Below are 71,551 nucleotides of genomic sequence, written 5' to 3' on the forward strand. Positions count from 1 at the left end.
CACATTCAGAACCAATTGTACTTGCATGCATGCACACGAAGGCACGCACACACATACACACACGCATACACACTTGTCTCATGGAAGGTTATTTGTGGCACCTTCCTCTGGCATCCTGTCTCCATGCAGGCCACATTATGCCGGAAGATAAGGGGAGGCAAGGGACCTAAATCTAAGCTGACGCTGCTACTTCTGAGGTGTTAACTAATAATGAGAGGTCTTTTTTGGGGTTACCCCTGTCACACTAATCTTGGCACCACAAACCAAGTCTCATGTGGCCAGCTAGACCACTGTCATACCCACCCAATATCAACATAAACCACTGACACATTTCAAAATGTAACTGATGGATGGATATAAATGGGGCTGCCTTGAACAATTATTCTAAAACAATAGATTATTATTTCCTAGATGGTTTTCCTTGAAGGCTGAAGAACAAACCTGTTATTTTCGATGGACACATAGTTCAAGTGATTATCCTAATTATGGTTAAATTACAAAGCTGTCACTCAAATGTCTGAGGATGAAGGGACAGAACAGTCTAATAGAGAATATAGGCAATTTCAATATTGTAATTATTTGTATATTCTAACTATAATTGGGTTTATAAAAAGCCTTTAGATGACTATTGTTGAACAAGTTCAAACCTAATAGTGCTTAACTAACAGCTAATGTAATTTACATGACAGATGAGGACTGATTGATTAAAATGACCAATTAATGATCAATGAATTAATTAATTTGGCTCTCCAAGAAAGGAGGAAAACACTTTGTAAAGCAGCTAATAAAATCAAAGTAATTATCTCATTAAATCATTGTTAAGGGCTTGTCTGTGCTCTCTGATTGAATCTCCACTCCGTGAATAGTCCATCTTTAAAATTGGAAACTTGTGAGAAGTACCACTCCACATAATGAAAACAATGAAATATGGCCTGAAGGACTACAGTAGTACCATTACTTATAAGTGATGAAAAAGGAGATCTTCAGTACCCAAGATCTACCATGGAAGAGTAAGGAAAACGAGCCTCAAACGAGTGTAGCTGAAAGTCTGAATATATGGTATTCTGTATGTCTGCATGAGCCACTAGGCATATCTATACGCTGCAGAGACAACAGAGCCTACCACGACCAGCTACATAAAGACTATATATGAGGAAAGCGTTCCTTTTTCAAAACAGCCACTTCCTCACAGGTTGCTTCCTTCATGTTTAATCAGTCAGCTCTTTGTCTTTGGGTTTAGAGCTTAGAGGTCGGTGCAGCACTATGGAAGCCTGCGAGGTTAGAGAAAAACAATCCTCATCTACATACACTCTTAGATAAAAGTGTTCCAAAAGGGTTCTTTGCTTGTCCTCACAGGAGAACCCTTTTTGGTTCCAGGTAGAACCCTTTGTGGTTTCAGGTAGAACCCTTCTGGGTTCTATGTAGAACCCTTTCCACAGAACCAATAAGGGTTCTTCAAAGGGTTCTCCACTGGGGACAGCCAAATAACTCTTTTAGGTTCTTTGTATATTCTCTCTGGCAGTTCAATTTATCCAATGAGTTTTTCACAGCTAATCTCCAACAACCGCTACCTCTCCCCAGCCCTGCTTCATCTCCATCCATAGGCCCTGGCGTTGGACATGTATTCCTAATATGGACACCATATCAGTGGATGTTTAGGAGGGCTATGTCAATCAGAAAGAATGCAACTCATTTTGTGTCTTTATTTACTCCCTTCCCAGAGGAGTAGAGAGCAAGGACAGCACTGACAGTGCACAAACCCTCTTCTTGCCCTCCTAACGTCATCTCCTTTCCTAGTGGGTCCATTGTCGTCACTGGTCTGCTCCGTGCCCCAACCTATTGGCTGCTGTTTCTGCGAATAACATGCACAGAGATGTATTATTTTTGTATCTTTCTTTCTTGCATTCCAACTTGCAGACTGTCTGAAATTGAATAGAACACCAAATAGGCGTCTTACTTTTCCATATCAAATCCACCAACAGGAGCAAAGGAGAATACTATTATTTCTGTATCTTTATTCTTCAGTCAGAGTTATGACTAGTAGTGGAGGGCTACACTGAACATCCCTAAGCCAACGAAGATAGAAGACATGGGTTAAAATACTATTTGAAATCCTTTCAAATACTATAGCTGTGCTTGATTGAACTTGCCTGGCTTGATGGAGCAATAGAATAGTCTCAAAATTGCAAACCTCGCCCATCTGGCAGTCCAGGCACAATATAGAAAACACACAAATTATTTGAAAGATTTCAAGTAGTATTTGAACCCAGGTCTGGAAGATCGTATCTGTTCTGAGTTTCTGCTGTGTATTTATTGGTCACAGAGGGATTAGACTAGCCTTGTAATTACCAGACTGATTACCGCTGCGTAGCGAAAAGCCATGTAGGTTCGCGAAACCAGGCGGCTTGCGAGGCTGGGATTAGACAACATGGCTGAGAGAAGACAGTTGATCAGGGGGAACCAGGAAGGACAAAGCTCAGAGGAGAGACTGCAGGAACAGAATGTTGTGATGAAGAGAGGAAGGGGAGAGCAGCTGATAGTGATGTAGCACATTTGGAAACAAAGACGATAAACTATTATTTTACAGCATCTGGTGGATGGAGAGGAAAATGGGTGTTGTGGAAGCAACATTACACAGAGATAGATATAGAGAGAGAATGACAGAGAGAAGGAAACAGAGAGAGAGAGAAGGGCAAAGAAAAAGAAACCCAGAGAGAGGGAGATAACCGTTATAGAGAGAGAAAGAGAAAAATGGAAGACAGAGAAAGAAATGGGAGAGAGAGACAGAGAGAAAGAGCAAAAGAAAGAGATATTAAAGGTACTACATGTAACAATGTAACACACAAACTGTCTCTATTATCAAATTGACTGGGGCCAGCAAATCTCTTGTTGTCAAATTGACTGGGGCCAGCAAATCTCTTGTTGTCAAATTGACTGGGGCCAGCAAATCTCTTGTTGTCAAATTGACTGGGGCCAGCAAATCTCTTGTTGTCAAATTGACTGGGGCCAGCAAATCTCTTGTTGTCAAATTGACTGGGGCCAGCAAATCTCTTGTTGTCAAATTGATTGGGGCCAGCAAATCTCTTGTTGTCAAATTGACTGGTCCGTTGTTGAATTGAACGTATAGCTTCTTTAAGTTCGGACAGGTCACCATACTTTCATCTCTTTGAGTGACGCATGTTCAGAGAGTGGACATAGACAATGTTGTCACACCAAGTCAAGCGAGGGTGCCATGCGTCATAGGAGTCGTCAACCCCAGAGGTCTTTCCTCACCCTGTTAACGTTCACCACCGTCCACAGGCCTTAGAATAGTGCTATTTCTCTGTCTTTTTGTTGAGATTTAGCTCTACCCCTCCTTCCCTGCCTCTGTCCTCTATATCTGCTCCTCTATTTTATGTTTTTTTTGCTCCCTCTCTCCTTATATTCCTCCCTCTCCTCTCCTTGCCTCTAGGGAGCCATCAATTCATATGCTGGTGAACACTTCTCCCTCTCCGTCTCTCTCTCCCTCTCCATGTCTCTCACTCTCTCTTTCTCCATCTCTCTTTCAATTTCAATTCAATTTCATTTCATTGCCAAAGCAAGTGGAATAAACAAGAATTAAAACTGAGTAGAAACAAATTTAACAACATCAACAAAAAACTATTAACAGTAAACATTGCAGTCAAAAAGGTTTCAAAAAGATAAAGACATTTCAAGTGTTATATCATCAGTTATGTACAGTATTTTAGCAATGTGCAAATAGTTGTAGTACAAATAGTAGTACAAATAGTACTACAAATACCACCAATACTTATAAACAGATAAGTATCGGTGATATTTACTATGTTGTTTGTACTCCACTGGCTGCCCTTTTCCCATGGCAACAAGCCACACATCTTGCCACTGTGATTGCACATGGTGGTATTTTGTCTAACAGATGTGGGAGTTTATCAATGCTGGATTTGTTTTCAAATTCCTTGTGGGTCTGTGCAATCTGTGGGAAGTATGTGTCTCTAATTGTGGTCATACATTTGGCAGGAGGTCAGGAAGTGCAGCTCAGTTTCCACCTAATTTTGTGGACAGTGGAGACATATCCTGTCTTCTCTTGAGAGCCAGGTCTGCCTATGGCTAAGTCTCTCAATAGCAAGGCTATGCTCACTGAGTCTGTACATAGTCAATGATTTTCTTAATTTGGGGTCGTCACAGTGGTCAGATATTTTGCCACTGTGTAGTCACTGCTCAGGGCCAAATAGCATTCCAATTTGTTTGGCTGATTCTTTCCAGTGTGTCATTTAGTTATCTTTTTACTTTCGCATAGTTTGGTTGGGTCTGTTTGTGTTTGTGAACAGAGCCCCAGAACCAGCTGGCTGAGGGGACTCTTCTCTAGCTTCATCTCTCTGTAGGTGAGGGCGTTGTGGTGGAATGTGTGGGCATTGCTTCCTTTTAGGAGGTCGTAGAATTCAATTTGGGATGTCAAGTTTTATGTTCCTTTTAATGACATAGAAGGCCCTCCTTGACTTGTCTTTCAGATCGTTCACAGCCTTGTGGAAGTTACCTGTGGTGTTGATTTTTAGGCCGAGGTAGGTATAATTATTTGTGTGCTCTAGGGCAATAGTCTCTCTCTCGCTCTCTCTCGCTCTCTCTCTCTCTCGCTGTCTCGCTCTCTCGCTGTCTCTCTCTCTCGCAGAGAGTGTCAAGAGATGTATGTCAAGAGATTTCCTTTACTCACGAACACAACTCAGAGGAGTTACTTCAGACTCAACTTACACAGGAAAACTGTCTATTGATCTAAATCAAGTCCATGTTAGCACAGAGACCAACATCAAGAGATAAAGAGAGAGAGCGAGAGAGAGAGAGGCCGTGTTCACAATCTGTCTTGCCTACTACTTACAAAAACTACATACTGTATATTAATTGTACTACATACTATTTAGAACGTACTGTTTAGTAAAAACAAATGAAGTAAGCAACACATATTACCACACTAGGCTCATACATACTGAGAAGACATCATCTAATGGGCAATTACGTTGATTCCCAGCATTAGTTCATTTTAGAACAATGCATCCACTTATCTGATTATCAGCTTTTGTCAAACCCGTGGGTCTGGAAAGATGATTCTCTTCTTCAATAGTGTGCAGCAAATTCTTCTAGATGAACAACCGAAATGACTATGACATCCTGGCATTTAAAGCATACTCAATTGTAAAAAATGTGCATACCGAAAATGCCTACTATTTAGAACACAGGTATTCGGACACGACCAGAGCGAGGGAGGGAGAGAGAGAGAGAGAGAGAGAGAGCGAGAGAGAGAAAGGGGGAGACAAATGTACAGTCACTCTAACCTATAATAGTCCTTAGTAAGTGGTGACACGTAGCTATAGTGGTCCCTTGACCAGTGCTTCACACTGTCACATCCTGGAGGCTGCCCCGGGGCACTGGGCAATCTCATGGTGGTTAGCGGCCCGTCTCAGGGCTGTGGGAGACTGGTGGGGGCAGTTGGGGATGGTGGATTGAGAAGTAAGGAAAAGGGGGATTTGAAGACTTGGAATGGAGAGAATAGGGCAGTGAGGAGGAGAAGAGGAGAGGGAAGGAAAGGACAGGGAGAGGTAGGCATATGTCTAAAAGAAGGTATAAGGTAGTGAGAAGGAGGTGAGGAGAGGGGTGGTGGCAGTTTACCTCCTGGGTAAAGCAGGGCAATGGAGGTGGACTCTTAGACATATCAGTTCATTCGTCAGAGTGGCAGCTATGTGACTAGTCGGCCATCTTGAGTCAGATTGTCTCTGGAGACATCGTTCCCACTTCCCAGGAAATCACTGTCAAATAACTTCACCCCCCCCCCTTTCCTCCCTCTCTCTCCTTCCCTCAGCCCTGTTTCATCCCCCTTTCCTCTCTCCCTCTCTCTCTCCCTCCCTCAGCCCTCTTTCATCCCCTTTCCTCCCTCTCTCTCCTTCCTTCAGCCCTCTTTCATCCCCCTTTCCTCTCTCCCTCTCTCTCCCTCCCTCAGCCCTCTTTCATCCCCCTTTCCTCCCTCTCTCTCCTTCCCTCAGCCCTCTTTCATCCCCCTTTCCTCCCTCTCTCTCGCCCCTAGTGTATTATGTCCTTAAGCTCCAGCCTACAATGCAATTTCTGTCTGTCTGTCTGTCTGTCTGTCTGTCTGTCTGTCTGTCTGTCTGTCTGTCTGTCTGTCTGTCTGTCTGTCTGTCTGTCTGTCTGTCTGTCTGTCTGTCTGTCTGTCTGTCTGTCTGTCTGTCTGTCTGTCTGTCTGTCTGTCTGTCTGTCTGTCTGTCTGTCTGTCTGTCTGTCTGTCTGTCTGTCTGTCTGTCTGTCTGTCTGTCTGTCTGTCTGTCTGTCTGTCTGTCTGTCTGTCTGTCTGTCTGTCTGTCTGTCTGTCTGTCTGTCTGTCTGTCTGTCTGTCTGTCTGTCTGTCTGTCTGTCTGTCTGTCTGTCTGTCTGTCTGTCTGTCTGTCTGTCTGTCTGTCTGTCTGTCTGTCTGTCTGTCTGTCTGTCTGTCTGTCTGTCTGTCTGTCTGTCTGTCTGTCTGTCTGTCTGTCTGTCTGTCTGTCTGTCTGTCTGTCTGTCTGTCTGTCTGTCTGTCTGATTCAGTTGTACAACTACCTAGGTAGCCCCCTCTCTCTCTCTTTCTCTCAATTTCAATTCAATTTCATATAAAGGGCTTTATTGGCATGGGAAATATATGTTTACATTGCCAAAGCAAGTGAAATAGAAAATAAACAAAAGTGAAATAGAAAATAAACAAAAGTGAAATAAACAATAAAAATGTACCTTAAACATTACACTCACAAAAGTTCCAAAATAATAAAGATATTTCAAATGTCATATTATGTCTATATACAGTGTTGTAATGATGTGCAAAATTTGCACCATTGTAAATACAACCTATATTTATGTTTATTTATTTTCCCTTTTGTAATTTAACTATTTTAACTATTTAACTGGTCTTTTGTCCAATCACATCAGATCTTTTCACATCAGATCTTTTTCAGAGTTGATCTGATTGGTCAAAAGACCAATTAGTGAAAAAAGTAAAAGAATTGGGCTGCCTGTCTAAATGCAGCCTTACTTTCTCTCTCTTTTTTTCTCACTGTTTGGACACTGCGTGTCCATATATACGCAGAGTGCACAAAACATTCGGAACACATTCCTAATATTGAGTTGCACCCCCTTTCACCCTCAGAACAGCCTCAATTCATTGGGGCATAGACTCTACAAGGTGTCGAAAGCATTCCACAGGGATGCGGCCCTTGTTGACGCCAATGCTTCCCACAGTTCTTTCAAGTTGGCTGAATGTCCTTTGGGTGGTGGACCATTCTTGATACACACGGTAAACTGTTGAGCGTGAAAAACTCAGCAGCGTTGCAGTTCTTGACACACTCAAACCGGTGCACCTGGCATCTACCACCATACCCTGTTCAAAGACACTTCAATCTTTTTTCTTGTCCATTCAACCTCTGAATGGCACACATACACAATCCATGTCTCACTTAAAAATCCTTCTTTAACCTGGCCAGTCATGGAAAGAGCAGGTGTTCCTAATGTTTTGTACACTTAGTGTAGTTTTCCATATAATAAAAATAGCCCAAGGGCATACTAAACAATAACACAAGGCAATGCTAAAACACAGGAAAATACAAAAACACATCCCAGTAGTATAGGCAGGAAGTTGAGGGATGAGTCAAATATATAAACCGGTTTCTCATGGTACTGTTCCTGCCAAATCCAGACATATGAACATAATTAGTACAACTTTGGCCACATGGGATTGATAGATAGGCAATACTTAAACAAATGATGGAGGGTACAGGTCAGTGTTTCCCAATCCCAGTCCTCTGAGAGAAGAAGAGGGAGAAGGGGAAGGAATAAAGGAGGAGCGAGGAGTTGGAAAAAACATTCTATTATGTTTTGTTTTGGAGTTCCTTGACATTGCTGTTGTTTTGTGTTAAAGTAAAATGTTTGAAAGGTAGGATAATCTCACATTTATTACATTTACATTACAATTAAGTCATTTAGCAGACGCTCTTATCCAGAGCGACTTACAAAATGGTGCATTCACCTTATGATATCCAGTGGAACAACCACTTTACAATAGTGCATCTAAATATTTTAAGGGGGGGGGGGGGGGGGGTTAGAAGGATTACTTTATCCTATCCTAGGTATTCCTTAAAGAGGTGGGGTTTCAGGTGTCTCCGGAAGGTGGTGATTGACTCCGCTGTCCTGGCGTCGTGAGGGAGCTTGTTCCACCATTGGGGTGCCAGAGCAGCGAACAGTTTTGACTGGGCTGAGCGGGAACAGTGCTTCCTCAGAGGTAGGGGGGCCAGCAGGCCAGTGGTGGATGAACGCAGTGCCCTTGTTTGGGTGTAGGGCCTGATCAGAGCCTGAAGGTATGGAGGTGCCGTTCCCTTCACAGATCCGTAGGCAATCACCATTTAAGTGCTATGGTTTTGTGTTTTGCATTGTGTGTGTTTTGTGTTTCTGTTGTATATTTTCTGTTGTTGTTGGTGACTGTCATACATTAAAATTATAGAAGTAAAATCTTTGAAAAGAAGGATAATCACATTTATGTGCTATGCCAATACAAATGCAGTCTGAGTGCCAGTCTGTTTGTGCTATCATGCCAACTCATTGTCACTCAATGGCTGCATTTACACAGGCAGCCCAATTCTGATCACTTTTCCACTAATTGGTGTTTTGACCAGTCACATCAAATCTTTTCACTTTAGATATTTTTCAGAGCTGATCTTATTGGTCAAAAGACCAATTAGTGAAAATAAGATCAGAATTGGGAGGCCTATGTGAAAGCAGCCATTAAGTCACATACAGTGCCTTGCGAAAGTATTCGGCCCCCTTGAACTTTTCGACCTTTTGCCACATTTCAGGCTTCAAACATAAAGATATAAAACTGTATTTTTTTGTGAAGAATCAACAAGTGGGACAAAATCATGAAGTGGAACGAAATTTATTGGATATTTCAAACTTTTTTAACAAATAAAAAACTGAAAAATTGGGCGTGCAAAATTATTCAGCCCCCTGAAGTTAATACTTTGTAGCCCCACCTTTTGCTGCGATTACAGCTGTAAGTCGCTTGGGGTATGTCTCTATCAGTTTTGCACATCGAGAGACTGACATTTTTGCCCATTCCTCCTTGCAAAACAGCTCGAACTCAGTGAGGTTGGATGGAAAGCGTTTGTGAACAGCAGTTTTCAGTTCTTTCCACAGATTCTCGATTGGATTCAGGTCTGGACTTTGACTTGGCCATTCTAACACCTGGATATGTTTATTTGTGAACCATTCCATTGTAGATTTTGCTTTATGTTTTGGATCATTGTCTTGTTGGAAGACAAATCTCCGTCCCAGTCTCAGGTCTTTTGCAGACCTCATCAGGTATTCTTCCAGAAACTTCCTGTATTTGGCTCCATCCATCTTCCATCAGTTTTAACCATCTTCCCTGCCCCTGCTGAAGAAAAGCAGGCCCAAACCATGATGCTGCCACCACCATGTTTGACAGTGGGGATGGTGTGTTCAGGGTGATGAGCTGTGTTGCTTTTACGCCAAACATAACGTTTTGCATTGTTGCCAGAAAGTTTGATTTTGGTTTCATCTGACCAGAGCACCTTCTTCCACATGTTTGGTGTGTCTCCCAGGAGGCTAGTGGCAAACTTTAAACAACACTTTTTATGGATATCTTTAAGAAATGGCTTTCTTCTTGCCACTCTTCCATAAAGGCCAGATTTGTGCAGAATACGACTGATTGTTGTCCTATGGACAGAGTCTCCCACCTCAGCTGTAGATCTCTGCAGTTCATCCAGAGTGATCATGGGCCTCTTGGCTGCATCTCTGATCAGTCTTCTCCTTGTATGAGCTGAAAGTTTAGAGGGACGGCCGGGTCTTCGTAGAGTTGCAGTGGTCTGATACTCCTTCCATTTCAATATTATCGCTTGCACAGTGCTCCTTGGGATGTTTAAAGCTTGGGAAATCTTTTTGTATCCAAATCCGGCTTTAAACTTCTCCACAACAGTATCTCGGACCTGCATGGTGTGTTCCTTGTTCTTCATGATGCTCTCTGCGCTTTAAACGGACCTCTGAGACTATCACAGAGCAGGTGCATTTATACGGAGACTTGATTACACACAGGTGGATTCTATTTATCATCATTAGTCATTTAGGTCAACATTGGATCATTCAGAGATCCTCACTGAACTTCTGGAGAGAGTTTGCTGCACTGAAAGTAAAGGGGCTGAATAATTTTGCACGGCCAATTTTTCAGTTTTTTATTTGTTAAAAAAGTTTGAAATATCCAATAAATTTCATTCCACTTCATAATTGTGTCCCACTTGTTGTTGATTCTTCACAAAAAAATACAGTTTTATATCTTTATGTTTGAAGCCTGAAATGTGGCAAAAGGTCGAAAAGTTCAAGGGGGCCGAATACTTTCGCAAGGCACTGTATATAAACCAGTTTTTCATGGTACTCTTCCTGACATTTCCATTGTTGGTTCACCACAGAGGTTTGCAGTAAATCCAGACATATGAACATAATCAGTAAAACTTTGGCCACAAGGGGCCACAAGCATAAATCAACTGATGGGGTCAGTGTTTCCCAATCCTGGTCCTGGCCATGAGGACCATAAGGGGTGAATAATTTTGTTTTTACCATAGCACTAACACATTGAAACAAGTAATCAACTCATCATAAAGCCTTTTATCATTTCATAAAAGGCTGTTGGTAATAGGGCAAAAACTAAAACGTGTACCCCATTGGTTCCCCGGGACCAGAGTTTGTAATTTGAGAAACAACTGGTGCATGTGCTTTATAAGGATTTCAACTTGTATGTGACTTGTCTAGGCCCAACTGCAGCAGAGACAGTAGTGGTTATACCGAGATGGATAATCTGTGGTTGTGGTTATTTCCCCTGGAAGGACTGGATACTGTATGTCTTCCAGGGGAAACTTGATAGGTTTCTGTGCATCTGGATCCCCGTGGTTCAGTATAGGGGAGAGGATGCAGTGTTGAGAGGGGTTGGCTAGCCTGTAAGAGAAGAAGACGAGGGACAAGGGAAGGAAAGGAAGAAAGAGTGATGAGTTGGAACATAGTGACAATGCTGGATTTTTCTTCTTCTTCTTTTTCTAGTATGTTTTTGGAGTTCCTCGACATTGTTGCTGTTGTGTTGTGTTGTACATTGTGTTTGTGTTGTATGGTTTCTGTTGTTGTTGGTGACTGTCACGTGTTTAAATTATAAAAAGTAAAATGTTTGAAAGGAAGGATAATTTCACATTTATGTGTAAAAAAGTCATACAAATTTAGCATGAGTGTCAATCTGTTTGTGCTGTCATGCCAACTCCTTATCGCTCATTATCATGCCAAACATGTTTGGCTTGACCAGGCCAATGCCCACATTCCACCCTGACAATGATCTCTACTTCGGCCACAAGGGTGTGATAGAGGGCCATAATCAATCATCTAATGGAGGGTATGTCAGTGTTTCCCAATCCCAGTCGTGTGACCCTATGGGGTGGATATTTTTGCCTTTGCCCTAGAACTAACACATTTTATTAACTTGATTCAACTCATCATCAAGCCTTTGATTATTTCAATCAGGTGTGTTGGTGATAGGGAAAAAATTATAATTTTGGTTTCCCAGGAAAAGGGATTGTAATTTGGGAAACAATTATGTATTTATTTAACTAGGCAAGTCAGTTAAGAACAAATACTTACAATGACAGCGTAGGAACAGTGGGTTAACTGCCTTGTTCAGGGGCAGAACAACAGATTTTTTCCTTGTTAGCACTGGGATTTGATGTAGCAACGTTCCGCTTACTAGTCCAACGCTCTAACCAATAGGCTACCTGCCACCCCGTGTATGTGCTTAAAGGGTATTCAAACATGTTTGGCTTGACAAGCACACAAACATAACTGGGACCAGGCTAATAAAAATGACTGGAATACATGTCCATGCAATATTGTATGTCTCAAACAAGATGAAAAGACCCCATGCTGGTAGAGGAATCAATTTTATATGATCTTAGTTCATTAGTGTCTGACACCCAAACCATACAACCATTCATCTGTCCACATAAAACAACATGAAAGCATTCCAAGCCAGAAATCACAGCCGTGGGTTTATCCTATGGGGAGAGAGTCTCAAATAATGAACTCTGTATTAGGAATATAGCCAATATAGTGATATAAACATCTTCCCCTTCAAATTAATGTCTTGAACCATACATCAATCCAAGTGTAGAATCTTTTTTTTTAATTAGAATCCTGGATAGTCCTAACCTAATTAAAAAACATATCCTTTTTAACAAAAGATTTAAAAAAAAAACTAAAAAAAAACGGTAAGACTGATATTTGGAAAGGTGTAAATAAAGTTGATAATGCTAAAAACAGCTGTTGTGCAAAGATTTAATCAGTCAGCTTGGTCTCATAGAATAGACGTAACATAGTAAACGAAGATCAGAGTAACTCAATTTGTATGATATGTTACATTTGGTATGGTGACATATATAACACGAATGTCTAGTGCCCAAAGGTTGCGTGTTCGAATCTCATCAAGGACTTTAGCACTTTAGGTAATTAGCAACTTACTAATGAACTACTTACTACTTTTTAACTACTTAGCATGTTAGCTAACCCTTCCTCTAACCATAACACTTTAACCTAATGCCTAACCTTAACCCTAACCTTAACCCTAACCTTAACCACCTAGCTAACGTTAGCAACAACAAATTGGAATTCGTAACATATCATACGCATTGCAAATTCACAACATATTGTACAAATTGCAATTCTTAACATATCATACGAATTGTAATTCGTAACATATACGAAATTGATGATAGATATCCAGAAATGTAAAATACCATACCAAATTTAAGATATCATACTAATTTGAACATCCACGATTGTCCTTTACTATGTTACGTCTAACCCTAAGTCCAGGTTGCATCAGTCCTATTGCCTTAGCTTGTGCAACAGGTGAGTACTGTATGTATGGCTTTATGGTGGATCAGTAGCTATTGGTGAGAGACCTGAACAGAAGAATAGTGACGTTGTCACGTTATTGTGATATATAAATACCAGCGCAGCAGCCAGCCTCCCTCTCCAAAAGGACTAGCCGAAAAGCTCCAGATGAATTAACTGCATTCCCACCTTCAAATGAATTCTGCACCCCGCAGAGCTGGAGCTTGCTGTTTTACTTTGCTAACAGTAAACTACCCATTCATCACAATCAAACAAGATACTTTGATTTGATAAGAAAATTTATCTTAGTTTACATAACAATAATGATTAGATTGTAGGCGTTTTGAGATCAGCAAAGATGCAAAAACGGATTATTGAGTGTGTGCTGCTCCTGCTTGGAATTGAGACGACGACTTGAACGTTGACTTGATCGTTGTGTAATATAGTCAATTTCTTCAAAACATTTCGTTGCTTTGATACAAGTCTTTAACAGCACCACGTCGAAAAAGGCGCGCGTCCGAAGTGGAAAAGATATGGAAATGCGCACTGCGCGAATGGCTAAACTCGGACGTGCCATGGACAGTGTATGAAACGCTCAGGTAAGTCTTTCAATAGAAATGAATAAAGCGAGCAAATATGTTAGTTTTTTCATGGGAATTATTAAAACAAGATTAAAGTTACATTGTTTAATATGTCCCTAAGCAATGTAATATTAGATTTGAAGGATTGGTGTGCTTGGTGAAAGCAAGACTAATCTAACACTCTTACAGAGGAGCTACTGTACACCTGGATGGCGCGTACCCAAACTGTGAACAGGACGTTAGTGCAGTAATTTTACACGCTACACCATAGAGGGAAACAGATGCGTGGGTGGATGCAGAATCAGTAGTACTAGATCTCTTCTGCAAGGAATCTATTGATTTTGGGTCCAATCTGGGTATATGACGACAACCATATTTCTCATTACATCAAAAATAAAGTTGAGTAAAAATTATACAACCATCTGCAGTCAATTCATTAACCTCATTCATTAATCAACAATTGAACAGTTGCTGGCTAGCTGCAGTGGTGGCCTGCCCATTTGGGCGTTAGGGGCAGAGCCCCACATGTGATTGGTCAAATTGTAAAAACAATATATATATATTATATAATTCATGATTATGTTTTAAATGTTTCATAAAAGTGTGGCAAATGTGTACATTTTACTGTTTAACAAATATATTGTTCAAAACAAGTGGTGCAGTTACTTACTACTCTGCCCTTCATTGACTCTGCCAGCAGCAGCAACTCCGTGGGCGTATAGGCCGTTTGAACATTGCTTGGATTGTTTTGCCACCTATTTGATATGAGGGAGAACTGCCCCAATGAAATCACAGAATTTTATAGCATACATTTTTACAGCACTAAGTAAATGGACCACCCTGGAGCACTCAAATGTTCACTCAGTCAGAACTTCTGGGTCTGCTCTAGTCTTCCTCCCAATGAGTCTCTCACACCAGACAGCTTACTTCTGCTTGAGACTAGATCTGCTCTATCAGTTACAGATGATGCTAAAGCAAAAAGCTAATTGTATTTAACTTGTAAATAAATAATCATAACAGTCATGGAAGCCTGGGACCTGATAAACCGTACATCTACATCCAACAAGAGTGGAAGGACAGAGGGATACACTAGGTAGAACCTTCTCATCGCAGATCTGGTAGGGCAGAAAAGCATGACTGTGGCTGGTCAATTGTATTGTTTCCCCCATGGTGTTTATCAGGCGACATGTTGTGTGTTGACTTACACAGCATAAATCTGGGTTTATCACAAAGCATGATCAAATTAATTAGCTAGCTATAGTAACTTTGAGAAACATTGTGAACTAGTTTGGTAGTATCATGACACAAGGCGAGACCCAGATGCAGACACAGGAGGCAGATGGTTGGAGTCTTACAATGTTTATTAATCAAAAAGGAGTAGGCAAGAGAATGGTCATGGACAGGCAAAAGGTCAAAACCAGATCAGAGTCCAGGAGGTACAGAGTGGCTTGTGGTCAAGACAGGCGGGTGTAACAGTGTAGGTTCCGTCCCTCTCTTCGCCCCAACCCGGGCTCGAACCAGGGACCCTTACACACATCAACAACTGACACCCCACGAAGCATCATTACCCATCGCGCCACAAAAGCCGCAGCCCTTGCAACGCAAGGGGAAACCCTACTTCAAGTCTCAGAGCGAGTGACGTCACTGATTGAAATGCTATTAGAGCGCACCACCGCTAACTAACTAGCCATTTCACATCGGTTACACGGGTACAAAGTCCAGAAACAGGCAAGGGTCAAAACGAGGAGGACTACAAAAAGGAGAAATGCAAAATGCAGGAGAACAGGAAAAACGCTGGTTGACTTGGAAACATACAAGACGAACTGGCACAGAGAGACAGGAAACACAGGGATAAATACACTGGGGAAAATCAGCGGCACCTGGAAGGGGTGGAGGCAATCACAAGGACAGGTGAAACAGATCAGGGCATGACAGGTAGATTTTTGGGTCAAATGAGCCCTTTATCTACCTTTGATAAGCAGATAGCTAGCTATAGTTAGCTGGTAGCGTGTTAGCTAGTTAGCTCCCATGCCAATTTCAAGTCTTTCTAAACTAATATCTGACTAACTCGGAAATAGGAAGTTATTTCAGAATGACAGTTAACTTGCTAGCGCATCATGCTTTGTGACATTATGTTAGCCATCCCCAGTTAGACCATGTGTTTTCACTTATAGCATCTGCATGCTTGTTGCATGCTTGTTGCATTCTCCCTTGGGCACTTGTTCATATGTGAGCTGGCTGCTCATTCTAAATAGACCCACACCCCTGGGTTTCAACCAATCACAGCCGCCACTGGCTAGCTGTCTGTACTTTGCAGGCCAGAACAAATGCACATCAAGTGATTTTGTTGACAAAACATACCTGGTTCTCCGAGGACGGTTGCTTTTTCTTTGGACAAAGCGTCCTTGTATTTGGGGTTGCTGGGGTCGTACAGCAAAGGGTGCTTCTCAACTTCGATGATTCAACGGGTGTCATCCATTTTGCCAACTTTGTCCTGTCAAATCAGAATAACTTCCAAGGAGGGTTGGAGGAGGGGTCTACTCTACAGCATCCTCTGCCTCAAAAGATAATGTAGACCATCAGCTCTGCAACTGCCTTTCTGTTCATCAGCTGGTTTGAATGTTTAAATACATTTGTTACATTTTAGTCATTTATTTACATTTTAGTCACTTATCCAGAGCAACTTACATTTCATACATTTCATTATTATTTTTTTCTTCCATACTGGCCCCCCGTGGGAATCGAACCCAGAACCCTGGCATTGCAAACACCATGCGTTGCAAACACCATGCTCTACCGACTGAGCTACAGGGAAGGCCAAATGTTTCTAAAAAAAAGTATTGCTACTATACATATAACAACCTACCTCCAGTTATAAACTAGGAAGACTACAATCAATCAAATGTATTTATAAAGCCCTTCTTACATCAGCTGATGTCACAAAGTGCTGTACAGAAACCCAGCCTAAAACCCCAAACAGCAAGCAATGCAGATGTAGAAGCACCTAAAACTACAGTTTCATTTATATTTGATTTTCATACAGGTAGCCTTCTACTATTGTATTGATGTTGCCTACTACTATTATTCATGTTTCTATTACATTTTCACTATGAAGCTGAGTGAATATGTTTTTAAGTGTCAAAAAAAGATTTAAGCACTTTGTATGGTGTTTACGCATGTGGATCCGCGAAAAATAGACTCCAAACCTAATTTTAGGTTGCTGCTACAGCAGCTGCACAACACCTATGCTTTATGCACATGCTGATATAGCAAGTAACATTGACTACAGAATGACTCTTATCAACTCTGTATCAAGCAAGTCTCACGGAAATCCACGCATGGCATAGCTGGGCCGTTACATGCTCTTATTATTAGTGTGCTTGCTGAAGGCAAGACCACTCTAGATCTCTTACATAATAATATGAATAATATTTTGGGGGGCATAAATTAACATGGTGTCACGGTTGTCGTAAGATGAAGGAGCGGACCAAAGCGCAGCGTGTGTATCGTTCCACATTTTCTTTATTAAACTGTGAAACTATGCAATACATACAAATAAACTGAATGAACAAAAACAACAAACCGTGACGAAGAGTTACAACATACACTTACTCAAAATCAATCTCCCACAAACCCAGGTGGGAAAAACAACTACTTAAGTATGATCTCCAATTAGAGACAACGATGACCAGCTGCCTCTAATTGGAGATCATCCCAAACAAAACCCAATATAAAAATACAAAACTAGAACATAACATAGAAAATCTAAACTACAAAAAACCCCTGTCACGCCCTGACCTACTCTACCATAGAAAATAACAGCTTTCTATGGTCAGGACGTGACAGGACGTGACAGTACCCTCCCCCCCCCCCAAAGGTGCGGACTCGGAACGCCACCTAAAACATAAAAAAAGGGAGGGTAGGGTGGGTGACTAATGTCTATGGCGGCATCTGGTACAGTACGAAGAACCTTCTAATCCCGCGGATCCTCCAGCAGAGGAGGCGGCTTCGGTTCGGGGCATAACCCCCGCTCCGCCCGCTGATCCCTCCGCTTTTGTGTCACCGGACCCTGTATCGTCGCCGAAGGACCTGGACCGTGGATCATCACTGGAGGTTCTGGACTGCAGACCGCCGCTGGAGGTTCTGGACTGCAGACCGCCGCTGAAAACTCTGGACTGCGGACCGCCGCTGAAGACTCTGGACTGCGGACCGCCGCTGAAGACTCTGGACTGTAAGCAGTCTCAGGGGGTTCCGGACTGTAAGCCGTCTCAGGAGGTTTCGGACTGTAAGCCATCTCAGGAGGTTCCGGACTGTAAAATGTCGCCGGAAGCTCTGGACTGGGCACTGTCGCCGGAAGCTCTGGACTGGGAACTGTCGCCGGAAGCTCTAGACTGGGAACTGTCGCAGGAAGCTCTGGACTGGGAACTGTCGCTGGAAGCTCTGGACTGGGAACTGTCAACGGAAGCTCTGGACTGGGAACTGTCGCCGGAAGCTCTGGACTGGGAAAGCGCACTGGAGGTCTGATGCGTGGGGCTAGCACAGGTGGTGCCAGACTGGTAACATGCACCTCAGGGCGAGTGCGGGGAGCAGGAACAGGACACCCCGGACTGGGCAGGCGCACTGGAGGCCTGATGCGTGGGGCTGGCACAGGTGGCGCCAGACTGGTAACACGCACATCAGGGCAAGTGCGAGGAGCAGGCACAGGGCGTACCAGGCTGGATAGACTCACTGGAGGCCGGGTACGTGTGGCAGGTACAGGATATACTGGGCCGTGGAGGCGCACTGGAGGTCTCAAGCATAGAGCTGGCACAACCCGTCCTGGCTGGATGCTTACTTTCGCTTGGCAAACGCGGGGCGCTGGCACAGAGCGCACCGGGCTGTGAATGCGCACTGGCGACACAGTGCGCATCACCGCATAACACGGTGCTTGCTCGGTCACTCGCTCCCCACAGTAAGCACGGGAGTTGGCTCAGGTCTCCACCCTGACTCTGCCAATCTCCCCGTGTGCCCCCACCCAAAATTGTTTGGGGGACTGCCTCTCGTGCTTCCGTCGTTGCCGTGCTAGTTCCTCGTCTCGTCGCCGCTCTGCTCTCGCTTTCTCCACCTGTTCCCATGGGAGGTGATGCCATCCAAATTGGATCTCCTCCCACGTCCAGGATCCCTTGCCGTCCAGGATGTCCTCCCAGGTCCATTGCTCTAGACCACACTGCTTGGTCCTTTGGTGGTGGGAGATTCTGTCATGGTTGTCGTAAGATGAAGGAGCGGACCAAAGCGCAGCGTGTGTATCGTTCCACATTTTCTTTATTAAACTGTGAAAATATGCAATACATACAAATAAACTGAATGAACAAAAACAACAAACCGTGACGAAGTGTTACAACATACACTGTGGCGGATGAATCAGAATTAGTTGGGTAACATAGATAATTAAGATTTTTTATTTGTATAATATGCTTATGTGAGATACTTGTCATTAGAATGTATCCCTTTGGATAATGAATGTTGGCAGTTGCACTTTTCCCTTAGCTGGGGCTCAGTCACTTGGGGCCCAGAGAGGGGAGAGGTCAGACTTGTCTTTCAAATGTCCCTGGTGCTATGCAGAATATCAGAAAGGGAAGAGGACAGAATGGAACATTGTCTACATATGTGTGTGTTTTACTGAGGACGGGCCTCTATGAGATAGCACTGACAGAGGAGATTTACGATGTCTTTGGGTAATAACGCCTAAAGAGCATTCCAGAGGACATGAGCTAATGGTTCTGTTCTATACCGTACCAGCGAGAGACGGTTCCAGTTTGGAGTAGGAGGACCAGACACTGGTCTATACAATGAACACTGTTGACACAGCAGTTGCTGTCTGCTATGTTTTACAAATATCTTTCATACACAACTTAACCTTGTGACCCATTCTATGTATCTGTGGTTCATCATGTACGTTGAGAGGGGTGTATATTGGCTATAAAAGAGCTCTGTACTTTTGTGTAGTCACTTTTCAATGGTTCATTAGAGATAGCTCATCATTGAAAGTCAAGGGCTTTTGCAACGCTGTTATTATTAAAAATGTAGTTTAAGTATAACTCTGACTGGTGTGTGAAGTTTGTAACTCTCCTCACTTGGTAATGCAGAAATTAGCCACCACAACACTTACTCAAAATCAATCTCCCACAAACCCAGGTGGGAAAAACAACTACTTAAGTATGATCTCCAATTAGAGACAACGATGACCAGCTGCCTCTAATTGGAGATCATCCCAAACAAAACCCAACATAGAAATACAAAACTAGAACATAACAACATAGAAAATCAAAACTAGAAAAAAAACCCTGTCACGCCCTGACCTACTCTACCATAGGAAATAACAGCTTTCTATGGTCAGGACGTGACACGTGGGCTTGAATGAGAACAATTGTAATACATTGGTAGCTATTCAACATTGTCCTGCTCCTCAGCCAATTAAGCTACAAGACCAACTTTAAAATGTTCAGGCTATCCTAACTACAAAATTCTCTAAAACCTTTCTAAACAATATAAATAAATGTATTTGCATACATTTGCATAACACTTAATGGATTCAATGCCAGCCATAAGAACACAGTGGTGGACATTTTAAAAGCTACCGCTCTTTAACCATTTCAGCTACAAACATTAAAACAACTTTAACATTTTCAAAACTTTCTAAATGATAACTATTGACATTTGCATAAATTACCATAACATTACCCATCTAAAATAGCAGTAACTCTTGAACCGTTCAAGCTAGAAACACCAAACCAACTTTTACATATTTAGGCTATCAATCAATAAATCAATTCATCAATCAATCAATCAATCAATCAATCAATCAATCAATCAATCAATCAATCAATCAATCTTTCAATCTACCTACTTTTTCAACTATAACCGGTCACTACCGTTACTACTGCAGTCACTAGCACTACCATAAATACTTCAAGACAAGCTAGCAAGCACACACATATTCTTTAGGAAATGTACTTTTCTAGTATGTATGTGTTATTCTTTTCACATGGCTGAACCAACTTTATATGTATTATACAATTGTAAAATGTGAACAATTCAAAGCATGAACATTTTTTGCCTGCAGGCTTTTGCATTGATATGCAGCATTGCCTGTGTCTAGTTTTTTTTATTAGTTCAATGACTGACTGTGAAACTATCTGACTTGACGTTAGGTATCTGCCCAGCGTCACCTATCATAGCATTTTACTGTGACAGAAGTCACCCGGAGATCAGCTGATTTATTTCATGCATGTCCTTAAAGATAAGAATGTTCCAATGTGGTTAGCTAAAAATGTCATAAGATAGTTCACAAGGCCATCATCCAGAGTTTCAAATGAACAGATATGCCACTTTTCCAGTTCGTTCTTGTTGCAGGGCGCGTTGACAGGAGTTAGAATTTGACTATAGAAAACCATGCTTTTGTTATGTGTGACATGACAATTGGAGAGAAAGAAGATTACACAGGCAGCCAAATTCTGATCTTTTGCCCAATTATTGTCAAAAGAGCTGATCTGATTGGTCAAAAGACAAATAAGCAGCAAAATATCAGAATTGGGCTGCCTGTGTAAATGCAGCCAAAGAAGAAGTGTGGAAAGAATGTCACCATGCAGGTTTGCAGATAGTTGCCACGTTTCCATCCAACCATTTTTCTGTGTAAAAGGTAAGTGGTATGTAGGAGGGCAACATGATGATATTCCATTAATAGGCTATTTGCTCCAAAAAAGCATTTTCATCGCCATGTGGATTTCCACAAGTGATCACATAACCTTTCACATGTGAAATCATGTGAAACCATGTGGTTTTGGAACACTTCACATGTGATGATATTTCACATTAACCTTCACAGGTGAATTAAAATGTTCACATAATGCACTGCAAGCAAAAATGTGTCATTAGGATGTCCCCAGAACATCCTGAAATAGCCACAGTGTTTTCAACTTACAAATGTGATGTATATGATTACATTGTGTATGTATATTTATACAGTCATTATTATTCAACATGTTCTCACCCGGGATTTGAACTGATAACTTCTTAGTTCCTGGTATTCTGATCCTTCTGCTACGCCACCATGTCTGTGTGAATAACTGAGTTCACCTGTACACTGAGTTCACTTCCTACACTTTGGACTTCAAAGTAAATCTCAGCATTGTATGAAGAAAAACAATTTTTTTATTTATCATAGTGATTCAGGAGTAACATTTAAACATAATAACATTAGACAACTATACAAAAAAATAGATCTAATTGCTGAAATAAGTAAATAGAATCAATGATGAGAGAATAGTCAGATTAACTGATAACTAAAATAGCAGTGCAGATGGCACTCTTTTGCTAAGTGTAGAGATGTTTTCTAGGTACTGAATGTGATGGGCCTTCTGAGAATGTTACAGACTTTGTGGTGCAGCAGAAACATCAGCATACCCAGGTGGGGTCATATTGAAAAGTCACTACTATGTGATCATGCCAAATGTAATCATATTGTCAATGATACAAGATTTGTACACAATTTTAGCTGAACAGCGTACCACTTACCTTAAAACCTCCATTTCATTACTTCTCTTACAAAAAAAAAAAAAGTGAAAATTAAATGAGCATTTTCACATGTGAAAAACTGTCACTTGAAAATCTAATTAGCACTTTAACGGGAAGAACTTTCAAAAGCTGTCACATGGTTTCATGGTATCACATGATGAAATTTTACATCCCCATATTGTCACATTTATTTCACATGAGATCATGTTTTCACATGTGTCATTTCATGTTGTCACATGTTTCTTTTACATGTTATCACATTAACTTCACATAAGATCACATGAAATTCATATGGTTTTTCCTGCAAGGGTACTGCAGTCACTATCACTACTATAACTTATTTCAAAACTATAAATACTTTAAGACAAGCTATCAAGCACACAAATGTTCTTTAGGAAATGTACTTTTGTAGTTTGTCTATTTATTCCACTCACTCTAGCACTTAAACCGCTTACGCATTCAACACTAAACAAACTATAGAATGGGTAGACAGCCCCAACACACATTCAACACTAACCAAACTATAGAATGGGTAGACAGACCCAACACACCTTCAACACTAAACAAACTATAGAATGGGTAGACAGCCCCAACACACCTTCAACACTAAACAAACTATAGAATGGGTAGACAGCCCCAACACACCTTCAACACTAAACAAACTATAGAATGGGTAGACAGCCCCAACACACATTCAACACTAAACAAAGTATAGAATGGGTAGACAGCCCCAACACACATTCAACACTAAACAAACTATAGAATGGGTAGACAGCCCCAACACACATTCAACACTAAACAAACTATACAATGGGTAGACAGCCCCAACACACCTTCAACACTAAACAAACTATAGAATGGGTAGACAGCCCCAACACACATTCAACACTAAACAAACTATAGAATGGGTAGACAGCCCCAACACACATTCAACACTAAACAAACTATAAAATGGGTAGACAGCCCCAACACACCTTCAACACTAAACAAACTATAGAATGGGTAGACAGCCCCAACACACATTCAACACTAAACAAACTATAGAATGGGTAGACAGCCCCAACACACATTCAACACTAAACAAACTATAGAATGGGTAGACAGCCCCAACACACATTCAACACTAAACAAACTATAAAATGGGTAGACAGCCCCAACACACATTCAACACTAAACAAACTATAGAATGGGTAGACAGCCCCAACACACATTCAACACTAAACAAACTATAGAATGGGTAGACAGCCCCAACACACCTTCAACACTAAACAAACTATAGAATGGGTAGACAGACCCAACACACATTCAACACTAAACAAACTATAGAATGGGTAGACAGCCCCAACTTCGATTGCTTGAGATTTTTCCCCCTTCTATTTATACCTTTTCTACTACAACAATTCTTAAATGCATTTCACCAAATGCTTTTCAATGGCAATAAAAGTGCCTGTAACACTTTATTTTAAGGGTCCATAATGAACCATTTATAAGGCATTTAAAAGGCATTTGCTCACCATTTATTAATCATTACTCCCACATTTGTAAATGTTAGTAAGCTAATTATTCACACGTATGTATATTTCCTTCAACATCCTGTGTTGTTGTCTTATTCTTTTACCAGGTACTACAGGAATGTCTACCAATGGCATGCCCATCTTTTTCTACACTGGTCACTCAAAACATTTATGGAATATTTATATACATAGCACTCACTTTAGATGAAAGAATGCAAAAATACTTCACTTGATTAGTAAATGGTTTATTCATGTGGGAGTAATGCTTAATAAATGGTGAACAAACAATTTATAAATGGCTAATACATGGTTTATTACAGACCCTTGAAATACCACTTGAATGGTCAAAACTTAATGCTACTCTTAAGCTATCAAAACCAAACAAATGTTGAAATATGCAGACTGAAACAATATAATAATTGCGCACAGCTTTTTGATACTATTTATACTTTTCAAACCATAAACATTTTAAATGTGCATTACAATGGTAAAATTAAGACGCTAGCATACATCCAAATGAGGAAAAAATGTATTACCCTTCAGAAATACTTGTAATAGGCCTTTGATTATTGATCAAAACATTTTTTTAAAAGTAAGGGCAGATTGCATCATCTGTGGATCTATTGAGGAGGTATGCAAATTGGAGTGGGTCTAGCGTTTCCGGGATGATGGAGTTGATATGAGCCATCACTAGCCTTTCAACGCAGTAGTCATTTAGGCAGGTTACCTTCGCTTTCTTGGGCACAGGGACTTTGATGGTTTTGTCTGAAATGGCAAAACCATCCGACATCTGTTTTTGTACATGTGAAAATGCAAATGTGATTTTTACGTGGTTTGTTTTTACTTGTCTTGGTGTGGGCTCTGTAGTGGAGCAGCGGTCTAATGCACTGCATCTCAGTGCTATAGCTGTCATTACAGACCCTGGTTCGATTCCAGGCTGTATCACATCCGGCTGTGATTGGGAGTCCGATAGGACGGCACACAATTAGCTTTTTAAATGTTAAACTGCATATCCAAAATTCACATGTTGAAGTGAAACAGCTAATTTCATTCAAGTCATTAATGTGTTGCTAACTAGCAACAAGATAGCCTAATGTTTACACTTTAGAGTTTGTGATCTAGCTAATGATTAGCCAAATGGGGTGAATGCAGATGGGTAACCCTCAGCCTATTTATTTATAGACACTATGTTGCATCATATGGGCTACATCAGGCGATAATGATAACCTCTGCCTGATACTATTGTCCAATATGTTATTGGGCTCATTTCTGGAGGGGGAAAGTATATTTTAAATGTCAGCATCATTTTATTTTCATTCATTTTGGAGTAGAATGACCTTTTAAATAGTAACCAGAACTGACTTTCTCAAAGTTATTGACTTTCTCCCCAAAAAGTGTAGGTCCCCCGATGACCTGTAGTATGATGTGATAAGTGCTGCTGTCAGTATTGTTGTCAGGAGGTTTAGGCACCTCCTAAATCCCAATTTGACCTTACTTCTTTAACATCAAATGAATGGACGTAATGGCAGTATTCTGACCTCATAAACCACAATTTTTGTTGTTGTTGTTGAAATATATACATTTGAGTTATTTTGATGTTGGAAGGTAAACAATCTCTCTAACTTGTCTATCATATATGAATGTTTCCCTATGTCTCAGTTTGGCAACCCTTTAAGCCCAATGTTGCATTTTTGCAGCACTTACAAATCTAACTCTATCTCTGGCTCAGAATGTTTGTTTCTGAAATGTTTTTTTTTTTTACATAATCACTACATCTTAGAGAAGATAGGAAAAAATATTTCATGTCATGAACTTGCATGGATGGCTTACAACATATGCTTGTTTGGTGGAATGGTGTAGTCAGACGAGTGGACAGGTTTCTGATGTTTCAGAGTCTACTGATGCCACAATAATCATACAGACACACAACACATACTGCTCAGAGATACATCTGGGTCTAAGGAGATGCACTAGGTAGTGTTTGTCATGATGTTTTAGTTTAGGACCTGTACACAATGCAATGTTTTTGGAAGCAATGCATTTGTGCAACCATGGGACTTACAGGGTTAAGCTATGAACTTCAAACCAATGTTGAAATGTGCAGACTGACTCAACTTAGATGGCTTGCATACGGCTTGTTGATACTATTTATACTTTTTGGATTTATAACCATTTAACATTTGCATAAATGAACATGGGTTTGAAAGGGAAGCATAAGAATACAGTGGTAGCTATTCAAACCGGGCCTGCTCCTTGGCTACAAGACCAACTTTAAGATGCTTAGCCTGTCCTAGCTTCAAGTTCTCTAAAACCTTTAGAAACTATAATGACATAATATAGACTATAATGACAAAACATTAGGAAAACACGCACTTTCCATGACATAGACTGACCAGCTGAATCCAAGTGAAAGCTATGATTGTTTATTGATGTCACTTGTTAAATCCACTTCAATCAGTGTAGATGAAGTGGAGGAGACAGGTTAAAGAAGGATTTTTAAGCCTTGAGTCAATTGACACGTGGATTGTGTGTGTGTGCCATTCAGCGGGTGAATGGGCAAGACAAAAGATTAAAGTGCCTTTGCACGGGGTATGGTAGTAGATGCCAGAAGCACCGGTTTGAACTCAATATTAGGTAAGTGTTCCTAATGTTTGGTATACTCTATATATATATATAGAGTGGCTACGTTCTGTATATAGAGTGGCTACAGAGTGGCTACGCTAAAGATACTGAGATTTTTGCGCATGTGCAGGATCGAGTCCTTTCAGCTGTTGCCTTAGTGCTCACTCATTTCGTGACTCCCCTGCCGCTTGTTCAAACAAACTTAGTCCATTGTCTGTTGTAACAGTAATCAAAGCAAACATGAGAACGACACAACAGGCAGTCTAGCAATTTCATGTTCTTTTTTTCAGGAGGGGAGTTGGCCGACATGCAGCTATTTAGGCAAGCTAGATGTACACAGCATATCAAAAAGCAAGCCACAGACAGGCAGTAAGTAGCGATTCGATGTGCAAGTATTGGCTATAGGGAGACAGAGTTCTTATTTTAGCAACTGGCTATATGGTAGCATAACTATAAAGATTACATCATCACAAAAAACGCTGTTCGTTTTTCCCCAATGCAATGGGTAGACTGCGTCTTGCTTGTGCAACGGCAATATCCGTTACAACAGACAGATAGCCTTCATATATATATATATATATATATATATATATATATATATATATTATGAGTGGACAAAACATTAGGAACATCTGCTCTTTCCACGACATAGACTGACCAGGTGAATCGAGGTGAAAGCTATGATCCTTTATTGATGTCAGTTGTTAAATCCACTTCAATCAGTGTAGATGAAGGGGAGGAGACAGGTTAAAGAAGGATGTTTAAGCCTTGAGACAATTGAGACATGGATTGTGTATATGTGCCATTCAGAGGGTGAATGGGCAAGAAAAAAGATTGAAGTGTCTTTGAACAGGGTATGGTAGTAGATGCCAGGTGCACCGGTTTGAGTGTGTCAAGAACTGCAACGCTGCTGAGTTTTTCACGCTCAACAGTTTACCGTGTGTATCAAGAATGGTCCACCACCCAAAGGACATCCAGCCAACTTGACTCAATTGTGTGAAACATTGGAGTCAACATGGGCCAGCATCCCTGTGGAACGCTTTCTACACCTTGTAGAGTCCTGCCCCGACGAATTGAGGCTGTTCTGAGGGCAAAAGGGGGTGCAACTCAATATTAGGAAGATGTTGCTGATGTTTTGTACACTCAGTGTTTATATTTTTGAATGTTTGTTCAAATCGCCAACAAGTTTTTATTTCAGCTGTTCAGAAATATGAGGCAGAGACAGGTAACATCTCGATCAAAGTGGTTGAGGCTTCAGAAGAGGGTGACTAAAGCATAGAGTAAAGAGACAAACTTGAATGTGTGTATTAAATAACATGCGCAGAACATGATTCTGATGATTCATTTCGGGAAAAAAGTTTCCAGAACATGAATGTACTGTAAGCATTTTGTTGGATGGTGTATACCACGTGTACTCTGTAAATATGATTAATACAACTTGACATTTTAAACTTGAACCGTACAAGCTAGAGACACCAAACCAACTTTCACATTTTCAGGCTATCTATCCTATCAACCATAAATACTTCAAGACCAGCTAGAAAACGCATTGTCTTAGGAAGACTCCTTTTCTATTTCTTTTAACTACAATAATGAGTTTTTCACTACTGTGGGCTTATGCCAATCATGGACATTTCATAGCTTTTTCCAACATCTTAATCTTAACGACTGTCACTGTATAATATACTGTTATTAATCTGCATAAGAAATTAGGCTTATAAGAAATTAAAATCAACCCACTGGCAGTTTATCTTCAATGTGTCCTTTATTCATCTTTTATGGACAGACTTCGTGAACATAAAAAAAACAAATTACGTGAGATTTTAGTTCTGGGTTAAGCGAGATTGGTCCTTTATAGATAGCAAAGTGTAGTTTGAAGGGGCAATCTGCAGTTCAAACTATTACAAAGCAGTCACCTCGCCACTTGTTTTGGTAAACAGCTGAGGGGTGGGGCTTGAGTAATATAACCCCTCACAAATTCATAGACAACGCTATGGATGCAAGTACTTACCATCCATGAGATTGAAATGATAGTTTCACCATGTTTTAAAGCTATAGTGGTTGTTTACATTGACTTTGTTTACAAACATTGGAGTAAAACGAGCTTATATTTTGGCTTTTGATGGGCTCCTACAGTTGAACTAAGCTCATGAGGCATTGATAAAGTATATTATTCAAGAATCAATGGCAATATAGCAATCATTCAACGGTCCAAAAATGGATGTAGTAACTGCGGATTGCCTCTGTAAATGGCACAAACATGAGTTATTAAACAAAGTCATGTTATGCTTTCTTTATTTTCTGTATAAATTAGAATATTATATAACCAACTTTTGGGCACTGGAAAGTGCAATTTTTCATGAGTGAAAATAGAAACTGCTATGATTTTGCGCTAATAGAGTCAGACAATTATGTCCTTACAATAGTTTTGATTTAGATTGGCAGAAATGTCAAACCGATTTATGCAACTTCGCCTCCATGCCACATGCAATTGTTTATAGTCACAACACTAGGCTGTTGAATGGACGTCATTCCAATGTTTTGGACTGCGGTTCAATGAATCCCCACATCAGACCACTTATTGGCGCAACAGGTTTCAGCAGCTAGGGCTAGGGGTTTACTCAGAAACACTGACCCATCTTGAACAAGAACATGTCAACCCTTGACCTAGCCTTGACTGAGTCTTCAATCAGATACACCCAGCATTGTCCAGGACTTGCACGCCATTGACAGACTAGCCAGCCTACTAAAATTGTGCTGATTGGAACCTGCTTGTCCATTTCTGTCTGAACCTAAAGTAGGGGCAATCTGCGATTGTTAAGTCCATTTTTGGACATAGAATTCATAATATAAACCCATTGAAGAGTATAAGAGGTTAGTTCCACTGTCTTACCCCATCAGAACCAAACAGAACCCCATCAGAACCCAAATATAACAATGTTTTACCCCTTTGTTTGTAAACAATGCAATTGTAAACAAACACTGTATAGCCTCAAAACATGGTTAAAAGTATAATTTGGATATCTTGGATGGTCAGTCCTTGCATCCATAGGTCTGTCTATGAACTTAGAGTGGTTACATTTCTCCATCAGCTATTTACCAAGTCAGTGGCAGGGTGACTGCTTTGGTTACATTTCTCCAGCCCCATCCTTCAGTTATTTACCAAGTCAGTGGCAGGGTGACTGCTTTGGTTACATTTCTCCAGCCCCATCCTTCAGTTATTTACCAAGTCAGTGGCAGGGTGACTGCTTTGGTTACATTTCTCCAGCCCCATCCTTCAGCTATTTACCAAGTCAGTGGCAGGGTGACTGCTTTGTAGTAAAGCGGCATGGGGAATACGTGTAAGAAGTACATGGATGTATGCCTGCCTGAGGTAGTCCATGAAAATGTGCTGTTTTTCTGATGAAGTACACAGTGAACAGTGTCAATATGGGCCCCCTGCCCAGGGAATGTCCATGTGCTGTTGTGGGTGAACAAAGTGGAGTGGTGAAGCAGTATAGTGGAAAAGGTGAAATAACACACTATTACATAACAAAAACATTGAAACATCACTCAACCCCTCATCCATAAGATGGTTTTCATAGAGAAATGTCAGAATGACTAATGATGTTCAATTCTATTCTAATTTATTCTATATTCTTCTTCAATTCTGTTCTTTTCAAAATGTCCATTACTTTAGGCTACTAGAATGTCTATTTTCCATCCTCAATAACTGACAGTTCTATTTTTATTTTCAGCCTTATGGGCCATTTCCTGATTCATCTCCCTCACCTCCAACCCCACCCCCACCTCCCTGCTATGAATCCCCAAGACTGCACCCCCATCCCTGGGGATTTCAACCTCTCCTCCTCCTCCAGTGGTTACTCCACGGTCACCAACCTCTTCATGAACGAGTCCGGCGAGAGCGCTCCCTTCCAGGACAGCAGCACCGTTATCACTGCAGTAATCTCTATGACTGTATTCATGGTGGGCCTCCTGGGCAACACGCTGGCCATCTATGTGGTCCTGCGCTATGCCAAGATGAAGACTGTCACCAACATGTACCTTCTGAACTTAGCCCTGGCAGATGAATTGTACATCTTAGGACTTCCCTTCCTGACCACCCAGAACGTGCTCTCTTATTGGCCGTTCGGGGAGTTTCTGTGCCGCGTGGTCATGACGGTAGACTCCATCAACCAGTTCACCAGCACCTTCTGCCTGACCGTGATGAGCATTGACCGCTACCTGGCCGTGGTGCACCCCATTCGGAGCGTCAAGTGGCGGCAGCCAAAGGTGGCTAAGATCATCAACGGGCTGGTGTGGGTGGTGTCGTTCGTGGTGGTGCTGCCGGTCACCATCTACTCAGATGTTCAGGACCGCTTCAACTCGTGCAACATGAGTTGGCCTGATCCCCAGGAGCTGTGGTCAACGGTCTTCATCCTCTACACTGCCATCTTGGGCTTCTTCGGCCCCCTGCTGATCATCTGCCTCTGCTACCTGCTCATCATCATCAAGGTATAGTTGGGTTGTACTATAACCCACATCCTCTTTAGTCTTATGTTGTTCATTGTTTGTTCGTTGTTTAAGGCCCCTTCCATTTGTTTGAGACCCCATTCCATTTGTTTGAAACCCCATTCCATTTATTTGAGGATCCATTCCATTTGTTTGAGACCCCATTCCATTTGTTTGAGACCCCATTCCATTTGTTTGAGGCCTCATTCCATTTGTTTGAAGCCCCCTTCCATTTGTTTGAGGCCGCCTCCATTTGTTTGAGGCCCCATTCCATGTGAATCCTTAATCCCTTCTTCTCACTGTCCTAAACTAAATTCTAATGGTTCTTAGGTTTGTTTCTATTTCCAAACCCAATGGACCAGTGCCTTAGACCCTGGCCTGGGCCTAAAACCTCTCCAAACCACTATAAAACCTCTCAATATAGTGATCTTCAAAGGTGTCCATGTCCAAAGGTATTCCTTCACAAAGTCACAGACCAAAACCTCCCATTCATTACAGGTGAAGTCTGCCGGGGCCAGGGCGGGCCTGACCAGGCGACGCCGCTCTGAACGCAAAGTCACCCGCATGGTGGTCATCATCGTGGTGGTCTTCGTCATCTGCTGGCTGCCCTTCTTCACCACCAACATAGTCAACCTCGTCTTCATCATACCAGAGAACAGTGTCACCGCCGGTGTCTACTTCTTCCTGGTCATCATGACCTACGTCAACTCCTGTGCCAACCCACTCCTCTACGGCTTCCTGTCTGACAACTTCAAGCAGAGCTTCAGGAAGGTCCTGTGTCTCCACAAGGCGAACGGGGTTGGGGTGGGGGACGGAGGAGACATGGGGAGTGGAGGGGGACGTCCCATATCCCCTAGGCTGGAGAGGGTGGAGACGACGCAGCAGCATGACCCGCTCTTCACCCCCCGGATCATGGACTTCAACAATGGACACATGCAGAACAACCAAGTAGGTAAATCTATAGAAATAAAATGACTAAAACAGACATTCGCAATAAAGTGAACGTTCTGTGATGGGTGGATTACTAATTCTATGGGTCAATATTCTACCCAAGAACTGTGAATGGCTGTCAGGTATGAATTATTTTGGTCAGTCTGCCAAAGATAATCTTGAAGGCTGTCACTTTCATTCATTGGTAGTCAACCGCAGCATACAATATAACTAGATTCACAGCCAATTTATATGTCATTTATATTTATCTAAATGATAGTACTTGATAGTTTTGTTCACCTGCAGAGCATCTTAAGAAGTAGAATAGATTAATAAGCACTTACTACACAGGGCGTTTACCCTTCTCCTTGGCCCACAACTGCTTTACAGCATAGAGGGTGAGAGGAGCTGAAAAATCACTCTGGAAGCCTAACATAGTAAACCCTCCTGATCAGAAGCTTTGACGCTGAGGGGATCCAGTGTACTGTGTGCTGATAGTTAGTTACACCCACTAGTACTGTAAATGGGTACCACTGATTTCTCCTCTACGGTTGATGCCTCCAGCGTATATCATTTTTTTTAAATTCTGAGTGCTGTGCATTTCGCTAGTATTTTTGCATCCCAACATTGAAGTGTAAGGGGCCTCCAGTTTTTTAGATAGACTGGGTCTTTATATTTGCCATCTGGGTCTTGTTTTAATAATAGAGAAATCAGACCTTCCTGCTGAGTACCTGACAGACTACCATTTCTATAGGAGTAGTTAAAACAATCTAACAATGGAGCTTTTAGTATTTAAAAAAGGCTTGATATACCTCTACCGGTATGCCATCAAGCCCTGGGGTAGCATCAAAAATGTCTTCCTCTGTAATTTGACCTTCGCACTGATCTTTCTGTATATTTGTTAATTTTCTATTTTTTATATTATTTGGAAAGAATTCCTTACTGTAATCTTCATTCAGTGGGAGAGGATGAGACGGAAAAGAGAACATCTGCCTAAAATAATTAGCTTCCTCTTTTAAAATACCATTCGGAGAATCATAGATGACGCCGTCTTCAGTAACGAGTTTCTGCAAATTATTTTTGTTAGTATTCATGTATTGGAGATTCAGGAAGAATTTTGTGCATTTTTCTCCATATTCCATCCAGTTTGCTTTATTTTTGTAATAGATTACATTAGATCATTCTTGAATAAGTTCCTCAAGTGTAACGCCCTGGCCATAGAGAGGGGTTTTTGTTCTCTATTTTGGTTAGGCCAGGGTGTGACATGGGTGGGCGTTCTATGTTTCTTTTTCTATGTTGGTTTGTTTCTTTGGTTCGGCCGTGTGTGGCTCTCAATCAGGAACAGCTGTAGTTCGTTGTTGCTGATTGAGAGTCATACATAGGCAGCCTGTTTTTCCTTTGGGGTTTGTGGGTGATTATTTTCTGTCTAGGTTTGTGTTAATCCTGACAGGACTGTTTGGCTGTCGTTTCTTTTCGTGTTTTGTTTGTAGTGTTCATTCGTTTATTAAAATCCTTTATGATGAACACATCCTCCGCTGCACCTTGGTCTCATTGTGACGACGGTCATTACAGAATCACCCACCAGAAAAGGACCAAGCAGCGGAGGAAGGAGCAGCACCAGGAGAAGAGCATTCAGGATTCCTGGAAGTGGGAGGAATTTCTGGATGGAAAAGGACCATGGGCTCAAGCTGGGGAGTATCGCCGTCCGCAGTGGGAGATCGAGGCAGCGAAAGCTGAGAGGCGCTGGTATGAGGCAAGGGAGCGCAACAGGCACGAGAGGCAGCCCCCCAAAAAAATTTGGGGTGGGGACACGGGGAGTGTGGCAGAGTCAGGTTGGAGACCTGAGCCAACTCCCCGTGTTTACTGGAAGCAGCGTGGTACTGGTCAGGCACCGTGTTATGCTATGAAGCGCACGGTGTCTCCAGTGCGCACTCATAGCCCGGTGCGCTATAGGCCAGCCCCCCGCAAGTGCCATGCAAGTGTGGGCATCGAGCCAGGGCGGATTGTGCCAGCTCAGCGCGTCTGGTCTCCAGTGCGCCGTTTCGGTCCAGGTTATCCTGCGCCGGCTCTGCGCACTGTGTCTCCGGGGCGCTGGGAGGGCTCAGTTCGCCCTATGCCTGCGCTCTGCCCATGCCGGGCAAGAGTGGGCATTCAGCCTGGAGTATGGGTGGCAAGCCTACGCACCAGAACTCCAGTACTCCCCCACAGCCTGGTTTATCCTGTGCTTCCTCCTCAGACCAGGCCTCCAGTGGGTCTCTCCAGCCTGGTCTATCCTGTGCCTCCTCCCAGGACCAGGCCTCCAGTGGGTCTCTCCAGCCTGGTCTATCCTGTGCCTCCTCCCAGGACCAGGCCTCCAGGGGGTCTCTCCAGCCTGGTCTATCCTGTGCCTCCTCCCAGGACCAGGCCTCCTGTGGGTCTCCCCAGCCTGGTGAGTCCTGTGCCTGCGCCCAGAGCCAGGCCTCCTGCATGTCTCCCCAGCCTGGTGAATCCTGGCCAGAGCCACCAGAGCCGCCCGCCAGTCCGGAGCCGCCAGAGCCGCCCGCCAGTCCGGAGCCGCCAGAGCCGCCCGCCAGTCCGTAGCCGCCGGAGCCGCCAGAGCCGCCCGCCAGTCCGTAGCCGCCGGAGCCGCCAGAGCCGCCCGCCAGTCCGGAGCCGCCAGAGTCGCCCGCCAGCCGGGCGGCAGCCAGGGTCGCCCGCCAGCCGGGCGCAGCCAGGGTCGCCCGCCAGCCGGGCGCAGCCAGGGTCGCCCGCCAGCCGGGCGCAGCCAGGGTCGCCCGCCAGTCCTCCGGCGCAGCCAGGGGCGCCACCTAAGTGGGCTAAGTCAAGGGTGGAGCGGGGACCACGTCCCGCACCAGAGCCGCCGCCGTAGGAAGGCCCACCCAGACCCTCCCCTTCAGAGTCAGGTTTTGCGGCCGGAGTCCGCACCTTTGGGGGGGTACTGTAACGCCCTGGCCATAGAGAGGGGTTTTTGTTCTCTATTTTGGTTAGGCCAGGGTGTGACATGGGTGGGTGTTCTATGTTTCTTTTTCTATGTTGGTTTGTTTCTTTGGTTCGGCCGTGTGTGGCTCTCAATCAGGAACAGCTGTAGTTCGTTGTTGCTGATTGAGAGTCATACATAGGCAGCCTGTTTTTCCTTTGGGGTTTGTGGGTGATTATTTTCTGTCTAGGTTTGTGTTAATCCTGACAGGACTGTTTGGCTGTCGTTTCTTTTCGTGTTTTGTTTGTAGTGTTCATTCGTTTATTAAAATCCTTTATGATGAACACATCCTCCGCTGCACCTTGGTCTCATTGCGACGACGGTCGTTACATCAAGTTCTTTTTGTTTTTCGTCTAACTTATTTTGTATCTCTGTAGTATCGTTTTTATTGCTATCTACCTGTACTATTAGTTAATGTATATCCCTTGTTAGTCTTGTCTCTTTAGCCAGAAACTGCATTTTTATTATTGATGAATATTGAATTGAATGACCCCTGAAGGTACATTTAAAGATATCCCAAACAATAAGGGAATTTGCTGAACCTATAATATACTGGAAAAATTCAGTTATAAATTATTTTGTCTTAGTTAAAAATAAGTTGTCCTCCCGTAAACTTTGATTACATTTCCAATATCCCCGTCCACGTGAAAAATATATAAGAGTTATGTGAATGCCAATTAGATGATGATCCGATCACATTCTGTTTCCTATTAAAACTTTTTTGCAAGAGAGAAAGAGACAAGAAAGTAGTCAAGACGACTAGCTTGATTAAGTCTCCTCCATGTATATCTCACTAGGTCGGGGTTTTTTACTCTCCAAATATCCACTATTTCTAATGAGTCCTTAATATTTGTGATTTCCTTAGGGGCACGGTGATGATAGTTTGTAGAGTGATTACCTTTACGGTCTATTGAGATATTCAAAAGGATCCACCTTCCTTGCGAATCATTCCTGACTATTTGCACATTCAGATCAACATTTTTGTTAATTAATATCATCACACCTTTTGAGTTCCTATGTCCATGACAGAAAAGTATTTTACCACCCCATTCCTTTTTCCACACAACTTCATCTAAGGATGTAGAGTGAGTTTCCTGTAAACAGTATATGTTATATTCCTTTTCTTTTAGCCATGTAAAGACTGATCTTCTTTTTTTTATCTGCTAAACCGTTACAATTATATATTTTTTATTTGATTTATTTATTTATTTCACCTTTATTTAACCAGGTAGGCTAGTTGAGAACAAGTTCTCATTTACAACTGCGACCTGGCTAAGACAAAGCAAAGCAGTGCGACACAAAAAACAACACAGAGTTACACATTGAATAGACAAACATACAGTAAATTATACAATAGAAAAAGTCTATATACAGCATGTGCAAATGAGGTAGGATAAGGGAGGTCAGGCAATAAATAGGCCATAGTGCCGAAATAATTACAATATAGCAATTCAACACTGGAGTGATAGATGTGCAGAAGATGAGTGTGCAAGTAGAGATACTGGGTGCAAAAGAGCAAAATAAATAACAATATGGGGATGAGGTAGTTGGATGGGCTATTTACAGATGCGCTATGTACAGGTGCAGTGATCTGTGAGCTGCTCTGACAGCTGGTGCTTAAAGTTAGTGAGGGAGATATGAGTCTCCAGCTTCAGTTATTTTTGCAGTTCGTTCCAGTCATTGGCAGCAGAGAACTGGAAGGAGAGGCGACCGAAGGAGGAATTGGCTTTGGGGGTGACCAGTGAAATATACCTGCTAGAGCGCATGCTATGGGTGGGTGCTGCTAAGGTGACCAGTGAGCTGAGATAAGGTGGGGCTTTACCTAGCAGTGACTTATAAATGACCTGGAGCCAGTGGGTTTGGCAACGAATATGAAGCGAGGGCCAGCCAACGAGAGCATACAGATCGCAGTGGTGGGTAGTATATGGGGCTTTGGTGACAAAAAGGATGGTACTGTGATAGACTGCATCCAATTTGCTATGTAGAGTGTTGGAGGCTATTATGTAAATGTCATCGCCGAAGTCAGGGATTGGTAGGATAGTCAGTTTTACGAGGATATGTTTGGCATCATGTGTGAAGGATGCTTTGTTGCGAAATAGGAAGCCGATTCTAGATTTCATTTTGTATTTTAGCTGTTTAATGTGAGTCTGGAAGGAGAGGTTACAGTCTAACCAGACACCTAGGTGTTTGTAGTCGTCCACATATTCTAAGTCAGAACCGTCCAGAGTAGTGATGCTGGACGGGCAGGCAGGTGCAGGCAGCGATCGGTTGAAGAGCATGCATTTAGTTTTACTTGTATTTAAGAGCAGTTGGAGGCCACGGAAGGAGAGTTGTATGGCATTGAAGGTCGTCTGGAGGTTAGTTAACACAGTGTCCAAAGAAGGGCCAGATGTATACAGAATGGTATCGTCTGCCTATAGGTGGATCAGAGAATCACCAGCAACAAGAGCGACATCATTGATGTATACAGAGAAAAGAGCCTGCCCGAGAATTAAACCCTGTGGCACCCCCATAGAGACTGCCAGAGGTCCGGACAACAGGCCCTCCGATTTGACACACTGAACTCTGTCTGAGAAGTAGTTGGTGAACCAGGCGAGGAAGTCATTTGAGAAACCAAGGCTGTTGAGTCTGCCGTGGTGATTGACAGAGTCGAAAGCCTTGGCCAGGTCGATGAATACAGCTGCACAGTATTGTCTCTTATCAATGGTGGTTATGATATCGTTTTGGACCTTGAGCATGGCTGAATTATAACTGGCTATACTTATTTCACCTTTTACCATAACTTGATACTATTCTCAGTCTAAATTGACCATATTTTAGTGCTTGTAAAATTACTGCCATCCGAGGTATTATGACGGTCAAAACTAGAGCTTTCAAATGTCTGATATTTAGAATTCAAGAAATAGGTTCTAGCAATATTTGTTTTATTGCCTTGCCTGTTTGCCTGTGCCACAAATGTTAGAAAATTGAGACAAGATGTTATGTGTGTATAGTAAATCTGAGTAGGTTGATGTGTGATATTGGATGTGATTTAGTGAGAGTGTGTACAATGTCTGTATAAGAGTAAGACTATAATGTGTGATGTCCAAATAAATAATAACTCCACCAATTTGCATGGTTGAGTGTCTATGTGTGCAATATGTAGTGCGTATAGCCATAATATTCATGATGATAAATGTAATCCATATCGTATCACCGTCATAGTTGCATCATAATTACCTTTAACATCATTGAAAAACACATCCCAGCATTTCCATAGCAATTGATGTTTCACATGATCATGAAAGAGACCTTGCATTACTCTAGAGACGGCTTCACTACAGTACAAATGTATTCCGTACAATATGTTATTATTCCCCAATGTCCCTATTCTGATATCTTCCCCTTGCTTGTTGTAAACATATAAAAAGTTGTCGACAAATACATAAAAAAGATAGACAAACAATAAACACATTAAAATATAAAACAGTTCTCAACAAAAGAGAGAGACGGAGAGAAGAGAAAAGAGAGAGAAAGAGAGAGTGAAAGAAGAGAGCGAGATCAGGTGTGTGTGTGTGTATGTATAAGTCTGTATGTGTAAGCGAGCATGTAATTGAGTACGTGTGTGTTCATATCCATTTCATAATGTTCAGATATTTCTACAGTTCCCATGCTTTCTTTTTTTCGTAACCTTAAGTCCCTGTAGAATTTAGTACAGCCATGGTATCATCCATGTCCTTGTCAGCCGTGGCTGATAATATACACTACCGGTCAAAAGTTTTCTTTATTATGACTATGTTCTACATTGTAAAATAATAGTGAAGACATCAAAACTATGAAATAACACATATGGAATCAGGTAGTAAACAAAAAAGCATTTTATATTTGAGATTCTTCAAATAGCCACCGTTTGCCTTGATGACAGATTTGCACACTCTTGGCATTCTCTCAACCAGCTTCATGAGGTACTCACCTGGAATGCATTTCAATTAACAGGTGTGCCTTCTCAAAAGTTAATTTGTGGAATTTATTTCCTTCTTAATGCGTTTTAGCCAATCAGATGTGTTGTGACAGGGTAGGGGGTTACACAGAAGATAGCCCTATTTGGTAATAGACCAAGTCCATATTATGGCAAGTTTAGCTCAAAAAAGCAAAGAGAAATGACAGTCCATCATTACTTTAAGACACTAAGGTCAGTCAATCTGGAAAATTTCAAGAATTTTGAATGTTTCTTCAAGTTCAGTCGCAAAAAAAAAGTTACCAGCCTCAGACATTGCAGCCCAAATAAAGCCCAAATAAAGTTTGAGTAACAGTAATAGTAATAGACACATCAAAGAAACCACTACTAAAGGACACCAATAATAAGAGGAGACTTGCTTGAACCAAGAAACACAAGCAATGGACATTTGACCTGTGGAAATGTTGAGATTTTTGGTTCTAACCGCCATGTCTTTGTGAGATGCAGTGTGGATGAACGGATGATCTCTGCATGTGTATTTCCCAACGTAAAGCATGGAGGAGGAGGTGTTATGGTGTGGGGGTGGTTTGCTGGTGACACTGTCTGTGATATATTTAGAATTCAAGGCACACTTAACCAGCATGGCTACCACAGCCTTCTGCAGCGGTACACCATCCCATCTGGTTTGGGCTTAGTGGGACTATCATTTGTTTTTCAACAGGACAATGACCCAACACACTTCCAGGCTGTGTAAGGGCAATTTGACCAAGAAGGAGAGTGATGGTGTGCTGCATCAGATGACCTGGTGTCCACAATCCTTCGACCTCAACCAAATTGAGATAGTTTGGGATGAGTTGGACCGCAGAGTGAAGGAAAAGCAGCCAACAAGTGCTCACCATATGTGAGAACTCCTTCAAGACTGTTGGAAAAGCATTCCAGGTGAAGCTGGTTGAGAGAATGCCAAGAGTGTGCAAAGCTGTCATCAAGGCAAAGGGTAGCTATTTGAAGAATGTTAAATATAATATTTTTGTTGTCACGTCCTGACCAGTAAAGAGGTTATTTGTTATTCTAGTTTGGTTAGGACGTGGCAGGGGGTGTTTGTTTTATGTGTTTCGTTTTTTTTTGTTGGTTAATGTTCTATGTTAGTATATTTCTATGTTCCTTCTAGTTTTTCTATTTCTATGTTTAGTTTATTGGGATGACCTTCAATTGGAGGCAGCTGTTCCTCGTTGCCTCTAATTGAAGGTCCTATTTAGTAGGGTGTTTTTTCATGGGTTTTTGTGGGTAGTTGTTCCAAGTGTAGCTGTGTGCCTCACAGGACTGTTTCTTCGTTGTTGTTTTTGTTCAAGTGTTTTGTTTCGTTTCTTTAATGAAGAAGAAGATGAGTATACACATTCCCGCTGCCTTTTGGTCCCATCCTTACGACGAACGTGACATTTGTGGTTACTACGTGATTCCATTTGTGTTATTTCAGAGTTTTGATATCTTCACTATTATTCTATAATGTAGAAAATAGTAAAAATAAAGAAAAACCCTTGAATGAGTAGGTGTTCTAAAACTTTTGACCGGTAGTGTACATCTAGCTGTTTTTTGTAGGCACCGAACGGCAGCTGCGGGTAGGGTTAAGGGGGAGAGGTGTGTGTCTCTTAACATCAGCAGGTGCACACTCTCTAATGTTAATAAGGAAGTCTTGAGGTTTTGCTTGCCTGAGTTAGAATACCTCATGATAAACTGCAGACCATATTATTATATTTTCCGTACATGTCTATGTATCACCACAAACCGAGGCTGGCACTAAGGCCGGGCTCAATAAGAAAATGCACATCCAAAGGCTTCGCTCCTTGCGACCAGTGATTTGAATGTAGGGAAACTCCAATCTGTCTTACCTCCTTTTTAAAAGCATGTCAGCTGTGCAACTAGATGCGAAAAAACTCTAGATCACTATTACTCCACACACAAAAACGCATACAAAGCTCTCCCTTGCCCTCCATTTGGCAACTCTAACCATAACTCTATCGTCCTGATTCCTACTTACCGGCAAAAACTCAAAAAGTAAGTACCAGTAATGTGCTCAATATGGAAGTGGTCCGATGAAGTGGATGCTAAGCTACAGGACTGTTTTGCTGGCACATTTGATAACATTGAGGAGTTTACCACATCAGTCACCAGCTTCATTAATAAGTGCATTAACAATGTTGTCACCAAAGTAACCATACATACATATCCCAACCAGAAGCCATGGATTATAGGCAACATCCAAACTGAGCTAAAGGCTAGATCTGCCGCTTTCAAGGAGCGGGATATTAATCCGGACGCTTATAAAAAAATCCTGCTACGACCTCCAGCAAGCCATCAAACATTCTAATCTTCCATACAGGACTAAGATCGAATCCTACTATGCTGGCTCTGATGCTTGTCGGATGTGGCAGGGCTTGCAAACTATCAACGATTAAAAAGGGAAACCCAGGCATGAGCTGCCCAGTGACGTGAGCCTACCAGACGAGCTAAATTCCTTCTATGCTCATTTCGAGGTAAGCAACACTGAGCCATGCATGACAGCACCAGCAGTTCCGGACAACTGTGTGATATCACTCTCCATAGCAGATGTGAGTAAGACCTTTAAGCACGTTAACATTCACAAGGCCGCAGGGCCAGACGGATTACCAGAATGCGTACTTAGAGTATCCACTGGCCAGTTTGCAAGTGTCTTCACTGACATTTTCAACCTCTCCCTGACCCAGTCTGTAATACCTACATGTTTCAAGCAGACTACCATAGTCCCTGTGCCCAGGAACGCCAAGGTAACTTGTCTAGATGACTATCGCCCAGTAGCACTTACATCGATAGCCATGAAATGCTTTAAAACGCTGGTCATGGCAAAGACCATACTTTCAGACACCCTGGACCCACTCCAATTCGCAACAACACATCCTCCACGCTGACCCTTAACATGGGGGCCCCTCAGGGGTGCATGCTTAGTCCCCTCCTGTACTTCCTGTTCACCCACGACTGCGTGGCCGCACACAACTCCAACACCATCATTCAGTTTGCTGAAGACACAACGATGGTTTGCCCGATAACCAACAATGATGAGACAGCCTATAGGGTGGAGTTCAGTGACCTGTCAGTGCTGTGCCAGGACAATTACCTCTCCCTATACATTAGCAAGACAAAGGACCTGATCGTGTACTACCGGAACTAGAGAGCCAATCCACATCGACGGGGCTATTGTAGAGTGGGTCGAGAGCTTCAAGTTCCTCGGTGTCCACATCACTAAGGAATTATCATGGTCCACACACACCAACACAAGCGCGAAGAAGGCACGTCGATACTTCTTCCCCCTCAGGAGGCTGAAAAGATTTGGCCATGGGCCCTTAGAAAGTTCTACAGCTGCAGCACTGAGAGCATCTTAACTGGCTGCACCCCCACTTGCAATGGCAACTACTTGACATCTGACCGCAAGGCGCTACAGAGGGTACATCACTGGGACCAAACTGCCTGCTATCCAGGACCTCTATACCAGGTGGTGTCAGAAGAAGGCCTTAAAAATTGTCAAGGACCCCAGCCACCCAAGTCATAGACTGTTCTCTCTGCTACCACATGGGAAGCGATACTGATGCACCAAGTCCGGTATCAAAAGGACCCTTAACAGCTTCTACCCCCAGGCCATAAGACTACTAAATAGTTAGACCGGGTAGCTATTGGTTAACTATTTAACTATCTGCATTGATCCTTTTTAGCACTAACTCTTGCATTTACGTTGCTTTTACTGTTTATTATCTATCCTGTTGCCTAGTCACTTTATCCCTATAAATATGTACACATCTACTTCAATTACCTCATACCCCTGAACATCGACTTGGTTCTGGTACCCCGTGTATATAGCCAAGTTATCGTCACTCATTGTGTATTTATTCCTCGTGTTATTATTTATCTTTTTTTTCTCCCAGCATTGTTGGGAAGGGGCCGTAAGTAATCATTTCATTGTTCGTCTACACCTGTTGTTGACGATGCATGTGGCAAATACATTTTCATTGGATTTGATTCAACACCAAGATCAGAGCCTTGGGTCTGGACACCACCTCTGCAACTGGATCCTGGACATCCTGACGTGCAGACGACAAGTTGTCAAGATTGACAAGCCAATCTCCACCATACTGACTCTTAACACAAGGTCCCCCCAGGGGTGTGTCCTGAGCCCTCTGCTGTAGGTCTAATAACCAACAACGGCGAATCAGCCTATAGGGAGGAAGTAAGTGAACTGGCATTGTGATGCCAGGACAACAACCTTTCCTCAACATCAGCAAAACAAAGGAGTTGATTGTTGACTTCAGGAAGCAGAGGGGGGAACATGCCTGATCCACATCAATGGGACTACAGTAGAGTCATGTTCCTCGCTGTCCACATCACCAAGGACATGACATGGACCAACAACACCACCACAACACCGTCTCTACTTCCTAAGGCGGCTGAAGAAATTCCAAATAGTACTGCTGATCTGTTGCATCACGGCCTGGCACGGGAATTGCTCCATCCACGACCGCAAGGCCCTCCAGCTGTTGGTGAAGAAGGCCCAGCACATTACTGGAACCGTGTTCCCACCCATCCAGGACATCTACTCAAAACGTTGCCTGGGGGCGGGCGGCAGCATCATCAAGGAACCCACACACTCCAGTCACTCCTTTACCGTCGGGCAGATGGTATCGGAGCATGAGGTCTGATAGCAACAGACTCAGAGACAGTTTCTATCTACAAGCCATCAGACTGCTGAACAACTGGTCTGACCACCTCCACTAACTCTCCACACCTTAGCACATATGCACTCACTTACTCACTCACACAACCTCCCAGATATGCAGTCATCCCACACACACACACACACACACACACACACACACACACACACACACACACACACACACACACACACACACGCACACACAATCACACACATTCATGCTACACCCACATCACAACTGCTGCTACCAGACTCTTATTGTCATTGTTAAATACTGCACAATTTATACACTTGCCCACCAATCGCCCCTTCCCAAAACACGTGTAAATATTGGACTACAAACTGTGCCTTCCTATATTATACTTATGCAAAAAGAAAAATGATATTCTACTGAGCCATTTACTTTATATTTGAAATCTTATCTTTTATTATGTCTTACTGTTGTTGCGTTGTCAAGAAGGAACCTGCAAGTAAGCATTTCATTGGATGATGTATACCATGTGTGTCCTGTACATAAGACTAATAAAACATAAAACTTTACTTGTTTGTGCGTGTGTGATAGATTTTTGGTGATCTCTATGGAGTGACTTGTCTCCATCTGAGAGCTGTGTCTGTGTCTAGTACACCTTGTTAGTGTGAAGGTGTTTCTTTGATGCCATAATGTGAGAAAACACAACAAATCATCAAAGCAGCTCTGTGTGACATATCAGACAGAAGATGCTCAGAGAGATGTCCTCTTTTCTATTATATCTTAAAAGAGATTTATCGTCTCTTTTACAGTTTGAAGATTAAAAACAAATCGTGACTGACGGGGGGGGGACGGGGGGGGGGGGGGCAGACGAGGGGGGACGGATGGACGGGCGGGGGGGGGGGTGTATGTCATAAGCTTTGTCCAGTCAAGCAGTCCATGATAGAGTGTGCTGGTCATTGTTTGTAATGTCTAAAATGTATCTCTTGCTGTCTTTGCAGTGTGTTCAAATTGAGACTTGTGGCAACATGACGACGGAGCTTCTGCCCTTAGAGAGCCCAGTGATTGATCAGTCTACTCTATGATGAGGCCTGATTGGTCTGTCTACGCTATGATGAGGCCTGATTGGTCAGTCTACGCTATGATGAGGCCTGATTGGTCAGTCTACGCTTTGATAAGCCCTGATTGGTGAGTCTACGCTTTGATAAGCCCTGATTGGTTAGTCTATGCTTTGATGAGCCAAGCCACCTCCTTCTCCATCACGACAAACAATCCATCATCTGGAGCCCTCCCATTGTCAACCCATGTAGCTCTTGACCAATGACCTCTCTCGGACGATACAGGAAGAAGAGGTACATGGGACTTCAAAGAACACTTCCTGTTCTGACACTACACTGAACGATTTCTGCCATGACACCTCTCTTGTTTGTCAGTATAAACCTCAGACATTTATAGCACATTGCACCACTGGAAGGGGCTGAGGGGAGGACGGCTCATAATAATGGCTGGAACGGCGCGAATGGAATGACATCAAACACATGGAAACCATGTGTTCAATGTATTTTATACCATTCCACAGATTCCGCTCCAGCCATTACCACAAGCCCGTCCTCCTCAATGAAGGTGCCACCAACCGGCTGTGCATTGCACCAGGTTGGTGTCATGGAACCAGCAAGAGCACTATCTTCCATGTACTTTATAGATTCCTTACATATACTATAAGGAAATACTATTTTTTAGACTGTGAATGGGCAAAAACTTGCCTTAGATTAAAATGCCCTAGAAAATAAACCTGAGTATTCCATTCACTTTATATGAACTGGATCATTTGATTTCATCAGAAATGTTGTGAATTGAAATGGATTGTCCTCTTTGTGAGCTTGAAACTTTCTGTATGTATTCCATCACTATGTAGGTAAATGACAGGAACGTACTACACAGACTGTCTATGACCCTTGTCCATTTGTCACTATGATCACCTGTAAGTCCCAAAGGCTCATAATGCCCACCTACGGACTCATGGATGGTTTCAGCTCTGGGCAAAGTTAGTTCAAGCTGGGATGACCAATGAAATGGTACTAGAGGAAACCTGCATTCTGGAAAACGAACACTGTCCCCGAACAGAGAGAGTGATGATAATGATGATGTCAATCAAATAGATGAATCTGGCTTACAGTACTCACTGTATCTATGGCATAATGTTATAACTGAGGATCCTATTCATATTATTGATGAATTATTGTTATTTGTTGGGTATTATTGCTATAAACTTGGGTAGTTGTTCCAAGCGTTTTGGTTATTTTAATGCGTTTATTTGAGATGAATGGATCCCCTTGACCTTTTATTGGAGATTGAAGCACCGGTGCAACTTCATTGCGCTTGGCCTTCCTGGGGTTGTGTTCTTTAGGCACCATACGGAATAAAACTGACTGAAACAGGGAGGGACTACCTCCTAGACTAATGTCCAGTAAGATACACATATTTTAATTTCCCATCTTGAAATGTTTTCCCTTGCATGCCCTACTGAACAATCTGCATAGTCGTCGCTGTCTGATGAAAAGCACTAATCTCCAAAACAGATTTTTTTTCAGGAAATGGAAGAAATTACCATATTGTCCCATTAATGAACACACAATTATGAAACTTCAGGAGCTATTTTGAATACATTTTATTGGTCCTAAAGTCATTAAATGTTCAGAGTACATCGAGGGGAGTTACTGCTTTCAATAAATAAATAAAAAATGGATATGGAAAAAATTGAGTTACAAGGTTTTCATCAGACAGCCGACGCAATGATTAATCTGCTGTACACACATGCAGTATTTTATGGATTAGCTTTAACTGTATTGATTTCAATGAGCACACAATCCTCACTGACTGTTTTACAGTCATGTATGACAGGTTCAAGATTTATACAGTAAGTTATTATCTGTGTATTCTACTCTGGGATCACACCGTGGTCAAGTAAATAAAAAAAAAGTTGCTGTTACTTATGCTAATTATTTTAGATAATACCATAGCATTATTGCTAATGTGCACCATCTGGACATGTGTTCAAAATGTTTCATTTCAGTGTTATTGTTTTAATAAAATGACAAAAATACAATTGGTTCGATCAATATGCATGTAGTCTGAGTACCAGTCTTTTTAGCTCACATTCCACTCCTTGCCACTCCTTTGGAAAATGACAGGAGTGGCAAGGAGTAAAATGTAAAAGCTGAACAAATACTGCAACCAGGCTAATATGCATGCTCTTTGGATGGATGTCGCTCCCCCTGTCTCTGTCTCTCTGTCTGTCTTTCTTTCTTTCTCTCTATATGCCCTTCTTTCATCTCCTATCCTCCCATGATCCCTCCCTCTCACCAACCGTCCTTGGTGCTTTCTCTTTCTCTTTCTCTTTCTCTTCACCCCTATCTCCAGTGTGTTTACAGGCAACGTGTCTCAGTGGCTTACTACTGCAGGTGTATGGGTGAAAACAACAAGCTCCCTTTTAAACCTGTAGGCCCTAGGCTACACCTAACTGTTTGACTGGCATGTTTTCCACCCCTCAATGTCAGGGGAAAGGACAGAAGGAGAGCAGTAGGGTATTTGAAGGTCTGTTCTCAAATCTTCCTATATACTTTAGCTAGCCATCACATGGACCGTTGAAGGAAGCTCACGGTGTGTTGACGAGCTTTGCTGTGTAGTCTTACTTCATATCTGTTGGTAACAATGGCTATGTTTTGAGACTTATCTCAATTAGGTCAACGTTATAGCTTCAAGAAAAGGTCCAATGCGGCACACACTGCCATAGTGCTGCAGTTTTAACGTTCTCCAATTAAACAAACAAATGGTGGATTTTAAAAGTGTAATACCTTTTAATAATACAATAATAATAAAAATGATTTAAGTTTAAATATACCAAGTAGGCAACAGTTCCATCAATTTCTGCTTACAGGAGAGCAAGGGATTAGTTATAACTGTGGTATTGTCCGACTGTCACGACTCCTACCGTAGGTAGCTCCCCCTCCTGTTTGGGTGGCGCTCGGCGGTCGTCGTCGCCGGCCTACTAGCTGCCACTGATTCCCTTTTCCCCCTTTTCGTTTATTGTGTGCACCTGTTTTTGGTTTGGGCTGATTAGCCGGGCTATTTTAGCCAGGAGGCCCGCCTGCTCTGTGTGCGGATTATTTGTTCATTGTATAGCTTGTGTATGCACGCTCATTGTATTTTGAGTTGCGAGTGCGTATTTTGCGCCGACCTGTTCTGTCCCATGTGTTTGGGCACTTTGGTTTTTGTGTGCGCTCTAGTTCGCTGTTGGGGCGGCTTGTGTTTTGCCGTTGTGTGTTTAATAAATAACACTACCCTGCATTCTCTGCTTCCTGCTCCTGACTCTGCACCCACTACGCCCAAGCGTTACACCGACACAGGCCCCGTGGGTCTTAAGAGGTCGCAGGTGTGGGGGGAATTGCTTTTTCTACCCATAAATGTTTATTCAATAGGAAATAAACAAACCTGCAATTTCATTGGTGCTTGCGGTGGTGTCAAGCCCGGCTTGCCTCTAGTGATAAATCTGTAGCCTCCATACTCTGGCTTGAACAGTGATGAGATTATGAGGTCTCAGAGGAAGATGTAACGTTGTGGAGAAGAGGAGAGAGGAAGACCTAAGGCAAATGACAAATACTATTTTAGGGTTTTAATTGGTTTACAGATGTTGATGGTTTTTTATTGACTCTTCTTGAAATACGGTAACATTAGACTGCCCTGTACGGCATTCTACAGCTAAGTCTTGGGATGAGTTGATGCATTTTGAAATACAGTGCAATCAATATGTAGGCTATTTTATTCATTTTTATTTATTTAACCTTTATTTAACCAGGTTAGTCTCATTGAGATAAAACATATCTGTATCTCAATGAGATTAACCTGGTTGACTAAAGGTTAAATAAATTAAACATTATAAAATAGCCTACATATTGATTGTGTTGTATTTCAAAAAGCATCAACTCATCCCAAGACTTAGCTGTAGAATGCTATAGCCCAGAGGGGCCAGATAGGCACCCTTACCCAGATAAATAACATGTTCAGTAGGGAAGAGCTTCTCTGTTATGAATGACCACACATACTTCTCTTCTCTTTCAGTAGGGAAGAGCTTCTCTGTTATGAATGACCACACATACTTCTCTTCTCTTTCAGTAGGGAAGAGCTTCTCCGTTATGAATGACCACACATACTTCTCTTCTCTTTCAGTAGGGAAGAGCTTCTCCGTTATGAATGACCACACATACTTCTCTTCTCTTTCAGTAGGGAAGAGCTTCTCCGTTATGAATGACCACACATACTTCTCTTCTCTTTCAGTAGGGAAGAGCTTCTCCGTTATGAATGACCACACATACTTCTCTTCTCTTTCAGTAGGGAAGAGCTTCTCCGTTATGAATGACCACACATACTTCTCTTCTCTTTCAGTAGAGAAGAACTTCTCTGTTATGAATGACCACACATACTTCTCTTCTCTTTCAGTAGAGAATAACTTCTCTGTTATGAATGACCACACATACTTCTCTTCTCTTTCAGTAGAGAATAACTTCTCTGTTATGAATGACCACACATACTTCTCTCTAACACACATTGCTCTTTTTCACTAATGTAATGGACCCCCATCCTTGATGCACCAAACGTCATGACAACCCTTCAGCAGCTCACTGGCAACCCACTGCTTTATGGGCTGGCTCTGATGCTTACTGATGCCCAGTGTTGACTAGACAAAATGACTGAGATGCCGTCGGCCAGCTTCCCCAGGCTCCACAGCCCATTCCTAGGTTGAGGAGCGGATTGTTTCCCTCGGCCTGACAGGCTAGCCTGGGTGGAAGGTGTTGTGATGGGGATGGCTGCTGACTTTTCAAGCCTTCAGACTCTCTCGTCAGCGGCACAACGCTATCCTACAGAACTGTGTTTTCTTTCAAATACTTTAGCAACGCTTGACAGTATTTGAACCCACGACTGCTATCCTGAAGGTGTTCAAGGCAGCTGTACTGTAGTCAGACAATTGTTTCCAAAATATAACATATACCTACAAGTATCGTCTGACAGGCATAGGACTTCCTCCTCCTATAGAGGAAATACGCATGGAGGATATTTAATTTGGCGCACGATATCCGATCTGTTATACCAATTGAGATGTCGTGATTGTGTGTTCTTGTATCCTCCAAGCTGCAACAACCGTTCTGCCTCAATTAACATTTAATAAATTGCTTTTCCAAAGCCACAATTCTTTGCTTCAAACAAAGCTCTTGTCTAAAAGTTAGCGTCTGAGGTGACTACCTGTAAAGCACCCTCCCTGTAACTGAATGTGTTGTTTGTTCTCAGCTCTCCAAATGATTTATTTCCGGGTTTTGCAGAGAAATGCGAGTGGTAAGCAAGGTCACTATAGGAGAGTTCAAAGGATTTCCTCAATCTGATTTAAAGGCTACAGCAAGGCTTTGATGTATCTTGGTCTGTTAACTCAAAGGAATTGAGCTTGAGGTCTTTGACCTTGACCCACTAGAATTACTGCAGTGTAATCTTACGAAAGAAGTGAAACAGAGTGAGCCTACTCTGCAGCCGTTAGAAAACACAGGAAGAAAAGTTGAAATGGTTTAATTTGTTACCGTTTTTTCGCTCCACTATACAGGCATAGTTGTTATCTCCACATGGCTGCTTAAGAAAGGTAAAGCCTTAACCCATTACCAGTGTCTTCAAGTAGACACCCTGAGAGTCAAGTGAACATTTCTGGTTTTGTCAGTTTTTTCTCACTCTGGAGGGGGGGGGGGGGGGCAGCCCACTTTTCTTCTGTGGCAATCTAGGAGTATGAGCACCACCACTTCTCAATTATGTGGAAAAAAGTTTTACATGGGGCGAAAAGTGGGGGAAGAACAGAGGGGATAGAAGTAGGAATGAGAAGGAGGACAGAAGGAGAGATGAGATAAGGCAGACAAGGAGGAGGAATAAGGTTTCTGTTCTACACATTCTCAGGACCGAAAGCCTTCTATCGTTCGCTCCGGTGTTCCTCCCCACAGGTGTTTCTGTGATGGACAGATGGGTCCAGAGGGCTCGATGGGGACGTGTGGCTGAATAATCATTTATTGATTTGTCTAATGACGGAATGGATGACTGTTTAACAGAGGTGATAAGTAACCTTGCCTGTGGCCTGTAGATTTGAGTTTGTCCTCAAGTTAATGCTAAAGCTTAAAGATGGAATCTGGTGAAACTGCCACATCTGTTTGGGCTATTACAACAACAAAGAAGGTACTGCAAACAACAAATACTGTTTTTTCCCCCTCAGACAAAACTGCACACGAGGTAGAACAGAACAATATGTACTGAATGTTTTTTTACCACGCTCCTCCTCTCCGTTTGGAAGCTCCTCACCTCCGTTTAGTCAACAAAACAAAAACCATAACAAAGGCGCTGGGGTGAACAGTGATGCTGTTTCCCCTAATGCAGATTCCATCTTTAATTGGTGAAACTGTCATGTCCGTTTGGGAAAGTACAACAACAAAGAAGTCACTACAAAACCATAAACACTGTTTTTTTCTCCTCAGACATCACTGTGCTGACGCTCCTCTTTTCAGTTTTCCCTCCATTTCATGAACAAAACAAAAACAATAACAAAGGCTGTGGGGCGAAGAGTGGTGCTGTTTCCCATAATGCAGATTCCAGATTTAAGCTTCACTGGCTATAATAGTATTGTTTATTTGATGTGTAAAGGAGGTGGTTTACTGTGTTAGCCTGCTGAGCTTAAAGTGCAACTGAAGGCAATAAACAACTTATCTGATCGAAAACGGCCTATGTGGCATCCTTATTATTCAGAAACATTTATTCTAGTGTCAAAATTGACTACAAAGTGTAAATAGGATCAAATGTTTTATAAAGTCAGTCTCGTCCAAAACTGAGTTTTGTACGTGAGTTTGTCATTACTAACTTGAGTGATGGGTTTTGATTTCGACAATGCTCACTTGCCCACTAACACAGGATACACAGCTGCATTGATTGCTCTCTATCCAATCCTACCACAGAACACACAGACAATGAGACAAACCTGCCCAGCAGTGCAGCGGATCTGACTTTGTTTACATAAGACAACACATTGCTAGATGTACAATTGGGTGACTAAAACCTCCTCAGTAAAAACTTCAAAATGAATTACAGATTTCTTGAGTTATCTTAGATTTCTTCTGACTATTTTGGGGAAATAACACTATTTCACCACCACATGTGAAATTATAATTCCACATGTGGAAGTGAGATTAACATGTGGAGTTTATCATATGTGAAACTGCATATCTGATTTTCATATGTGAAAGCGCAAGTTTGACAGGTCGTTTTTTTGTAAGGGACTACTGGCTTTGTTCCTATGGTTTGTCATGGGAGACAAACATCAGTAACTGCCACATCAAATCACATATTTTTTGTTTAATGAGCAACAGAGTGGCACTGCATCTCAGTGCTAGAGGCATCACTACAGACCCAGGCTCGATTCCAAGCTGTATCACAACCGGCGGAGATTGGGATTCCCATAGGGCTGCGCACAATTGGCCCAGCATCGTCCGGGTTAGGGTTTGACCGGAGTAGGCCGTCACTGTAAATGAGAATTTGTTCCTAACTGACTTGCATAGTTAAATAAAGGTTAAATTAAAAAATGTAAAAACACATGCTTGCTTGATGAGTCACCTTGTCTGAGACCTGGAGACTTGAGCAAGCTCCCCAAGCTAGCTAAAGGCTAGGCTTTAGCTCGGCGGCTATTGCAGTCTTGTGGCATGCAGGAGACTCGGATTCGAACCCAGTCACAGGGAAGTATTTGAGTAATTCAACTCATTGGTAACTGTATAACTGATGAAGACCATGGGGTTTCAAACATCAACATTAACACACTGTCTGGTTTGGTAAATAGAAATGTGATTTTTATTTTCTACACATCCAAGAACAGGCTGTGAGGTCTAAAGTAAGTGAGAGACATGTCAATAGTAATCTGATGTCTATTAAGTTTCTGTCTACAAACATGTTGAATATTCAGATGTGTTTGACCCTGAGTCAAAGCAGATGTAGCAATGTCTAATTTAACAGAGATTAGCATGTTATTTTCAATGGTAATTTAGAGCTTCTGTTTCGGTTTAACAACTTAAAAAAATGTCTTGGAAGTATTTAGAGATGTCAGGTTTAAAATAGCATAGATGAGCTAATGATGATACATGCACCCAATGTGTTCCAATCAATCAAAATGGATAACAGGCTTGCTCGAGATGAGGAAGGATGTTTTTAAATTAGAATTGTTCTTTGCAATGGAACAGACCGTGAGGTCGTGCTGAACCTTTCAGGTTAGCTGCTAGTTAGCAGGAGAGAATAAATGTGGTTTGTTTTAATTGGTAAATGATACATACAATAGCCTACCAACACACTGCTATACACAGACAGGAATGGAGAGTGTGGTCTTCTTGGATAGAACAAAGTCGGGGAGGATGTTATGGACGAAATATGGAAGAGATCAGGTGAGGAAATAGGAGGTGTGGGGGGCGCAGTATTAGGGATGATGGGAAAAAGCTGATAATGGAGAGAAAAAGATAAGAGTTGTTGGGGAAAAAGGAGAGGAGAGAAGGGAAGTGAAAAAAGAAAGAACACTGGTCGTACAGTATTTTCTTGCTTCTGTTGCACGCTACACTTGAATAAAGTATCATTTTAAATTAAAGTCATTTATTAGGTTTGTTAAAGTGGTAATTAAGGTATTTTTTTTACGCTTCAGAAACACCTAATAGCATCAATGTGATGGATCAACTCATGATTAAATCTCTTCAGCCTGGTTCTTGGAAAGCAACTGATTTAATGGTTCCTGGTTTTCCAAGTAATTCTCTGTTTTTCCCACTGCCCTCACTGTCTTTGTGTTTCAAACATGAGCTTGTCCGAGGTGTCGTGTCGCACTCGACGACAGTTGCTATCCATTGGAGCTCTGTGATTGGTTGCCCAAAATTCTGCATCGGGGCTTAGTGAAGGGTCCATTCAACTCACAGGTAACTGTATAACTGAAAAGGCCATGGGGTTTCAAACATCATCAACATTAACACAATGTCTGTTCTGGTGAATAGAAATTTGATTTTGATTTTCTATCCATCCAAGAACAGGCTGTGTCTAAAGAACGTGAGAGACGTGTCAATAGCAATCTGATGCCTATTCATTTCCTTTCTACGAACATGTTGTTGCCTCAGTTGCATGATACATTTGGATGAAGTAACGTTTTAAAGGAACTTTTTTTTTCGTTTAAGTGGTAATAAAAAATGTAAGTGGTATTAAAAAAGATTATTGCATGAAATTAGGCAATTCTTTCCCTGGACAGGCAAATTATAGTTTCCAGGTTCCCACCTCATTGCTTTCACCAATCTAACCATGTCAGGATCCGATCGATCATCAAAAGAAGGAAGTAGCACTATCACACATGCGCCCAATTTGTTCCAATCACTCTCAAAATGGCTGACGGGCTGCTTGAGATGATGAAGGATGATTTGAAATTGTTCTTTGTGACGGAGCAGACCGTGAGGTCGTGATTAACTTTCAGGTTAGCTGTTAGTTAGCAGGAGAGGGTATGTCGTTTTTTAAAATTGGAAATTGCATATACAATAGCCTACATACACACTGCTACACATAATCAAGAATGGGAATGTATTTTGGGAGAGATAAGAGAGGGTAAGTATGTGATGGAGGAAATATGGAAGAGGTCATGTGTCGTGAGGAAATCGGAGGTGTGGGGGGGCGCAGTATGAGGGATGATGGGAAAAAGGGGATGATAGAGAGAAAAAGATAAGAGAGGAGAGAGGTGATAAAATACTGGCTGTACACAGAGATATGTGTGTGTGCATGTGTGATGGAGTGTGTGTGTGTGTGTGTGTGTGTGTGTGTGTGTGTGTGTGTGTGTGTGTGTGTGTGTGTGTGTGTGTGTGTGTGTGTGTGTGTGGTGTCAATATTTTCTATGTGTGTGTGTTCCAGGTAGAACCCTTTTTGTTTCCAGGTAGAACTATTTTGGGTTCCACGTACAACCCCCTGAGTAAAGGTTTCTACATAACTCAAAAGGATTCTACCTGGAACTAAAAAGGGTTATTCAAAGGTTTATCCTATGGGGACAGCTGAAGAACCCTTTTAGGATTAGATTAGATTAGTCACAGGGTTGCAGATGTAGTCACAGAGTACAGTGAAATTCTTATGCTTCAACAGTGCATGTAAAAAAAAAAGAGTGTCCAAAGCTGTCATCAAGGCAAAGGGTGGCTACTTTGAAGAATCTCAAATATAACATATATTTTGATTTGTATATCACTTTCTTGGTTACTACATGATTCCATATGTGTTATTTCATAGTTTTGATGTCTTCACTATTATTCTACAATGTAGAAAATAGTAAAAATAAAGAAAAACCTTGGAATGAGTAGGTGTGTCCAAACTTTTGACTGGTACTGTATATATTTACAACTGTAGCAATACTAAATATCCATTGGGGAGAGTGGAGGCAGGGTAAGTGTCCGTTGGGGGGGTTTAAGAGGGGGGGAGTGTAAGAAGTGTATGTAAACAATAATAATACATAAAAAACTATTTACATTGAGCTCCAAATGGATTGGGACAGTGACCATTTTGTGGTTGTTTTGGATCTGTAATCCAGGACTTTGGATTTGAAATTATACAATGACTATGAGGTTAAAGTGCAGACTGTCAGGTCTAATTTGAGGGTATTTTCATCCATATCAGGTAAACCGTAAAGAAATCTGGGGGAGGAGGGTGCAGCAAATCAAACATGATAATTTAGTGGTTAAACTACATGACACTACTCTGTGGGATACTACTGTAAGGTGGACAAACGATACTGTCCACCTTGCAGAGACTGAGAACTATTTGCAATGTATGTTGAACACTGTCGATCTCTGGTGTACAAAGTGGAGATTATTGATCAACCAAGATAAAACCCAGTTAAGCACTTCATAAAAAAGGGTACAGTAAGAAATATTCATCACTATCCGTTTGGAGCAATATTTTTCTCCCCGCTCTGCTGACGAGTATTTTCTCAACTCATACAAGAGTAATGAAGACCTAGCGCACTATTTTGCTGATTTATTTTTATATTTCTTTTATATTATTTTATATTGTGATTTATCAGAGGGTTCTGCAGCACCCTCAGCACCCCGAATTTCCGTGGCTATGAATATATGACCTTTGGAGTGTATAAAGTCCTAATCTGATTCTGCAGGTTAAGCGTTGGAGTCCGTTGCTAGATAATAGAAAATCTGTAAAGACTTTGGTTATTGTACATGTTCACAGCTCTATAATTCATGTGTGTGTCCATATTGAACCTGGAGTTCTGGAGTAAGGAAGCCAAAACAGCAAACTCTATTTAAAACAGATGTTTCCTTGGGGTGTATAAGCTTGCTCAAAGCCAGGCTATTCAAGGAGACATTGGGATGGGAGCCCAATGAAATAAGGTTATGGAACCATCTTATCGACATGCCAGAGGACAGAATAACTCAAAAGACTTTCAACTGGGATAAAACACACAATTACCCATGGACAAAGGAACTCAATGACATAAGGAAGCTGATCTACAACACATATTTTGAAACAAGTTGTGATGCAATCACAGGAGGTTGGTAGCACTTTAATTGGGGAGGACGGGCTCGTTGTAATGGCTGGAGTGGAATAGGTGTATGGTATCAAATACATTCCAGTTGCGCCCGTTCCAGACATTTATATGAGCCGTCCTCCGCTCAGCAGCCTCCACTGGATGCAATGTCAACATGAGCAAACACAAGTTAACCCTTAGCAACAAAGAAAAATGTTGATATATAGCTAAAACCAAAGCTCAGAACGTAAAAGCAGATAAAGAACACCTACAGTATGATCCATAACCCTATGTCACCTATCACCTAACAAGAAGTCAAAGATCCTTGTGTGCCCAGTTGAGAACTGGGATACTGCCCCTGGCAATTGAAGTAGGAAGGTTTAGTGCCATAGATGAAGAAGAGCAGTCTGCGATTTAAGGAATATGTTGAATGAACTGGACTTTTGATTTTACTGTACTTTATATGATGATTTAAGAGTAACCTTGTTTTAAAAAATGCAACAGCAGAAACCAGAACTATACAAACTACAATTTGTATTTTATGTTCCGAATTTGCTAAACGTATGACAAATTCTATCTAGGTGACTAGGTGGCTAACGTTAGCTTGTCTAGGGGTTAGGGTTAGGTATCAGGGTTAAGTTAAAGAGTTATTAGATGACCACAATGGAAATAAGTCCCAGACTTTATTGTGTGTTATCCTCGATGATTTTATTCATGTGCATGTGTGGCTTTTAAGTTTCATGTGTGTTTGTTTTTTAAAATGGTCGAATTAATAAACTAAACTAAAAAGTTAAGTTTAGGAGTTAGTTTAAATGATTAAGGTTGACGTTAGCTAAAAGGGTTAAGGTTAGGGTTAGTGACAGGGTTAGCTAGAACAAGTTGCTAATTAGCTAAAATGCTAAAGTTATCAGTGATGAGATTTGAACTCGTAACTTTTGCTTTGCTAGACGTTCTTGTTAAATGCAGACCAACCATCCTACTTTAGTTTTTGCATTTATTAATTATCTGTCTCCTGTAACCATACCAAACGTAACATATCATACTAATTTGCGTGTCCCAGAATTACATTTACTATGTTACACGTAGTCTATGAGACCAGGCTGGGAAAAGTGATGAAGGAAAACTTGAATGGCTATTCAGAGAAGAAGCGTTCCTGGTTGCACATTTTATATCAAAAGCTTGGAAGATGGGACAACATAAGTTGTAGAACTGAAAGGTTTATGGTTCGATTAAAATATTTTTAATTTCAGTAGGAATGCAAATGGGTGTGTATGTGTGTGTGTATGCATGTTTTTACATTTTAGTAATTTAGCAGACGCTCTTATCCAGAGCGACTTACAGTAGTGAATGCATACATTTCATTTCATTAAAAAAAAAAAAAATTGTACTGGCCCCCCGTGGGAATCAAACCCACAACCCTGGCGTTGCACACACCAAGCTGACGTGTAAAAAACACCATGCTCTACCAACTGAGCCAGAGGGAATGGTTCGTATGTAGTTACGTATATGTACAGTATGTATGGACGTGTATACATATGTAAGTATGTTCATTTCATTTGGATACAGCAAATACAGTGTCCGTTTGGGATGAGCATCGTGAAGATGAATGACACTATAATAAAATAAATAAAATAAAACATCTAATCAAATACAAACACACAATAAATACATTGCTATAGACAAAAGGAGGAACAAACAATGAATGAGGACGACGAGCCATGGTGAGAGAAGGAAGAGAATGGATAGAAGAATTCAGAAGACTAACAGAACATATTGGCAGTCCAACAACCTTTGATAGGTTGTGGCAGTCACCTGCCCTCTGTCACAATCTATGATGCTCATCATTAATCATCATCTTTCCTGAGGTCTGTTATGACAGCAGAGGGCTACAGAGTCCTCCTCCTGGGGTAGCTTTGTTCCCATTTACAATGTGAACAATGTGCTTCCCGTTCAACATGTTAATGATGCCCTTGAGGAGCGGTGCGTGTGTGTGTGTGTGTGTGTGTGCGTGCATGCGTGCGTGCGTGCGCGTGTGTGTGTGTGTTTGTGAGCGTATGTGTGTGTGTGAGAGAGAAAAATAGAGAGAGTGAGTCAAATTGTGGATATATTTAAAAAAGATCCTAAAGCACACACATTTAGTTTGGCTTTTCCTCAGCATTTTTTAGTTTTTATTGTTATTCTTTTGTTTTTCCATCCTCTTATGTTTGTTGTGTGGTAAATATTTCTTTTTTTATTTTCATTGTTTTTTATTTCGTTTTTTTTCCTGTTAAGTGCATTGCTTTGCATTTATGTCTGAAATGTGCTATATAATTAAAGTTTGATTTGATTTGATAGGGTTGCAAAGCTACTGGTAATTTAGAAAAGTTACCGGAATCTTCAGTAATTTTGGTAATTAACAGAAAATCTATGGCAATCTACTGTAACTTTGGCAATTTATAATTGAATAACAATTTTAACATTTATTCATTTTATTAAAGGTTTTAAAAATATCATCTATTTGACTCAAAATTCCATGATGTACAGTAAGGCATTGTTGGCAGAATAGATGGATGCAGTTCAATGCATGATTAATATAATTCACCAATACATTTCTTGGTAGTCCAACAAATACTGCAATCAGGTTGTAAATCACAGCTGGACTGGTACATTGTTTGCTGCCTCCACCCATTCAGGATGCACTGTTTGTTTCAATTACTCAATATTTTAAACAAAGAACGGACGGCTACTCAACTACAATGCAGTAATGCTGCATTCAACTGCACCGGTGATCCATGCAAAAGAAATGGAAAACATGCTTTTAGTAAAAATGTTACAACAACCTATAGCTACGTTTTTGTTATTTGGCATTATTAAATACTTTTTATTAGGGTCGCAGCATATTAAGCACATTTGCAAGGATAGCCGCAAAGGCTGGACAAATATTATTTATCTCTTATTTTGTTATAATATGTTAAAATTCTATGTACATCCCCCTTTCGCACATAAGTCGACATTAAGGGCCATATTTTTTCTAATAAAACAATAGGCAGTGTGAGTCGCAATTGCAAAAACAAATAGGCTATATCAGGCCCGCAAATGTGTTGTGTTTTTTCAGTATAGCCTGTGCTCTGATTGAGTTTGACACACCTGGGCTAGCGTATCTATTTAAGTAAGTTGAAAACATGGAGCTGCTGAGAGAATGTCATGTCATTGTAGGAGTGGGTGAGTTACCTACTTTTTCCCCTCATATAATTTTTTGGTGGCTACAGCTAGAGATGCAGGTGTCATGTGTTTAGCTTTTTTTGATGGCCAACTAGCTGAAAAAGTATCTCTCCCTTGTTAGATTTTAGCTTATCTCACTCTGGCTAGCATTAGTTGTTGATCTTGTTGTTGATCTTGTTGTTGTTGACGTGCATAGGTAACTGAGGGAGAGAGAGCCTAACTTTTTATGGTTGTTTGATCAATAGTGAAGTTCCGAAATATAAGAAGACTCCTTTGGTATTTACATATTTGCAGAAATCCATTCAGGTGTATTTTGTGGCTTTTGGCAAATGCGTTCCAATACTTACTTAGAGTAGGTCATACTTACTTAGAGTAGGTCAGGCGTGACGGGGGTGTATTTCTATGTTCATGTTCTAGTTTTGTATTTCTATGTTGGTTTTGTTTGGGATGATCTCCAATTAGAGGCAGCTGGTCCTCGTTGTCTCTAATTGGAGATCATAATTAAGTAGGGTGTTTTTCCACCTGGGTTGTGGGATCTTGTTTTTGTATTGCTCAGTGAAGCCTGCAGAACGTGACGTTCGTGGTTCTTTGTTTCTTGTTTTTGTATAGTGTTCTGAGTATAATAATAATAAATATTTATCATGAGCACTCAACACGCTGCACCTTGGTCTACTCCTTACGACGATCGTCATAAAATTTGAATTATTATGTGGATTATAATTTTCATTTTTGTAGGGGTTGATACAGTACATTTTTGTAAGGGAAAATCAAGTATGAAATTCCTACGTGGAAATTACAAACTTCAGAAGCCTTTTTAAACCTCAGATGCACTACATGTTTTACATTTCCTGCATTGCAGGACGGTTTTCCTGCAACCGGGTGATAGAATGAAGATCCTACATCTGTATAATATCTGTGTCCATATTGTCCATGACTTTCTAGTAGATAGACCACATGGTTCACGAGAAAATAGCCTAATTAATCATTTAAAAAATAATTTAATCAACAATGGCATTATTTTCAATTCAGAGTCAAAGATGGATCTAACCCTTGGTTTTCTTTTGAGCTATCTGAGCTCATTCAGATGAGAAACCAGGCCTGGGCCAAAGCAAAGAGAACTGGCTCTATAGTGACTGGCAATCTTTCAGACAATTGAGAAACAGATGTACTATCTCGACTAAGAAAACTAACTCAAGCTACTTTTTAAGCTCTCTCTGACTCTACGAATGATCCTTCTAAATTTTGGAAAACAGTAAATGCACTGATGCTTGCAAATTCCTCTTCTTCCCTGACTAAGCAAGTTCTCTCTGACTGGCATAACTGAGAAGGATGGGATAAGTGAGGCTTTATTTTGGCAGGCTTTTTATTTGAGAGAAACGGTGGTTTAATTGACCCTGTTCAGTCAATCAACTGCTCTTCCCTCTGCCAGCCTCTAGCTGTCATGATGTTTAACCCGTCAACTTCTAAGAAATCTTTGTTTTCATTTCAACAATTTACTACTTGTAATGTGCTAAAAATCCACTGGGGCAGATATGCTTGATCCATTTTTGCTGCAGCTCTCTGCCCCCTGATCCTGAATCATTAACCCATATTTTTAACCAGACTATATCTGGTACTATCCCTAAGGTTTGGAAGGCAAACCATGTACAGTACTCCCTCCTCACAAAGGTGGTGACTCTTGTGACCTAAATAATGATCACCCTATTTCTAAGCGTTCTTGTCTAGATAAATTATTAGCATCTTTGATTCATTCTCAGATAAGTTCTTATCTTTGAAATGTATATCAGCCAGATTTTAGACCAGGTCATAGCACTATCTCTGCTGCATCCCTAGTTTTTATTTAACTAGACAAGTCAATTAAGAACAAATTCTTATTTACAATGATGGCCAACACCAGCCAAACCCTGATGATGCTGGGTCAATTGTGCGCTGCCCTATGGGACTCCCAACCACGGCCAGGTGTGATAAAGCCTGGATTCGAACCAGGTTGTCTGTAGTGACACCTCTAGCACTGAGATTTTTTATTTATTTATTTCACCTTTATTTAACCAGGTAGGCCAGTTGAGAACAAGTTTTAATTTGCAACTGCGACCTGGCCAAGATAAAGCAAAGCAGTTCGACACATACAACAACACAGAGTGACACATGGAATAAACAAACATACAATCAATAATACAGTAGAAAAGTCTATATACAGTGTGTGCAAATGAGGTAGGATAAGAGAGGTAAGGCAATAAATAGGCTATGGTGGCGAAGTAATTACAATATAGCAATTAAACACTGGAATGGTAGAATGTGCAGAAGATGAATGTGCAAGTAGAGATACTGGGGTGCAAAGGAGCAAGATAAATAAATACAGTATGGGGGTGAGGTAGATTGGATGGGCTATTTACAGATAAGCTATGTACAGGTGCAGTGATCTGTGAGCTGCTTTGACAGCTGGTGCTTAAAGCTAGTGAGGGAGGTAAGAGTCTCCAGCTTCAGAGATTTTTGCAGTTCGTTCCAGTCATTGGCAGCAGAGAACTGGAAGGAGAGGCGGCCAAAGGAAGAATTGGCTTTGGGGGTGACCAGTGAGATATACCTGCTGGAGCGTGTGTTACGGGTGGGTGCTGCTATGGTGACCAGTGAGCTGAGATAAGGCGGGGCTTTATCTAGCAGAGACTTGTAGATGACCTGGAAATGCAGGGTTTTAGACCGCTGCGCCACTCGGGAGCCCAGTTATAATGATATGGTTAAATGTATGGATAAAAAGCAACATTGTGCTGCCCTCTTCACTGACCTGTCAAAAACCTTTGATACTGTTGCTCACGCACTGCTAATTCAGAGGCTTTCATCGATTGGCCTAGACCAGGCTGCATGTAACTGCTTTGAAAATTACTTGACAGATAGAACTCAATATGTATCTACTGATGGTGTTAAATCAGGTTTCCTGGATATTACGAAAGGCTTCCTGCAGGAGTCAGTTCTGGGTCCTGTACTTTTTACTGTTTACATTAACAATATTGACTTGTCAGTAAAAAATTGTAACCTGCACTCGTATGCCGATGATACTGTTGTGTATGCTATTGGTTGACCAGACGCCATCTGAACTATAGTCTGCCTTTATTGTATTACAGAAAAACTTTATTGACCTGAAATAAGTATTGAATGCAGGTTAAACTAAGTATACATTGTTCTCTTGAGTGCATAAAAAATAACTCTAAATATTTAAGCATATGTACTTTGGATTGTGTCCATATTGATTGTGTCCCTGCTTACAAATATCAAGGCATCTGGATAAACGAAAAGCTGTCTTTTTTAAAAAGCATATTGATGAGTTCGTTAAGAAGCTGAGAATAAAAATGGGCTTCTTCTATAGAAATAGGTCCTGCCTCATGCTAAATAGTAGAAAGCAGATTATTCAGTCAACGATCCTATCGGTCCTAGACTATTGCGACATCATCTATATGAACGCAGCTGCCACTTCATTAAAGCCGTTTAAAGCGACAGTTTTACTCTTTACTGCATTCTCAACCAGAAAGTTGGTACGCCCTCTTTGATGTCACATAGGTTGATACATTGCTATGTTTCCACCTTATTTGTGGAACAATCTTGAAAATGTTTTGGTGCCCATTGGGCAATTCAGAAAGATGATTGAGGACCTTATTACTGATGAATGGGTTTGTTTTTTTATGACCATGTTTTTCTTTCTTTCTGCTTGCATTTTGTATTTATATTTTGATATGTGTATTTTCTATAGTTGCTGTAATTCAGGGCTCACCTGTAAAAGAGACCTTGGTCTCAGTATGACTCTGTAATAAAATAAAGGTTAATTACATAAATAAATTACATCTGCAAGTCTTCCAACTATTGACTTTATTCACACCTGCCACCAGTTTAATGCCAAAACATTGACAACAAATACATGTTGACATAACAAAATAAAGTTTGTAATAAAGGATATTTCATGCTGAAACAATTATATTAAACACCAATGGTATTCACTAAGTTGATGGTTTATATTTAGAATGATACAGCTGTAAAATATTATCCTATTTTTTTATTTTATCTTGTTTAATTATTTCATATCTTTCGTCACACAGAGGGCCATAGATGATTAGAGACGCCTGTGATAATCTGAAGTACCCAAAACAGCCACTATGTCTTGTGATAGATCACATCAAATCCTTGAAAGATAGCAAAATACTGGTTGTTTACTGGTAGACTTAGAAGGTTTCCAGTAATATACCCTCCCTTTGCACCCCTATTCTGAGGTGACTTTGCACATATTTCCCAAAGCTCTCTCTCTCTCTGTTGATCCTGAGTGATAGGAGGTTGTCTCAATGTAATCAAGGTATGAAATGATCGTTATTTTCAAATCCAATCTTTTTTGGGGCTTAGTTGTCGTCAATTTGCAGTGTAAAAAATATTATAATTATTTTCTGGCCCCCCGACCATTTGCTCCGACAAAATCGGCCAACGGCTAGATCTAGTTGCCTAACCCCTGGCCTACAGGATGTGTGTTTGGTGCCACCTGTGGTTCACCCAGAGACACCAGCTTCTCTGATACAGCATTGACTGGTCGAGTGGATCTCCAATGGTACTTCTGAGGGAAAGGAGAGATGAGGGGCGAGGAAAGGAGATGAGATGATGGGGAGGAGGTAGAGGGAAAAGGGTAGATGACGAGATGATGAGGGGAGAGAAGAGAAGGGGTGGAGAGGAGGGGAAAGGTCGGGGGAGAGTTGAGAGGAGGGGAGAAGAGAGCAGAAAATAGAAGAGAGGAAAGGAGGCAAGGGGAGAGCCCTGAGTGGTTAATTATAACTGAAAGCAGTGCCCTTCTTTTTTAACCCATGTGTCTTTTCATCCTTGAGAGAGAGAGAGAGAGAGAGAGAGAGAGAGAGAGAGAGAGAGAGAGAGAGAGAGAGAGAGAGAGAGAGAGAGAGAGAGAGAGAGAGAGAGAGAGAGAGAGAGAGAGAGAGAGAGAGAGAGAGAGGAGAGAGAGAGAGAGAGAGAGAGAGAGAGGAGAGAGAGAGAGAGAGAGAGAGAGAGAGAGAGAGGAGAGAGAGAGAGAGAGAGAGAGAGAGAGCCTCTGCTGGTGCTAGGACAAAAACCTCTCCCTCTACATCAGCAAGACCAATAAGCTGATCATAGACTACAGGAAATAGGGTGGAGTGAGGGTCAAGAGCTTCAAGTTCCTACATGTCCACATCCAGAACAGTCATGAAGAAGGTACGGCAACCCCTCTTCTCCCTCAGGAGGCTGAAACGATTTGGCATGGCCCCTCAGATCCTTAGGAACTTTTACAACTGCACCACTGAGTGCATTAGGACTGGTTGTATCACTGTCTGGTATGGCAACTGCACGGCCCGCGACAGGAAGGCCCTACAGAGGGTGTTGCGGACGGCCCAACGAATCACTGGGGGCGAGCTCCCAGCCATCCAGGACGTACATGCCAGTTACTGTCTGAGAAAGGCCTAAATAATTGCCAAAGATTCCAGCCACCCGAGACATGGACTGTTCTCCATGCTCCTGTCTGGCAGGCGGCACCGGTGCATCAAGGCTCAGACAAAGAGTTCTAAACACCTGGCCATAAAACTGTTAAATATCCAGGTTACACTTCAACACTCCATTTCCCCAGGGGGCAGTAGCAACCTTGTGCAGGTGCTGAGCCTGGTTGATAAGGACACAGGTGCTACCAATTAAGGTGATGGCCAGTCAGTGTCCCAGCTTGCAGAGGCTTGAGGCTGCTGGTTTGTTTGTTGGCCATGAGGCTTTTTGTTTAGCTTTGAGTCTTTAGTTTGGGCATGCCTGTGGTTTTATGTTTTGTATGTTTATTTTCGTCACCATCTGAACAAATTAGGTCAAGACGGAGCTGGCCCTGAACTCGGTAAGCTGCTGTCTCCTGGGTACATCCAACACAGTCCTCAAACGCTGATTTCTCACATAAATGCACACATTCCTTCAGGTTACAGACCACGTAACTAGGCCTAGGACCCATAGACAACGCGAGTGTAACAATATCCGTAGGCTAGTTATTGGGTTCATAACAATTGGTTCAATTATTTCTTGAATGAGCAGAAATTACACATTGCTTATGTACAGCTTGATTAAAGCACAAGAAGCAAACATATATTAACATATACAGTAATTTTAAATAAAATGTGTAACTGCAAAATTCAAGTGATTGATTGACAGTAGCTATTGATTATACATACAATACGTGTGAAGTGTGTGTGTGCTTTCGTGTGTTTCTCTCCTACATCTAGTTCAGAGTACCATTCTACCAAATTACAACAGTCTTTTTCAGACTGTCATTAAGATATTAGAGAGGTTATTAAACAGCAGTGCAGTTACATTGCAAGTCTCCCCATATTCCTTGGCCTAATGGTCTTTTTCTAAAATCCCCGCAGTTCTCAGATGCATGATTTACAGGTTGTCCATTACCATCATATCTTCAGTAGAAACAACACAGACTGGCCACTCTCAGAACCTAGATTATGAACAACAGTGTTAGACTGGCTACTCTCAGAACCTAGATTATGAACAACAGTGTTAGACTGGCTACTCTCTCAGAACCTAGATTATGAACAACAGTGTTAGACTGGCTACTCTCTCAGAATCTAGATTATGAACAACACAGTGTTAGACTGGCTACTCTCTCAGAATCTAGATTATGAACAACACAGTGTTAGACTGGCTACTCTCTCAGAATCTAGATTATGAACAACACAGTGTTAGACTGGCTACTCTCTCAGAATCTAGATTATGAACAACACAGTGTTAGACTGGCTACTCTCTCAGAATCTAGATTATGAACAACACAGTGTTAGACTGGCTACTCTCAGAACCTAGATTATGAACAACACACATAATCAGTCATAGTCCTTATGATTTGGTCAGTGTAATTGGAGTAGTAGTCTCTTACCTTGGGGTGGTCAGGTTTGTGCCGTCCACCCATTTTCAGGTCCTCTCAGTAACTGACAGTCAGTCCAATCCAGACGTATGTTAGTCCTTAGCTATAGCTACCTAGCTAGGCTAACAAGCTAATTAGCAACAACAACAAAAATCGAACAGACCTTTGAAGTAGTCAAGCGGTGATAAATGTGCACCAATGTCAAACAAATTGGTATGAGTATGATGTCATAAAAGAACTAGCTACTGCATTTTATTTGGTATCTACACGTGGTCATTTCATTAGCTACATTGGTTATCAAGATGGTTTGTATTGATTGTAGAAGTGTGGCACTCGCCCCTTTGCATGAAAACCATTAACTGTTATACATAGTAGATATTACAGTACATTCCTAACAGTGTAATTTACATGTTTTTTTTTGTACGTTCCAGTTTTGTAGAGCCACAGTCCTCATTTGGGGTAAACTATGCCAAGATCTCCAGACATCCCAGACCGAGGACAGCTCCGCTGGTGCACCTACCTGAACTGCCAGGAGATGGCCACTGACCTTGAGAGGAAGTGCTGCGGGTCAGAGCCCGGACAGATGTGTGAGCAGGATGGCACACACGGAACTTTTTTGCCTGGAGGAGGGGATTTTGCGCCTTGTCCGGTCTACCAGAAATTAAATTTTGCCATAGGCCAACCTGCACAGATCATAAGGAGTACAGACATGCATCATAAAGACAATATGTTGTTTGGCAGTATGGAGCCCTGGGACAAGAACCAAGTGGTAATCTCTAGGCTGTTGAGATAGAGCTCTGTCCTCACTCCAGAAGACAGCACAGTAAATCCACTCCCAGCGCTGTCACAAGAAAACCTATAACAACATGTACAACTGTTCTACCATTTACTGTCCAGCAGTACCACCAGAGATATCTCCAAGTTCAACTTGCTAAATACTTCAATCCAAATACATTCATGAACCTTATAACACACAACTGCTGCCATTTCACCACTCCACTATTCTATTTATCATTACCAAGTATGTTTACATAACAGTTGAACACTTTCCACGACTACACTGTACTTTATTATTTTTAGCAATTGTTTGAATGGTCTGGGTGATTTAGTACTTTACCAGTTAAATACTTTATCAGAATGTTTTCCTTACTGTGCTTTTGTTATTTTGAGGTTACAGAGACTACCTTGTATTCTTGTTTATCTCCCTAATAAACCTCTAGTTAACCGGATCTTTTTAATCGGACCGACTTGTTGTGTACTGTATTTACACCAGGGTAGTCCATCTTTTTGGATATCTACCCTCCTGTAGGTCTGTGAATTTGAAGTTAAAACCACCAGGAGCATAGATATCCAGGAAAAGAGAACAATTTAGTAAATAATACTAAAACCATTCCAAAAGTGCAATAATTTATATTTGCTAGGTAAAGAATACACAAATATTGCTTCTCACACAAATGTATTGTTTCCCACACAAACTTCCCTTATTTACAAATTATAAGTTTGGTTGTAGGCCCCCCTCTTTCAACAACATTTCTGAGTACTCTAGGTTTTCACGCTTCCCGGGAGCCACCAAGTCTGACAATAGGGAAAGCTCACATCCTTCCACACTCAAAGGTGTGCTAACTGCTTCCTGTGTCTCCTTGAAGTTATAGAAGCTCAACCGTAGTTGGTGATGTCACTTCAGGGAGCCTTGGTTCATTTGATCTCAGGAATATTCTCCTTGGTAGCCCCAGTTGAGAGCCAAGTCTTTTCAACACTGTTCTCTGAAGTTCTGGGATGTAGGTGTAGTCCTTTGCCGTTTTCAATGTGAAGAAACCTTATTGTATAGTCTGAATGATAGAATAATATTTGTTGAGTATTTTGTCTGTAGAATTTAATTACTATCAGTGCAGACAATATTGACAATATAACGGCGATGACATGTATTATGTCATAATATAAAAATATAACAGTGCTAACATGACTCATTATATATTATAATGAGTTGTACTAATGACATTTTCTTGGTTGCACATCATACAAATCTTTTTCACAACCAAGAGGATGACTAGCACTTGTATAACCTTTAAAAAAAACACGGCAAATTTGCATTTGCACTTGTCAAATTGAGCTTAAAAATTTGAGTTCACATGCACTTTTTTTATGTGAGAAGAAAAACTTGTTTTCACCTCAGAAAATTGTATATGAATTCTCATGTGAAAAACTTTCTCATGTGAAATCTCACATTTACATGTGGAATTGCAAGTTCACATGTGAAAACCATTCACAATTTATTATGTGGTGAAATGGGGTTATTCTCCTCACATGTGAAAAGGTGGTGTTAACATGTTGCAGTAGCAATGTTTCCACATATGGAAGTGTAAATTCTGTAATGCCTGAATATAAAAGTTCAAGTGTGTTAAAAATTTAGATTTCCTATTTCTGAGCCTTCCATTCAGAATGTTACTGCTGCAGGCTCCCACCTCTCTTCTTCATACATTGGTCAGTGGCCATTGGAAGAAACCCAGTGAAAAGAACAGAGAAGCTAGCACTCTGTGTCTCCTTACTTATATTTTTTAACATGTTAAAAGTAGCACTGTTAGAGTTCTAATTGGCGCTGTTAACTCACGTTTTAGTGAGTGCACTATTTTTTTTATCACATTGTCTGAAAGCGTTAAAAATACACTGAACACATACAATACATTATCTCTTCAGCTAAAAACAACGCAATGTCAAAACAAGTTAACTTTGAGGTAATTCACCTGATTTTGCTAACCGTTAACAGGCAATATTCTTGTAAACGAAAATGCTCGCCTAACCTGCTATGAAAATCACTTAGTATCAAATTGGAGTGAAAATACTGTGTCCTGAAAAACCCCACTCGCAGTTATCTTGTTTCCTCTTCAGTCTCTGCTGCTACCTTTAGTTAACAGAGTCAACAAGTTTGGGAGTAAAGACCCCCTAGTGGCAACTACTCCTAGTGGTGAAAGTAAGAACTGCAATTGAAGGCAGAAAATGAATGCAGTCAAATAGGAGAATAATAATTCTGTCAAATGTTTTTTTATTTTATTCTTTATTTATGGAGGCCTTGCAAAATTATTACATTTTTTCATATTTTATTGTGTTACAAATTGGGATTCAAATGTATTTAATTGTATTTTTTTGTCAACAATTTTTACAAACTACTCTGAAAGTAAAAGAACATGTTTCCATTTTTTCAAAAGTTGAATAGAAATTAAATAACTAAAATATAGTCATTGCATATGTATTCAGCCCCTTTGTTAAGGCAAGCCTACATTTTGGCTTAACAAATCGCATAATAAGTTAAATGGGCTCACTCTGTGTGAAATAATAGGGGTTGACATGATTTTTGAATGACTAACCTTTCCTTTGTCTCCCATACATTCAACATCTGTAAGGTATTTGTATTTATTATGGATCCCCATTTCCTGGGGTCCAGCAAAATTAAGGCAGTTTATACAATTTTAAAAACATTACAATACATTCACAGATTTCACAACACACTGTGTGCCCTCAGACCCCTACTACACCACTACCACATATCTACAGTACTAAATCCATGTGTATGTATAGTGTGTATGTTATCGTGTGTGTGCATGTGTGTGCCAATGTTTGTGTTGCTTCACAGTCCCCGCTGTTCCCTGCTGTGTTTTTTTTATCTGTTTTTTTAAATCTAATTTTACAGCTTGCGTCAGTTACTTGATGTGGAATAGAGTTCCATGTTGTCATGGCTCTATGTAGTACTGTGTGACTCCCACAGTCTGTTCTGGACTTGGGGACTGTGAAGAGACCTCTTGTGGCATGTCTTGTGGGGTATGCATGGGTGTCTGAGCTGTGTGCCCATAATTTAGACAGACAGCTCGGTGCATTCAACATGTCAATACCTTTCATAAATAAAAGCAGCGATGAAGTCAATCTCTCCTCCACTTTCAGCCAGGAGAGATTGACGTGCATATTATTAATATTAGCTCTCTGTGTACATCCAAGGGCCAGCCGTGCTGCCCTGTTCTGAGCCAATTGCAATTGCAGTCCTTTTTTGTGGCACCTGACCACACGACTGAACAGTAGTCAAGGTACGACAAAACTAGGGTCTGTAGGACCTGCCTTGTTGATAGTGTTGGCAGAGCATCGCTTTATTACAGACAGACTTCTCCCCATCTTAGCTACTACTGCATCAATATGTTTTGACCATGACAGTTCGCAATCTAGGGTTACTCCAAACAGTTTAGTCATCACAACTTGCTCAATTTCCACATTATTTATTACAAGATTTATTTGGGGTTTAGGGTTTAGTGAGTATTTTGTTCCAAATACAGTGTTTTTAGTTTTAGAAATATTTAGGGCAAACGTGTTCCTTGCCACCCACTCTGAAACTAACTGCAGCTCTTTGTTGAGTGTAGTTGTCATTTCAGTCGCTGTAGTAGCTGCCGTGTATAAATCAAATCAACGTTTATTTGTCACGTGCGCCGAATACAAAAGTGAAATGCTTACTTACAGGCTCTAACCAATAGTGCAAAAAAGGTATTAGGTGAACAATAAGTAAGTAAAGATATAAAACAATAGTAAAAAGACAGTGAAAAATAACAGCGGCGAGGCTATATACAGTTGCGAGGTTATAAAAGTAGCGAGGCTACATACAGGCACCGGTTAGTCAGGCTGATTGAGGTAGTATGTACATGTAGATATGGTTAAAGTGACTATGCATATATGATGAACAGAGAGTAGCAGTAGCGTAAAAGAGAAGTTTGCGGGTGGTAGGTGGCGGGACACAATGCAGATAGCCCGGTTAGCCAATGTGCGGGAGCACTGGTTGGTCGGCCCAATTGTGGTAGTATGTACATTTATGTATAGTTAAAATGACTATGCATATATGATAAACAGAGAGTAGCAGCAGCGTAAAAAGAGGGGTTGGGGGGGGCACACAATGCAAATAGTCCGGGTAGCCATTTGATTACCTGTTCAGGAGTCTTATGGCTTGGGGGTAAAAACTGTTGAGAAGCCTTTTTGTCCTAGACTTGGCATTCCGGTACCGCTTGCCATGCGGTAGTAGAGAGAACAGTCTATGACTGGGGTGGCTGGGGTCTTTGACAATTTTTAGGGCCTTCCTCTGAGACTGCCTGGTGTAGAGGTCCTGGATGATAGGCAATTGTCGTACCAGGCAGTATTGCAACCAGTCAAGATGCTCTCGATGTTGCAGCTGTAGAACCTTTTGAGGATCTCAGGACCCATGCCAAATCTTTTTAGTTTCCTGAGGGGGAATAGGCTTTGTCGTGCCCTCTTCACGACTGTCTTGGTGTGCTTGGACCATTCTAGTTTGTTGTTGATGTGGACACCAAGGAACTTGAAGCTCTCAACCTGCTCCACTACAGCCCCGTTGATGAGAATGGGGGCGTGCTCAGTCTTCCTTTTCCTGTAGTCCACAATCATATCCTTAGTCTTGGTTACGTTGAGGGATAGGTTGTTATTCTGGCACCACCTGGCCAGGTCTCTGACCTCCTCCCGATAGGCTGTCTCATCGTGTAGTGTTGAGTCATCCATATACATAGACACTCTGGCTTTACTCAAAGTCGGTGGCATGTCGTTAGT

The 71,551-nt window shown here is 41.5% G+C and overlaps 1 protein-coding gene across 3 annotated transcripts; it reads left to right on the forward strand.

The window, feature by feature from the left end:
• The first annotated feature begins 12,984 nt into the window (after positions 1-12,984).
• Positions 12,985-46,377, forward strand: LOC106606539 (somatostatin receptor type 5). Of its 3 annotated transcripts, none has more exons than XM_014202809.3 (4): positions 12,985-13,559; positions 29,968-30,724; positions 31,220-31,669; positions 33,224-34,917. In XM_014202809.3, the coding sequence occupies exons 2-4, from the start codon at positions 29,972-29,974 to the stop codon at positions 33,386-33,388; spliced, it is 1,368 nt and encodes a 455-aa protein (XP_014058284.3). In that variant the 5' UTR covers positions 12,985-13,559; positions 29,968-29,971; the 3' UTR covers positions 33,389-34,917. The 3 variants fall into 3 exon arrangements, with proteins under 3 accessions (XP_014058284.3, XP_014058286.3, XP_014058285.3); XM_014202811.3 differs by lacking the exon at positions 33,224-34,917 and adding an exon at positions 44,273-46,377 and having other exon boundaries at positions 12,986-13,559; positions 31,220-31,673; XM_014202810.3 differs by lacking the exon at positions 33,224-34,917 and adding an exon at positions 44,273-46,377 and having other exon boundaries at positions 12,987-13,559.
• Positions 46,378-71,551: the final 25,174 nt, after the last annotated feature.

This window comes from Salmo salar, chromosome 03 (assembly GCF_965601325.2).
Source record: "Salmo salar chromosome 03, fSalSal1, whole genome shotgun sequence".
NCBI classification, from domain to species: Eukaryota; Metazoa; Chordata; class Actinopteri; order Salmoniformes; family Salmonidae; genus Salmo; species Salmo salar.

What these genes read in the sequence shown, in the direction of transcription:
- LOC106606539 (XM_014202809.3), top strand. Translation starts at nt 29,972, where the DNA reads ATGGGCCATTTCCTGATTCATCTCCCTCACCTCCAACCCCACCCCCAC. An exon ending in ACCTGCTCATCATCATCAAG is followed by an intron (nt 30,725 to 31,219) that starts GTATAGTTGGGT and finishes CATTCATTACAG; the next exon opens with GTGAAGTCTGCCGGGGCCAG. An exon ending in GACACATGCAGAACAACCAA is followed by an intron (nt 31,670 to 33,223) that starts GTAGGTAAATCT and finishes CGGTCATTACAG; the next exon opens with AATCACCCACCAGAAAAGGA.